This window comes from Peromyscus leucopus, chromosome 8b, assembly GCF_004664715.2.
Source record: "Peromyscus leucopus breed LL Stock chromosome 8b, UCI_PerLeu_2.1, whole genome shotgun sequence".
NCBI lineage: Eukaryota > Metazoa > Chordata > Mammalia > Rodentia > Cricetidae > Peromyscus > Peromyscus leucopus.
Window position 1 is genome coordinate 17512015 of NC_051086.1, and position 71383 is coordinate 17583397.

The 71383-nt window shown below is 45.0% G+C and overlaps 3 protein-coding genes across 5 annotated transcripts in view; 2 read left to right on the forward strand and 1 right to left on the reverse strand.

Annotated features, from left to right (window-relative positions):
* Nucleotides 1–1680, reverse strand: part of Pttg1 (PTTG1 regulator of sister chromatid separation, securin) — a 5612-nt gene extending 3932 nt beyond the window's left edge. Inside the window, exons 1-3 of one of the 3 annotated variants that reach the window (XM_028864275.2) lie at nt 1597–1680; nt 1013–1111; nt 1–10 (exon numbers count right to left, since the gene is read on the reverse strand). The exon at nt 1–10 is cut by the window's left edge and continues 169 nt beyond it. In XM_028864275.2, coding sequence (XP_028720108.1) covers nt 1–10; nt 1013–1100 — 98 coding nt within the window. In that variant the 5' untranslated portion in view covers nt 1101–1111; nt 1597–1680. The other 2 variants (XM_028864277.2, XM_037201234.1) reach the window with 2 other exon arrangements.
* A 4386-nt stretch (nt 1681–6066) lies between these two features.
* Slu7 (SLU7 homolog, splicing factor) lies at nt 6067–23157 on the forward strand. Its single transcript, XM_028864274.1, has 16 exons — nt 6067–6155; nt 11069–11254; nt 11857–12010; nt 12327–12407; nt 12679–12843; nt 14281–14349; nt 17288–17335; nt 17514–17645; nt 17892–17989; nt 18123–18190; nt 18627–18766; nt 19485–19646; nt 20490–20594; nt 20990–21061; nt 21166–21279; nt 22179–23157. Exons 2-16 carry the CDS (start codon nt 11085–11087, stop codon nt 22356–22358), a joined length of 1758 nt encoding a protein of 585 aa, XP_028720107.1. The 5' UTR covers nt 6067–6155; nt 11069–11084; the 3' UTR covers nt 22359–23157.
* A 14753-nt stretch (nt 23158–37910) lies between these two features.
* On the forward strand, nt 37911–57847 carry C1qtnf2 (C1q and TNF related 2). The gene is given in 5 exon segments (XM_028864273.2): nt 37911–38047; nt 44999–45072; nt 49993–50119; nt 50122–50244; nt 57073–57847. Coding segments are annotated over 4 exon segments (882 nt in total). The 5' UTR covers nt 37911–38047; nt 44999–45054; the 3' UTR covers nt 57687–57847.
* Nucleotides 57848–71383: the final 13536 nt, after the last annotated feature.

A 71383-nucleotide genomic window follows, 5' to 3' on the forward strand; every position in this document is an offset into this window, starting at 1 on the left:
AAGGCCTTGACTGTTGAAAAAAAAAAAAAAGTATAATCGTAAGAATATTAAGGGCTCAGGAGGTAAAGCTGCCAAACCTAACCACCTGAGTTCAACCCCCAGACCCCACCCACATAGTGTAAGGGGAACTGACTCTCACAGGTTGTCCTCTGACCTCCACAGGCACACTACAGAACATGTGTGCCCCCACACATACACAAACAAAGGTAATAAACACAGTGTCCTTAAAGATTAGACCAAATAAACACCTCCTCAACTTGACCAATTCTCGCCCACAAATCCATGCTGCTTTTTTTTTGGCAATGTTTTAGCACACTGTTAAATAACCTCATTAAGACAATAGACTGACAGCTGGGTGTGGTGGAGCACACCTTTGATCCCAGCACTCAGGAGACAAGAAGCAGGTGGATCTCAGTGAGTTCGAGGCCAGTCTGGTCTACAAATCAAGTTCCAGGACAGTTACAGAGAAACCCTATGTCAAAAAACAAAAAACATGAAGCCAGGCACTGTGGCATGTGCCTTAATTCTAGCACTTGGGGAGGCAGCAGAGGCAAGTGGATCTCTGAGTTCAGTGCCAGCCTGATCTATATAGCAAGTTCCAGACCAGTTAAGGCAGCACAGGGAGGCTCTGCCTCAAGAAATAGATTAAGCATAGAACCTGGGGACTTAGCTTAATAGATAGAATGCTTGCCTAGCATTTGAGAAGCCCGGAGTTCCATCATTGCACAATGCATTGCACAAACCAGGCACAGCGGCCCACACCTGTAATCACTGCACTGGGCAGGTGGGGACACTCAAAGGATCAGAAGTTCAAGATCATCTAGGTTACATAGGGAACTAAAAGCCCGTCTGAACTACATGACACCTTTTCTAAAATTAAAACGATAATAAGCATGCAAATGTATCAAACCTGACTCTAATCAACCACAAAGTACACTAAGGCTAGGGGTTCCAGACCACACTCATAACCCACCCGCAACACCTGTATATTTGAAGACAGACCAAGACTCACCACCAGACCCCAGCTTCAACCCATCCTTAGATGCCAAACGGCTGCCTGGTTCTTCGTTATCCTTGTCAACAAAGATCAGAGTAGCCATCCTGGATTACTCTAGGGGAGAGAACTACATATCAGATACTAGCATTGGGTAAGGCCGGAAGAGCTAAGTGACAACCGAGACCGAAATTTACCAAGGGTACGTGTGCACAAAAAATTTAGAATTAAGATGGAGAAGCCAATAGGCTTCATCCAGATCTGAAATCTTCAAGCCAGTGCCAGAAATACCAAGTTGGCACCCAACAAAACTCTGCCCAGGCTGTAATCTTGAGTGTTAGGGAAGAGGAGGAGGCAGGAGGTTCAGATGTTCAAGGTTGGTCTCGGGTACACATCAAGTTCGAGACCAGCCTGGCTGCTTGAGACCCAGAAGAGGGAGGCAGGGAAGAAGGAAAATGAAAACAGTATCGTCGCGGGACGAGCCCGCCAAGAGCACCCAGAGACGCGGGACCGAGTGAGGCTCAGATCCCGACCCTGCTTCGGCCTCCAGTTAGCCCCAGCCACCCCAAGCTCACCCGCAACACCCTAACTGCTAAACGCACCCAAGACTGCTCCACCAACGACCCCGCACACCGCGGTTTAAAACACAACTCGCGCCTCAATTGGTCCATCAGAGAGGAGGCGGGGCCTGAAGTCTGAGAACCAATGAGAGCAGCCGAAGTTTTCAGACACCGCCCCCGTCCCGCGCCTCTCTCCCAGGAATTAAAAAACTAGGATCCTACATTGTCCAAAACTCCTGACAGGCTTTTTGTTATCCACAGCGTGGAGCTTCGAGGAGGCACAGGCCCAGTAACAAAACCGTCGTTTCTTTAAAGTATTTTTTTTTTGTAACAGAGTTTCATGTGACCCAGGCTGTCCTTGAACTAGCTATGTAGACGATGATGGATGATGACCTTGAACTTCTGATCCTGCTTCCCGTCTCCTAAAAGCTGGGATTACTGGCTATGCCACCATTCCAGGCTTACTTTTATGTTTTTGGCTTTTTTGAGATACGCCGCTCAGGCTTGCCTGGAACCCACGAGCCCAGGGATCCTGGGATCAGAGTAGCCAGAGTGGATTCTCCAAGGGACCGGCATACATGTTGTATTTTAAAACGGCGGGAAGGAGTCACACCATACAATAGGGTCCATGTAGGAAGTTTATTAAGAGAAGAGGAGAGAAAAGGGGCAGAGAAGGGTGCAGGGATCCGCCCTGGGGACGAGGAAGAGGAAGAGAAAGATGAGCAAAGGCCCGTCTTTTATAAGGAAACGAATATACACAGGAGGTGCTCTTAGTGGCTGCAGCTGAGGTATTTCCTGTCAGGACCCTAAGGGCAGGCCAGTACATACGCCTAAATGCTAATACACGTTAGATATTAGCATTTAGGAAAGGCTAAAAAGGGTAAGTAACAGTAGAGACCAAACTTCATCCAGGACACATGTGCACTAGAAAAGCCAAGAGGTTTATTCAGATGTTAAATCTTCAAGTCAAAGTCAGAGGCACTAAACTACTGAGAAGATGGTTTGGGTCAGCACCCATTAAAACAGTCACCGAGTCTGGAGAGATGGCTCAGCAGTTGCTGCTCTTGCAGAGGATCCTGCTTGCCCTGGGACTCACTATGTAGACCAGAGATCCGCTTGGCTGTGCCTCCTGAGAAGTAGTGATTTCTGCTTATTTTTAAGTATTGTGGAAATTCAGCAGGTTTGAAGACAAATGGAAATCGTTTGAGGACCCAGCTCTTCTCATTGAAATAAGCCCTATTAATATCATTGGAGACTTTCCCTACACCCTTTTTTCCTATGAATGTTTGATTACGTTTAATTACTAGAAAAGTTCCTTGGTCTGCTTGATGGTCCCATTCCAATGTCAGTAGTGTTGTATATTCCTGAGAACATTCTAAAGTCCCGTGAAAGTGGGATATACGTCCTAGGATTTTCCCCGTTCTTTGCTGCTGGGTACTCAGATTCTTTTTAAAATGGTGGTGAGAGCCTGCAAAGTCCTCATCCCTACAGAGCCACAAGAGACACTTGATGTGTGAGTGGTGGGTGTAGACCAAGAAACCTCTCCATTACACTAGGAATAAAACAGCAAAATTTCAGATGGTGGTGGCACACGTGTTTAATCCCAGCATTCAGGAGGCAGAGGCAAGTGGATCTCTGTGAGTTCAAGGCCAGCCTGGTCTACAGAGCGAGTTCCAGGACAGCTAGGGCTACACAGAGAAACCCTGTCTCAAACAACAACAAAATGCAAAATTTCAAATCACTAAGCAAATCCTACATCTCACTCTCTGAGATTCTTCCCCTCTCTCGAGACACATAGGGATTGCTTTGTTTGCTCAGAACCAACAGATTCTGTCTAGCCTCAGGATCTCTATATAAATAATTCTGTCTGCCTAGATAGCTATCTGTCTGCTATAGAGGTTCTTCAAAATGAAGAGCCAGGAGCCAGGCTTAGCAACACAACACCTTTAATCCTAGCACTTGGAAGGCTGAGGCAAGTGGTTCTCTGTGAGTTAGAGACCAGCCTGGTTTACACAGCTCCTGTAGCCTGCCAAAACTACATACTGAAACCTTGTCTCTGAAAGAAAAGGAATTATTCAAAGAGAAGTGGAGAATACACCTTGCTTTTGTGAAATGTTATAGGCAAAAACTTTGGTGCTGATAAAATTTAAAGAATATACATTTATTTTGAAAAGTTTCCCCCAAAGTTTCAGAGAGAGAGGTATGTAACACTATAAAATGCAGGACTGCCTTTTACACTTACAAGTAAGAATTTACACTGGGATCTGTCTTTTTACACCTAATGAATATGTAACTCAAGCTTCCTTTAAATTCACTCAACAAGTCGGGCGGTGGTGGCACACGCCTTTAATCCCAGCACTCGGGAGGCAGAGCCTGGTGAATCTCTGTGAGCTCGAGGCCAGCCTGGGCTACCTGAGTTCCAGGAAAGGCACAAAGCTACACAGAGAAACCCCGTCTCAAAAAAAAAAACCAAAAATAAATAAATAAATAAATAAATAAATAAATAAATAAATAAAATTCACTCAACAAATATTTCCTATACACCTGATAAATGCTGGGTAATATGCTTATCATCAAAAAGAAGAGTCTAACTCTAGGAGGTGAAGAATAAAGACAACCCCCCCTACACAACGACACACACACACACACACACACACACACACACACACACACCACTTATACCTTTACTGTCCCTTCTCTGTCCTATTCCTTTTATCCCCTCAACCTCTTATTTTCTCCTTGTATCTCCTTTTAAATTTTGCTTCTTCATATTAAATCACCAGCACACAAAAAGTTTTGGTTTAAAAAATAAACCTGTATAAATTCCCACAGCTTCCACATGGGCATTCTCTAACTCCTTGGAAAATTTTCTCCATTTCTCACCAACAGGAAACATTTTCTCAGGTCCCACTGCAAGTGTAAATTATATAACCACCCTGTTGTTTTCTTAGTAATGATATCTCTAGACAAACTTTGTGGTTTCCACTTGTTACTGGGAAATAATGTGTCCTCTTGGTTGGTAAACTACCTTCATGTATAATACAGAGTCCTTAGCTAATACAAGTTTCTCCTAATCTAGCTTTACAAAAAAGCAAGAATCCAGAGATGACCCCTGCCTTCTTAGTACCTCTAGAATCTTCTTGAGAACTCAAGCCTGAGGAAAAATTCCTCTTTCTGAGAAAGCACTCTCTGGCTTTGAGCTGGCTAATTAAGTCTCCACAATCAAATTTCAGGAATTATTATTTATTTGAGGGTTTTTTGTTTGTTTGTTTGTTTGTTTGTTTGTTTGGAATTTTTTTGTGTCTTTTTGTTTTTGTTTGTTTTTCAAGACATGGTTTCTCTGAGTAGCCTTGGCTGTCTCAGAACTAGCTCTGTAGACTAGGCTGGCTCACAGAGATCCACCTGCCTCTGCCTCTCTGGTGCTGGGATTAAAGGCATGCACCACCACTGCCTGGCTCAGGAATTTTTATTATTTTAAATGATTTTTTTCTATGCATTATTGTTTTGCCTACATGTATGTCTGTGTGAGGGTGATCAATCCCCTGGAACTGGAGTTACAGACAGTGTGAGCTGCCATGTAGGTACTGGGAATTGAACCTGGATCCTCTGGAAGAGCAGCCAGTACTCTTAACCACTGAGCCATCTCTCCAGCCCCAGGAATTACTTTTAACTGGGGGTTGGGGGGAACAAATATGAATAAGTCATAGACTCAGCTGACCTCTGATCTTCTGTCATCAACTGCCATGAATAATCAAAATTCCTTTTACATTCCTAATTTCAGGCACTTCAAGTTCTTTTAAAAAGATCTATAACTTCGGGCTCTTTGACTGAGGTGGAGATGTTATCTATATTCATCTATATTTGAAAAGGAATTCCTGTGGGGGAGTGTAAATAATTGTAAGACAGCATGAAGGAAAATTTCCAGGGAATGGCTCAGTAGTCAGGACAGCTTGCTGTTCTTACAGAGGACCCCGGATTGATTGGGTACTCAGCATCTTCATGGTGGCTCACGATATATATATTTCCAGTTCCAGAGGATATGATGGTGATGATGTGCAAACTCATACACCTTAATTAAAACAATAATTTTTAAAAAAGAAAAAAGTTCCACCAAAATCACCTTTTTCCAGTAGTTTGTTTAATATTTTCTGTTTTATAAGGGACTGTTTAAGTTTGTTTGTTTGTTTGTTTGTTTAAGACAGTGTCATATTATGTCACTGGCCAGGAACTCAAAGATCTGCCTATCTCTGCTGGGATTAAAGGTGTGCGCCATTACGCCTACTTTTGGGGTTTCTTCAGTAAACATTTTTGCTAAAATTCTACTGTTCTAGAAGGAACAAAGGGTTCCCTGCACGGGGCAGAAAGCTGCATTGCCAACATTTCCCTGCAGGGTGCACTACGAACTACTTGTTTGGACTGCCGTCTTGTTTTTAATAAAAAAAAAAAAAAAAGCCTTCACCAAGCACTTGGGAGTGCGCATGTGCCGTCCTTCCGGAAGTTATTTCTGGGCTGCCGGAAAAAGGCAGGGAACCCGGAAGTAAACATTACCGGATCGCTTCGTTCGTGGCGGATGGTTTTGGCGTGGTCCGTGCCGGGACTGGGTAAGTTAGGGTTCTGAGAGTGAGCGGACGAACTGGGGGCCTCGGGGAGCGGGCATTCCCCGCAGTGACTCCTCTTGGTGACCGCGGACCCGGAGGGAGACAGACTGCCGCCCGGGACGCAGGCGCCACCCGGGAGTCCAGCCGAGGACAGGGGGCCGATTCCTGGCCACAGTGGGGCGGACATCCTGAGCGGCCTTACCCAGGCTGGCCCCTCTGGCCCCAGACGAATGCCTCTGAGCTTCAGTTTTCTCGTGAATGGGGATGATCTAATTGGGGAGAGGTGATGTGAGGGTCAGATTAGAATGTCTACCTTGCGTTCGGTGAGTGGGAGTTGTCACTGGCCCGACCTGTAGGCCCCTCCGCAGAGCAGTGTGATCCAATGACGACAATATTTCAGTCTGCCTTAATCTTGAATGTGGCAGGCCTACATTCCAATGTCCCGTGGTGTGTAACATGATTTAAAGGACCGACAGTAAAGTCAGGTTTGGGTTTGAGATCTGTCTCTCTCGCTGATGGGTTGGTGACTGGAGTTGTTAACTTCCCCAGACTTGTTTCCTCGCTGTAGAATAGGGTTGCTGTTGAAGATTAGGTGACGGTGCATATGGTAAAGAAATGGTAATTGTTAAAACGAAGACGATTAAATCTACAAGTGTCCTCTTTGGCCTCCCAGTATACTTAGGTTACCACTGATGTCTAACACTTCTATTTTTATTTTTTAAATCTATTTTAATTATGTGTATAAGTAGGAGGGTGGGTATGTGCCCTTGTAAGTACGTGTGCAGTCTTCTTGGATCCCATGGAGCTGGAGTTACACACAGTTATGATCCATCTGATGTAGGTGCTGAGAACTGAATTATGGTCCTCATAATTATGGTCCTCTACAGGAGCAGTAGGTGCTCTTAGCTCCTGAGCCCTCTCTGTTGCCCCTTACAAAAACTTCTACAGAAGACCAGGCATGGTGGTGGCACGTACCTATAAATCCAGTACTTGGGAGATAGAGGCAGGAGGATCAGAAGTTTATCCTCTGCTACATAGTGAGTTCAGGGACAGCCTAGGCTGTGAGATATCCTGTCTCAGAACAAACAAACAAATCTATGTATATTTTCAGTGGGTCAAACACAGAACACTTTGAGCAGCATGATTGACTTCTGGTCATTAAGCACTTAGTATTGATAAAGAGTAGTGTAAATATCTATTGACCACAGGCTAAGAAAGGCTAAGAAAACCAGGGAGTGGGGGGAGTTGAGGGCGAGTCAACCAGTTAGTTGTGAGGCTAGAAACCAGGTACTAGACCTTGGCTGATGTTGTCAGGGTTGGCTTTCAGAGTAGGAGTGACAGCATCCATTGGCTCGTCGCTGTCTACGGTGCTAGCTGCTAGTTGCTAGTGGCTGTTGAGAATGGAAATGTGACTGAGCCAAATAAGTTTAAAACCCATAACAGCTTTTAAAATTAGGTTGATTTTTTTTGTTTCTTTTTGTTTTGTTGTTGTTGTTTTTTAGTTTTTTGGAATTTGAAATTACGCTGAGTTGAGGAATATTTAGTTAAGAAATTTGCCAGGTGGTGGTGGCTCATACCTTTAATCAGTCCCAGCACTGGGGAGGCAGAGGCAGGTAGATTTCTGTGAGTGGCTAGCCTGGTCTACAGAGTGAGTTCTAGGACAACTGGGGCTACACAGAGAAACCCTGTTTCAATGCACAAAAAAGGAAAAAGGAGAGAAAGAAATTTCTATGAAAGTTTTTATTTCCTTTTGTACATGTTTGTGGCAGAGTCTTGCTATGTAGACCAGGCTGGCCTTGCAGATACGATCCTCCTGGGTTATAGGCATTTACCACCATTGGCCCTTTTTATTTCTGTAATATTGTTACTCAGAACCAAAGAACTGCCTATATTGTTGGCATTTAGTTTTCTCTGGGACCATACTGCTTTGGAGAGATTTTGAGCTTGAGCAATGGGGCATGTATCAGATTTGTATTTTGAAAAACTAAACTATAGTATGAAAAAAGTTAATTGGGCCGAATTAGAAGAGACTGGTAAGTCTCAAAAAAATTACAGCATGTACTAAAGTGGTAGCATTCAATATGAAAGGAATAGGTAAATAGCAGTGATATCTAGAAAGTAAAAATAATTGTTAGTAAGCTGAAATAGAAAGAAGAGCTGTCAATGAAATGAGCCTGGATTTCACAGGGGAGGCCAGGAGTTTTAGGCATGTTGAGCTTCTAGGTAGAGATGCCATAAACCATTGGTTATGTGGATTTGAAGATCAAATGAAAATTCTGTAGCAGAGAAATAATGTGGAACCCCAGCAGTGGGCTACTGTTCTCCTGAATCGTTGGAAACTGGTATGTTTAGAGTGATGAGTGAGGCTCTGGCTATATTTACCATAAGGAATCAGTCTCTAAATAAATGTGTAAAATAGATGAGCCTACAAAGGAGTCTAGAACAGGAGAAGGAGTACAGGAGTAACCAGTAACATGTTCTAGAAGCCGTGGAATTAGAATCTACGACAAAAGGAGCAGAACTGAAAATGTCCAGTGGGTGTGGTGATAAATTGTGTATCAAATAAAGCTTGCCTGAGGGTCAGAGGACAGAGCCAGCCACTAGATTAAACATAGAGGTCAGGCAGTGGTGGCACACACCTTTAATTCTAGCACTTGGGAGGCAGAGATCCATCTGGATCTCTGAATTCAAAGCCACCCTAGACTACATGAGATTGTAGGGTTTTTTTACTCTTTTTCTCTTTTGGGGAGCCCATCACCCAGCTACCAAATAAACACAAACAGAGGCTTGTTTTTACTTAAGAATGCCCGGCCTTAGCTTGGCTTAGCTTCTTGCCAGCTTTCCTTATCTTAGCCTCTGGGGTTTTCTTTTTCTCTTCTGTAAATCTTAAAATCTTACTCTTCCTCTCTTGCTGGCTGTGTAGCTGGCCCCTGATGTCCTTCTCCTCTGGCTCCTTCCACTCTCCCTTTCCAAATGTCTGTCTCTGTATATTCTCTCTGCCTGCTCAGCCCCACCTATCCTTTCTCCTGCCTCGCTATTGGTCAGTTCTTTATTAGACCATCAGGTGTTTTAGACAGGCACAGTAACACAGCTTCACAGAGTTAAACAAATGCAACATAAAAGTAACACACCTTAAAATATTCTACAAGATTGATTCAATCTAGGAAAAAAAAAAACAGGGCCAGGCAGGAAGTCACACACCTTTAATCCCAGCACTTGAGATCTCATGCCTTTGCTGCCAGTATTTGGGAAGCGCGCGCACACACACCGCACACACACACACACACACACACACACACACACACACACACACACACCTTTAATCCCAGCACTAGGAGGAAGTGAGTGACATGGCTGGGCGGAGAAAGGCATGTAAGGCATGAGAGACAGGAACTAGAGCTTTTTCAGACACTTTCAGTCAGAGGATTCGTGGAGATAGGATCTCGCTTTCCATTCAGTCTGAGGATTTGGTAGTGGTGAGAAGTTTCTCTAGTGGCTTGTTCCTTTGTCTCTCTGATGTCTCAGCATTTACCCCAATGTCTGGCTCTAGGTTTTTTATTAAGAGTCCATTTAGGAATTCATGCAGCAAGTGGGTATTTAGCACATTGATTAGTATTAATTTAGTTAATGTAGTGGTAGGTTTCGTTGGCATGGTTAGGAACAGAAGCTAAGTCAGAGGGACTGGGGGTAAGGAGTGCAGAGGCATAGAAATAGAGAAATATTGGTGGTGGTGGTGGTGGTGGTGGTGGTGGTGGTGGTGTGTGTGTGTGTGTATGTGTATGTGTATGTGTGTGTGTGTTGCTAGGCATCTCTGAATATGGACCCAGCTATATTTCTTTCTGACAAGAAAGTACTATAGGTTGTTGAACTCCCTGTAAAGCTAAGGATGACCTTGAACTTCTGATCCTGTATTAACCTCCAGATTGCTGGATCACAGGTGTGTACCACCACACCTGGTTTTTGCAGAACTGGGGAATTTAACTTCCCTGCATGCTAGGCAAACACTATCAACTGAGGCTTCATCCCCAGCCCCTAAACATTGGTAATTGTTAAGGCATTAGGCCTTCATTGGAAACAGTGATGGGCTCTGTAGTTTTTTTACTGGTAGAAAAGACACACAGGAAGGCTAATTTAGGAATATCTGTATTAAAGTCTTTGAAATTTGAAATTTTATATACATGGCTTTCTCCATTTGTAAATTGGAATTTTGAGAGAACTGGTGCTGAGAATACATAGACTTTTTTTTTTTTTTTTTTTTTTTGATACAGGGTCTCACTATGTAGCCTTGGCTAGCCATGGGTTCAGTACATAGACCAGGTTAGCCTCCAATCCCCAGAGATCCACATACCTCTGCTTTCCAAGTACTGGGATTAAAGTTGTATATTACAATGCCCAGTTTGTAGAGCCTTTTGAGGAAGAAAAAGAAACCCTTAGAACTAGTGAGATAGTGCATCTACCTGATGCACTATCTCACTAGTTCTAAGGTATCTGCTGCCAACGCTGATGACCTGAGTTTCGTCCCTGGGACCCACATGGTGATTAGAGAGAACCTATTCCTACAAATTGACCCCTGACCTCTCCCTACATGCCATGGCATACTCAATCCTACCCCACCCCTCCACACACATACACACACAATAAATAAAATGTAACTTAAGAATGTAAAGAAACCCTCCTCTACAGGCACTATGAAAGAATAAGAACTTATGAGAGTAGACACTGCTATTTAGTTTGTGCAAGGACCCAGTTTTGATCACAACACCACAAAAAGTTTGAAAAGTAAGAGAGAGGGAAAAAAGTGAAGGAGCGAGAAACCCTGATAAAACTCACAGTGTATCATTAGGACACAGTTTAGTAGTCTTAGTGAACGTATTCCTGAAGGCCTCCTTTACTGTAAAAAATCCCTTCCCTTTTAGAGGAAGCCAGTTCATCATGTCGGCAGCAGCTGTAGATACGGTTAATGCCACCCCCCTGTCGGGGTCAAAAGAGATGAGTTTGGAGGAGCCAAAGAAGATGACCAGAGAAGACTGGAGGAAAAAGAAGGAGCTAGAAGAACAGAGAAAACTGGGCAATGCCCCTGCAGAAGTTGACGAAGAGGGGAAGTGAGTTGTTCCTTGCATGATCTGTTCCAAACCATACCCACATCATCAGTCTCTCATCCTTTGCTTTGGTAGGAAACTGTCCTTTACTAGTTACAGATTTTTATTCTTCTCTCTTGTTTCCTCAAACTCATATCTATATGGTTTAGTAGTCAAATAATACTGGAGAGCTTATAATGAATAGCAATCATCCTTTTTTATCTTTTTCACTCTGGTAGTACTAGAGTAGTGACTTTTATATCTTCTTATTTTGAGCTCTTCCCATCTCTGAGTAATAATGCCTATGTGATTATTTTAATCAGTTGGCCGTGGACACTAGTGACTAGTTTAACGTCTAGCTCTGTAGGGAGCTCTCCCACCCCCCTATCTTCCCTCTGTCTCCGTCCAGGTGTATCATTAGTCTCAGCATCGTGGTCAGGGTGTTCCTCACCGTAATATACATTCTGTCTTTACTGTCAGTTCTTCTCCTATTGGAGATAGCAACCATCTTCCCTCCCCTTCCCACTGCAGGGTTTCTGTTCTTGGCTTCTGTACCCACTGCCTTCGTGATTGAAATGGCATTTCCAAACTTCCTGCTTTACAATTTTACTTACATTTTATTACAGAGATATCAACCCTCATATTCCTCAGTACATTTCTTCGGTTCCATGGTACATTGATCCATCAAAGAGACCCACTTTAAAGCATCAGAGACCACAGCCAGAGAAACAGAAGCAATTCAGTTCCTCTGGGGAATGGTACAAGAGAGGTGTAAAGGAGGTATGTGGCAACCTGTGTGTCCCTTTGTGGGTGGAGATTTTGTGTGAAGAACTTAAGAATCTTTAGTGTGATGCTGTTTAAAGTGGGAAGGAATTATGTGACCCTGGTTTGAAATTCACAGTGTGTACGTTAGTTACAGTCTCTTCTTACATGAATTGAAATCCTTAAACTTGACCATCTCAGAACATGAATCCCTACCTGGTTTTCTTTTTAACAAATAAAATCATTCAGTAGACACGATAGTGAGAGCCAAAGTTATTTCTAAATGACTGTGATAAATAAAATGTCTATTTTGTTTGTCTCTGTCCTTTAATAGAATTCTATAACTACCAAGTACCGAAAGGGGGCATGTGAAAATTGTGGGGCCATGACACACAAGAAGAAAGACTGCTTTGAGGTAAGTTCATCCCTGAGCCGCTGGGAAACTGTCAGCCAGGCTTTTGTTTTCCCCTTGTCAGAGAACCTCTTTTTCCTAAAATTATTTTAGAAAAATCAAAATTAGTTTGCATGAAATTAGTCCAGCATCATCAAAGTTTCCTGCCCAAAGACTGCCTGAAAATTAAAAATCGAGACTAAAAACCTCACAGTATGTCCACACCGACTCTGTAAAAGTTGCACAAAATCTTCCTCTGTGCTGCAAGTTCTTAGGAAGATCTGCTGTCTTTCAGAGGCCACGGCGGGTTGGAGCTAAATTCACAGGCACTAACATCGCTCCAGATGAGCACATCCAGCCTCAGCTGACGTTTGACTATGACGGGAAGAGAGACCGGTGGAATGGCTACAATCCAGAAGAGCACATGAAAATCGTTGAGGAATACGCCAAAGTTGACCTGGTGAGCCAGTCCCCTGCTTTCCTGCTCCCTAGAGAAGACCCATTCTGCTGTGTGTCTAACCTGACAGTGCTTTCCGAGTCCTGGCACTGTGAAGATACGTCGTTTTTTATAGTAGCTTGTCTAATTCAGTGGTGAAAATAGTGTGGTGCTTTGCTTAGCATCAGTTTCTCTCTCTTTTCTCTTGAGACAGGGTCTCTCTATATGGTTCTTGCTGTCCAAAAACTGGCTATGTATACCAGGTTGGTCTTGAACTCCTGCCTCTCTCTCCCGATTCTGGGATTAAAGGCCAGTGCCACCATGCTTGGCTGGCAGCCGTTTCTTGCATCTTTTATTCTTTGGTCCCAGTGTGACCAAAGGTGCTAGACATGTAAGAACAGCTGACATCCAAATCTTCTTCTATTTACTTATTTTTTTACTTGAGGCAAAGTCTTACTATGTAGTCCTGGCTTGCCTGGATCTGACTTTGCAGATCAAGCTAGCCTAAAACTTACGGAGATCTGCCTATCTCTGTTTCCTGATTAAAAATATCCTGTGCTGGGATTAAAGGTGTGCGGACTACAGCTTGTGTCTAAGACTGCATTGTGGTACTCTCACATACCGTGTAAGAATAGGTAACCTACCAGACAGTGGTAGTGCACGCCTTTAATCCCAGCACTCAGGAGGCAGAGGCAGGCAGATCTCTGTGAGTTCGAGGCCAGCCTGGGCTACAGAGTAAGTTCCAGGAAAGGCTCCAAAGCTACACAGACTAGGTAACCTATTTCAGAAAGCTGGATTTTAATCTAACATCAGTTTTTTTGTTTGTTTGTTTGTTGTTGTTTAAACAATGATTCTACCTTCTTATCCAAATTCTTCAAAACAGTAGTCTATTCTGCTTTTTTTTTTCTTAAGGAATTGCAGCTTATATTTAAAGTCATGAGTTTTGTTTGGGGGTCAGCTTCTGTCTTGTTTTGTTTTCAGTTTTAAGGGTTACATGTAACCCTGGCTGATCTTGAACTCCCTATAACTCTATAGCTATGTAGTCAAGGATGGTTCTGAGCTTCTACCTCCATTATGCAGGATTATGGATTTGTGCCACCATGCCTGGCAAGATCATGCAGTTGCACATAAAGCTCTAGATTTCGTGTTTTCTTGAGCATTGTAATATATAGTAGTAACCTGAACCTGCCTGAGAACTGTCCGTCAGTCACCGGGAGGCAGCAGCATTTACCGCTGTTGTCAGGACTCACTCTGTGCAGTTTGCCATTGCTGCCACCTGGCTCTGCTCACATCAGGACTTGTTCCTGCAAGGGTCTAACGCCCGCTCTTTCTTCTCTTTTCTTTTTTCTTGAGCAGGATCTCCTCTAGCCACTTTTGGCGCTCTAATGCCCATTTCTGAAAGCACTAAAATCACTCACTTTAAATGTTGTAAGTAAATTTTAAATGTCTCTATTCTTTTAGGCAAAACGAACATTGAAAGCTCAGAAACTGCAAGAAGAGTTAGCCTCTGGAAAATTAGTGGAACAAGCTGTAAGTAAAGATACAAGTATTCAGACTCTTTAAAGCAGTAGTTCTCAACCTCTGGGTCATGACCCCTTTGTTTGAATGGCCTTTTCATGGGGGTTGCTTAAGAACATCAAAAAACACAGAGGTTTATGTTATAATTCATAACAGTAGCCAAATTACAGTTATGAAATAGGAACAAAAATATTGTATGCTTGGGGGTCACAACAACATGAGGAACTGTATTAAAGGGCTGCAGCATTAGGAAAGTTGAGAACCACTGCTTTAAAACAACGAAATGACTCGTAGAACAAGACTACGTCTCCAATAAGGAAGGAACTGAACTTCCTGTCTCCATCTCCTGAGCACTGGAGTTGCAGGGATGCACTGCATACACTGTGCCTTCACTCTTAAAATAGCGTTTGTTAGGACAATATTAACAATACTAGCTATCATGTATTTTAGTGATATATTGTAGTCAGAAGTTTTCCTGTGTCCTACCCAGCCCCACGGTTGGGACAAATCTCTCCCACCCATGTCCCTCAGCCACTTGGTCTCAAGTAAACACACAGAGGCTTGTATTACTTACAAACTATATGGCCTATGGGCTTTGTGCTAGCTAGCTCTTATAACTTAACCTATTTCTATTAATCTATATGTTGTAACATGGCCATGGAGTTACCGGTCTGTAGGAATCTTGTTGCTCCTTGGGCAGTGGGCTGGCATCTCCCCTGACTCCACCCTTCTTTATCTTCTCTTCAGTTCGAATGTACTGCCTGACCTTATCCTGCCCTGCCATAGGCCAATGCAGCTTTATTTATCAACCAGTCTGAGTAACACATATTCACAGCATACAGAAAAACATACCACAGCAATATATAAAAAAAAAAAAAAATAGAAGACAATCATAGAAAAAGGCCCATAATACCAGGTTCCTTTTTTTCTGACTTGTTGCATATGTGCTGTGGTTGGCTTTAAACCCAGGTTACAAACATCCTGTCTTAGGGTTTTTATTGCTGTGAAGAGACACCAAGACCATGGCAACTCTTATAAAGAAAACATTAATTGGGATGGCTTGCTTACAGTTTCAAAGGTTCAGTCCATTATCATCATGACAGGGAGCGTGGTGGTGTGCAGGCAGAAGTCGTGCTGGCCCCCTTGTTTAATCACATCTTCACCAGCTTTCTGTCTTTCACTACCTAAGCTTGGCTGTCCTGAAACTGGATCTCTAGACCATGCTGGCCTCAAACTCAGAGGTCCGCCAGCCTCTGCCTTCCCAGTGCTGCGATTAAAGGTGTGCCCCACCACACCTGGCTCTTAAGTTTTTCTTTAGTTTCTTTCCACAAGTTGGAAACTTAGTAGAGTGGGATCTTGCCCAGAGGTCACCACTCCCTTTATTCCATTTCTTAATCCGTGTATCTCCTTGAACACAGGTCTTAGCGCCATTCCACTTTCTGGCTCTTTTTCTCCTCAAAATTTACTTTTTATAATTTACCCTGCTCAGCTTGCTCCTTTTCATTCTAAATCTTCATTAGCGTTACCACTAATATCCACATGACAGTCTATACTGGCTGAAAACTCTTCACTTTAGCCTCAGGCAGACTCTTCAGACAAGGGCAAAAGGCAACCACTTTCTTCACCAAAATATCACAAGAACGATCTCTAGGCAACACACTAAAATTCTTCTCCTCTAAAACCTCTTGAGTGAGCCCCCAACAGTTCAAATAACTCTTAGCACCTCTGTTTTCCATGCTCCTACTGTTATGGCCCATTAAGGAGTGCTCAAAGCATTCCACTGCTTTCATAACCCAGAGTACCAAAGTCCAAATTCTCCAAACATACACATGGTCAGGCTTATCACAGGGATACCCCAGTCCCTAGTACCAACTTCTGTCTTAGGGTTTTTATTGCTGTGAAGAAACAGCATGACCATGGCAACTCTTATAAAGGAAACATTTAATTGGGGTGGATTGCTTATGGTTTCAGAGGTTCAGTTCATTATCATCTTGGCAGCCTGCAGGCAGACATGGTACTGGAGAGGTAGCTGAGAGTCCTACCATACATCCTGACAGCATTTTCTATTTGGACTTGATTTTAAAAAACTGGTGAAGTTTGGGGCCAGTGAGATGACTCAGTGGGAAGAGGCAGTTGCTGTGCAAGCTTGGCAACTTGGATTTGAGTCCCAGAACCCATGTAAAGATGGAAGGAGAAAACTAACTTCACGGAGCTGTCCTCTGACTTCCACGTAAACACAATGGCATGTGCTGACTCAGTACTGCATAAATAAAAAGAAAACTAGTCAGGTTTAATGAAGGTGATGCACCTAATGATCAAACAAATGGAAATGAGTGCTTAGTGGGTCCTTTGATCATCATAAACTTCCTGTTACTTTGTATGACTAATCCTATAGCAAGAGGCTGGAGAGGTAGCTTAGTGGTTAAGAGCAATTGTTGCTCTTGCAGAGCACTTGCAGAGTTCAGTTCCCACCATCCCCATTTCCAACTGCCCTGTGACCCCAGCTCCAAGCAATCCAGTGTTCTCTTCTGACCTCCATGGGAACACACACACATCTGCATATGCACACACACAGACACGTACACATGAAAGACATCCTATATCAATAAAATGTTTTCTGGTTTTGTAGACACTAATACAATTAAGTGTTCACAATTGCACACTTGTGTCAGAATATATATGCTCAGTACAAGTGAGGAGTATGAGAGCTTATTGAATTGAAATGATCCAACAACCTTCCTTCCTGCCCGCCCTCCCTCCCTCCCTTCCTCCTTCCCTCCCTTCTTCCTTTACTTCAGTGCTAAGGATCAGACCCAGGGCCTGGTGCATGCTAGGCACACACTGTACCGCTCATCTATACCCATTTATATTATATGTTTTTAAAGTGCTAAGTAATCAGTAAATTAAGCAAAAAAGAATTACAAATGGTTTTCCTTCTTTCCTGATGCAGAATTCTCCAAAACATCAGTGGGGAGAAGAGGAACCCAATTCTCAGATGGTAATACATGCTTGTCTTTTCTGGCTGCTTACTCTTTTTCAATCGGTGAAATGTGGTAATTGTAGTTGTAATAACAGCTCTGAATTACACAGATAAGCTTTTGTTTAAAGGGAAAGGAAATCAAGAACTCAGTGCTGACTTTTTGCTTAGTTTTCTCACCCCTCACTCTTCCTTTTAGGAAAAGGATCATAACAGTGAGGATGAAGATGAAGATAAATATGCGGATGACATTGACATGCCCGGGCAGAATTTTGACTCTAAGAGACGCATTACTGTTCGGAATCTCAGGATTCGCGAAGATATTGCAAAAGTAAGTGTTGTCAGCCCGACCTACAGCTTTGACAGATGATGTTTCCACACCTTCCTCTGCTTGTGCAGTGTCTGTACAGTTTGATTGGCCTGATTAGAGTCACTCCAAAGGACAGCATCATGTTCTTTTTCCATACTAGAAACATGTGGATGTTGGGTTTATCAGAACCCACTCCTCTGCCCTGCTGAACCCTTTTTCTTGCTATAAATAAATGCTAATTCAGTCTTTAAATATTTTTACTTCTAGTATTTGAGAAACTTAGATCCAAATTCTGCCTATTATGATCCAAAAACTAGAGCAATGAGAGAGAATCCTTATGCCAATGCCGGAAAGAATCCAGATGAGTAAGTACCCAGTTAAATTTATGGACTTCAGAGTGGGGGTGACTGAGTTAATGCTTTCTAATTTGATTTTGTGAATGGATTTTTCCTAATGGGGAATAATTTCTGAGACAGCTTTTTAAATGTTTGCTTACAGAGTGAGTTACGCTGGAGATAACTTTGTTAGATACACAGGAGATACCATTTCAATGGCTCAAACACAGTGTAAGTATTAGTTCTACACCAAGACTTTTTATGTGAGCTTTAGGAACGAGAACCAGAGCGGTGGCTAGAGGTGCCTGCCATCAAGCATTTCTGTCCCAGTGTCTACATGGTGGATGGAAAGAACCAAGGTGTCCCCTTACCTGACATGCGTTCTGTGGCATGAGTGATCACACACATTTTTGCACGCCCAGATAAATAAATGTAAGAAACAAAATTGGGGGTCATAAAACAAGGATGATGGCATATGTCTATGACCCTATTACTTAGGAGACTGAGACAGGAGAATGATCACACGTTTGAGAGAACCCTCTAAGAAAAAGCCTGCAGACAAAAAAGAAAAGAGGGAGGGGTAATGGGGAGGCACTGTTAGCAGTTAGTTAAAGCTTGCTTTAAAACAAAATGCAGCAACTCACTGAGATGCTTTGAATTACTCTAGTGTTTGCTTGGGAAGCCTACGACAAGGGATCTGAAGTGCATCTCCAGGCTGATCCTACAAAACTAGAGCTGCTGTATAAGTCCTTCAAAGTCAAAAAAGAAGACTTCAAGGAGCAGCAGAAAGAAAGCATCCTGGAAAAGGTACCGCTAAAAAAACGACTTTACTTTCTACACAAGAAGCATTAAACTTGGTACACAGCGGGGGAGTCCCTTCTAACCCACGAGGCATAGTCCTGTCCTTCCGCCGACTGGGTTGGTAGAGACTTTTGCAGCAGTCATGCCCGGCCCCCCAAGATGTAGTACTTAAGATAAATTTCCATTGTTTCTCACACTTCTTTGTGTCACCTGGGTCCCCTGATATAGGACTGCTCAAGACCGCGTCTCATAGTCTGGCCTTCTCATATCCTAGCCCAGATTTCTAAAATACTTTCTTAGGGTTCTGGAGCATAGTTACAAAATGTGTGCCCCAGTGCACAAAGCACACCTTTGTTTGTATCACATTTGCTAGCTTCCCATTGGTGGAAGAAAGAACACAGTCACATTCAGATTCCAGGGATGGAGAAATTGGCTCCATCTCCTGATGAGAGAACCAGTAAAGTCAAGAGGCAAGGGATATCAGACATGCACCTAAAGAAAGAGGACCTTTCAGCCATCTTGAAACCAATGTCAGTTACCAGTTAACTAACAATGGGAGCATCTTATTTAAATGGGAAAAAATAGTGATGCTTTTTCACTGTTTCATCAGGAAAGCTAGTTTAAAAATGTTCATTTATTCTCTTTGAAAATAAACCCTTTCATAAAGATTTGATATAAAAGCTTTGTTATACAATGGATTTAATAATGCCCATTGTCCTTTTAGTATGGTGGCCAAGAACACTTGGATGCCCCTCCAGCTGAGCTGCTGCTGGCCCAGACAGAAGACTATGTGGAGTACTCCAGGCATGGAACAGTCATTAAAGGCCAGGAGCGGGCTGTCGCCTGCTCCAAGTATGAGGAAGATGTAAAGATCAATAACCACACGGTCAGTGCTCAGCTCTGTACTGTCTCTCACACAGTATCATGGCCGCTGACCATTGCTTTCTCTTTGTTGTTGTTGTTGTTGGCATTTTAGCTTTGCTTTATGAGTTTTTTCTAAATGAAAAATGAAAAATAATATTGTATTCACCTGCATGCTTACCTAAAATCAAAACACTTTTGTCTGGTGTCTATGTATACTTTGTCTAGGTGAATGTACACATATTGTATATACTAATTTTGGGTAGAAATATTTGGAAATCGCAGATAGGATATCTCACTTATAAACACTATCATATATCTCCTAAAAATGAGAATTTTATACTGTCCTGCTATGCTGTTGTATCTCAGAAACTGACATTAACTCTTTAATTCATTTGGCTTTACTCATGTGTGTGTGCACACGCTCATGCATATACCCCCACATGTGCAGAGGTTAAGTTAGTGAAGTTGGTTTTCTCCTACTTTTATGTGAGTTCCAGGGATCCACTCAGGCCCACCAGCCTATGTGCTGGACATGTTACCCTCTGAGTCATCTCACTGGCCCCTTCCTTACATTTTAAAAATCTATTCACAAGAAATACTTTTGAAAACTGTATTTTTGGTCAAGTCCAGTTAAGTCTGTATTGATTATTTGTGGGTGGTTTTCTCTCCCCCACCCCCAAGAGACAGGGTTTCTCTGTGAAACAGTCCTGGCTGTCCTGGATCTCACTCTGTAGACCAGGCTAGCCTCGAACTCAGATCTGCCTGTCTCTGAGTTCTGGGATTAAAGACTTGCACCACTACCACCTAGGTAAAGTCCCTAATTTCAGGCTCCTTTTCAAATACTCTCTTGTGTCTCTCTCTGCAGCACATCTGGGGATCTTACTGGAAAGAAGGCCGGTGGGGATATAAATGTTGTCACTCATTTTTCAAGTATTCCTATTGCACTGGAGAAGCTGGGAAGGAGAGTGTTGTAAGTAATTGTCCTCTAGTTTTTGTTGGTTTGTTGTTTTTCTGGAGGAGATTGGTAAGGGGGTGAGGTAGGGTTTCATGTAGGCTTAGCTAACTGTGAAATCACTCTGGCCAAGGGTGACCTTGGACTTGTGATTGTACTGCCACCACCTCTCACATGCTGAGGTTACAGGCATGTGCTCAGCCTGGCTTTGGGAGACGCTGGAGATGGACTGAGGGCTTTGCAGGCTAAGCAAGGACTCTGGCAACCAAGCTCCATCCCAGCCCTTGTCCTCTCGTTCTTAAAGGTGTAAGATAGCCAAACCCTGCAGAAAACGTATCTTCACATTCTAACCTGTTCTTCAAATGATTCGTAACTGTAGTCTGCAACTCAGAGTCTGTTTTCTTTTCCCACAGAATTCGGAGGAGTGTATTCTAAATGATGCAACTGGAGAAGAATCTGTGAAGAAACCTCAGACCCTCATGGAGGTCAGTCTGGAATCCTCCATTCTGAATTGTTAAGTCCTGGGCGGGGACGGTCAGACTTGTGCCGGAGCTCTGTGTTCACGGGGTGTTTCAATTCTCCCTGTCAGCTGCATCAGGAAAAACTAAAAGAAGAGAAGAAGAAGAAAAAGAAGAAGAAGAAACACCGGAAGAGCAGTTCCGACAGCGATGACGAGGACAGAAAGCACGAGAAACTGAAAAAGGTACTTTGTGACGTCTAGGAAGTAAAAGTGACAGAAAGCATCGTCTGTGGGGGCTTCAAGGCATTATCATCCTGCGCGCGCGCGTGTGTGTGTGTGTGTGTGTGTGTGTGTGTGTGTGTGTGAGAGAGAGAGAGAGAGAGAGAGAGAGAGAGAGAGAGAGAGAACATATACCTGTATCTATTCAGAGGTCAGACAACTGGCAGGAGCTGGTTCTCCCTTCCCTCATGTGAATTCTCGAGATTGAACTTGAGTCATCAGTCTTAGCAGCAATTGCCTTTACCCACTGAGCCATCTTGCCATCCCTCAACTGAATTTCTTTAACTGATTGAAAAATGTCATCAAACATTTTATGCTCTATGGAAATTATCAAATGAGCCAAATAGTAACTAGTAATCGTTTCACAGTGCAGGAGCTGACTCCTGTGTTCCTTCAGACAGGGTGGGGTTTGATACAACACTTCATATTCCACAGGGTCTTTCATTGTAGGCAGAGTTTTCCTGTCCTACAGCTGCTCTCTAATAATCACTCAGAGGCTATTGATTACAAATGCTTGGCCAATAGCTCAAGCTTGTTACTAGCTAACTCTTACACTTAAATTAACTCATATTTCTTATCTATGCTTTGCCACATGGCTCATGGCTTGCTACCTCATTTTCTACATGCCCTGCTTCCTTGACAGCTGGCTGGCATCGCCTCTGACTCTGCCCTTCCTCATCCCATCATTCTCAGTTTGACTTTCCCACCTAACTTTATCCTGTTCAGCTATTGGCCAGTCAGCTTGTTTATTAAACCAATCATAGTAACATATAATGATACAGTGTACAGAAGGATTATTGTTCTTTTGAGCGAAAGCCATGTGATAGAGATTTGAGGAACTTATTTTTTACCTCTTACCACAGGCACTGAATGCAGAGGAGGCCCGCCTTCTTCATGTCAAGGAGATCATGCAGATTGATGAGCGGAAGCGGCCTTACAACAGCATCTATGAAAGCCGGGAGCCCACTGAAGAGGAAATGGAGGCCTACAGAATGAAACGGCAGAGGCCAGATGACCCCATGGCCTCTTTCCTGGGACAGTAGTAACTAGTTAGGATCGAGTCCATACACAGCGTGTTCATTCCAGCTCCTGCTGACTATAGATAGGAAACCTCGTCTCTCTTTGTTGCAGCTTGGCATTAATAAAGCTTTCAGAAGTCTGAAATCATTCTCCACAGTAAAGAAACACAGCAAGCAAGAAAGAACATACAGTTGTGGGTTAAGGTTAAAATCATCCATTTTAATTAGATTTGGAAGAGACTTTGGCTGTCTTTCCCCTCAAGAGTGTCTTGCAGAGCCTGGCACCTAAGAGTGGTAGAGGCAGGGGAATCAAGAGTTCAAGGTCAGCCGAGTGTGGTGGTACACACCTGCAATCCTAGCACTCAGGAGATTGTGCAGGAGCCACCCTTAGCTACATACCTAGCGTGAGACCAGCCTGCATTACATGAGGCTTTGTCTCAAAATAAAAGTTTGTGACTGTCCTAGGCTACAAAGCAAGATGGTCTCAAATTTAAGAAAAAAGAAGTCATCTGTTCCATAGTTAGCTCTCTGTGTGCAGTCTTCTGGTCTCTTGATTATAGCAGCACCATGTTGGAGGCAGGTCCTCGCTCTTACAGCCAAGGCTCCAGTTCTTAAGTTCCCAGCAATTCCAGTAGTGACATCACTAATAACTCAATAATTGCAGTTCTTTTATAGATTCAGTTTTGCCTTCTAAGATTTTCTTGGTTTTAAAAAACAAATGTTCTATCTTCATCTGCATCACCAGAAGGAAATCTGCAAGGCATGTAAATATCTTTGTCCCCATAATCTGAATAATAAATCTATTTTTCACTTGGTTGTTAAATTTTGGGGTTTCATGCATTTCCTTGTACCTTACATCTAAAATGCTTACTTTTGAATGGTCAGCATTGATTGCTTCAGACTTACTTTGCTGAACATGAATTTAGACCTAGAACTCCCTTCTTTTATCATAGGAGATGTGGTTTTTACTACTCTGTCATTCAATTCTGGTCTTCATAACAGTTACAGAAGATCAGACATCTAGTTACCTAGTCTGCATACCCAGCAGGTTTCAGTTGATAAAATTTGAAGAGCAGAGGTTCTTCAAAGCCATCTTAAGGATAGCTTCCTGGTACATTCATAGCCGATACTGCTGTGATCCTCGGCCTTCCCTGCCTGACAACATGGCAAGGACAATGCCGACACTGTACGATTGTGAGAACATGATCTGAGTCCACTGACTCAAATGCCTTCCAAACTGACTTCAGGAGACTCTGAAGTCAGCATCTCACACATGGCAGGGGAAAAGCAACTGATTATCAAATACCCGGCTGTCCATGGTGTCAGTACTCAGACTGAGACTGAAACCACAATGCAGGCTTGGGGAATTCACTCAGTCCTAGAAGGGCTTCCTTGCAAGCCCCAGGATGTGAGTTTGAGCTCCAGGGTCCACATAAAGGAAAAAGAAAGCAGGCCAGCCAGATACAGTGGTGGTACTTGTAATCCCAGCCCTGGAGAGGCAGACAGACAGATGGCCAGCCAACCCAGCCAAATCTGCAAGTACCAGGCCAGTGAGCAGCATCCGAGGAACAGGTGGTTGTGTGACCTCTACACACATGCCATGATCCTGTATCCACAGAAGCACACAAAACTATAATGCAAGTAGATCTCTGATCATAAAGGCCAAAAATGTGTTCTATTCCTACCTCCCCATAGGTGGTTTAACACAAAGTCAGTCCTTGGTGTCTATTTTGTGTACTATCTTTGTTAATAAAGATTCCATCGAGAATATTTGTAGTGTTGTTTAACTATTTGGTAGAGAAATGGATTAGAGGAGTGTTGGAAAACCTGGGTTGACTTCTGAGTTTGTACAAGAAAATTTCAGCCTCCTTTATCCAACTAAATATTTCTCTTCCTTTCTGAGACCTAATTTATTCTGATTTTGGAAAGAATTCTAATACCCCCAACCATATTATAGTTAAATTGGGAGGAGGGTGAGTGATGCATAGAACAGTACTTAGATTTATGTGGACATGATCTTTGGTTATTTTTTTATAGCCCAGGCTCCTCACAATGTGTAGCTGAAGACAAACATCTTACCTCCACCTCCCAAGTTGCTGGGGTTACAGGTGTGCAGCCACTGTGCCCCGCTTTGTAAGCTTGCATTGTATTATCTCGGAAACAGTCACCTTGTCCAGTGTTGGAGCTGTGGGCTGTGGCTTTTGTGTTCTCTTTCATGCATCTCACTGAGTGCAAGTTATTCGTATTTTACAGTTAGCGATGTGCTTAACTCCACACAGCTCGCTTGATTCCTAGCAGTTAACGCATGGTACCCAACAGATGTGTCAGACTCAAATGTTGGTTCCTTTAGTGGTTAGACCTCGGTTTCTGGCTTAGATGGCTGCTAGTTTTTTGCAATTTCTTTGACAGGTTTTCTAGTATCTACACTGACTCTTTAATAAAATCTGTAATATGAGTTCATGGCATTCCCCTGGGCTGGACACAGTGGAAGAGCACTTGCTGGACTCCAGCATGAAGACGTGAACTCAGATCCCAGGACCATGTAAAAAGCTAGCCATGACCTATAGATACCCCACTGACATCCTCCTCTGGCCTCCGTGCACAATTAGGCATACATATACACCACTCATGAGCATGTGCACACACACACACACACACACACACACACACACACACACACTGAAAATTTCTTTTCTCCAAGATGGTTTGATTCTGGAACATTCACCCACATGTTGTAAGTTATGGGAAAGGCAGGTACAAGCAGTTGAAGAAAGCATCATTACTGATTTAAATGGATTTTTTTAGGTTTATTTCCTAAGTATGAGGATTTTTGCCTGCATGTATATCTGTACACCGACTGCTCACAGAGGTTAGAAGGATTTGGAACCCTGAAACGAGTTGATGGTGGGCCACCATGCAGGTTCTGGGAAAGGAACCCTGGTCCTCTGCAAGAGCAGTCAGTGATCCTAATTGTGGAGCCATATTTACAGCCCAGTGGAATTTATAAAGTGTGCCCCTCGTTTGCCAGAGTTCAATTTAGGATTGGGCAAGCTTTCTTTTCCTCACCGTTCCTAGTAGTCCATGGAAATCTCTTTGCACCCAAAGACTAAGCCCTACCAAAGTTGAAAGGTGAAACTATGCAGACCTCACTGCACCTTCTTTCTACTCCAGGCATTCGGCCGGCCCCACACTTCACATCTTTAAAACCCAGGCAGGCCACAGCGCAAACATCTTTCAGCCCGGAGGAACCTCTCAGCTGGTTACCACTGCACCTTCACACGGGAGCAGCCTCACCCTGTCCCTGAAACCCTGGACCCGCTGTAGAGGGAGAGCTAGCGCCAATGGAGGTGACTGTGCCTTTAGAGTCCTGCTGGGAAGCAGACCCGACAGATCCCACTGTCCTGACTGAACTCAGAGCAGAACTGGACCCTGGAACTGGCTCCCGAACATCCTTGACCTCATCTGAGGCTGGAGCCGGCGGGCTGCAAGACCCCAGTTCGCTAGCACTTGAGAGCTTAAGCAATTAAATTATTTCCTGTGTTCTCCTAATTAAGCCACCCAGCAGACGGGAAGGTAGGTACTGCCATCCACACGACGATCTAAAAAGTCCCAGGCTGCAAGTGACAAAGACAAGTTCCCAGGCAGATGCCTCAGACGCTGTCACCTGCCACGACATTTCTATTCCTGCCGTGGCTATTGATTTTAGCTACAGCATGCTTACAGATCTGCCTCTCCAACACCCAAGGGTGGTAGATAGGGTCTGTATGGACAGTTCCAGGCCAATCGAGGCTGGACAGTGAGATCTTGTCTTAAAAAACTAAAAATAAAAAAATAAGTTTAATTTGATGAATCTACTCCTGGAGGGTATGCGCGCACATACGTTTCTATAATATGAACATTCACATTCAATTGATTTTTATTTTTGCCTCAATATATGCTTCAGAAAAGTGCAAAAAACATTTCGCTTTGTGATGTTTTTATTTATCAATAAACAGACTATCCTCAAACGCACTGTGTAGCTAAGGATGACCTTGAACTACTGATCCCCCTGCCTCCGCCTTCTGAATGCTGGGCTTACAGGTATTCCCCATCATGCTCAGTTTGGAGTACTGGGAAAGGAACTTAGGGCTTTTTCTTGTCTTTCATTCATCACTTGTGGATCTCTTAAGATGGGCAGGAGGGCTTTGAAAGTGAATTGTAGCTACCTCCAGATGATGCAGTAGGGTTATTTCTTATTACAGAAAACTCCATCTGCATAAAAACCATGAGAATAACTGACGTGTGTCCATCATCTGACGTCATGAGTTACCACACAAAAGCAACCGTACTTCCCTTATCCCCACACCACTTTGTCTACTTGTGTGATGAAGTACCATATTGCAGAGGAAATCCCAAACATCATTTCATTTGTAAACAATCATCTCTAACACGCAAAAACTTGAACAGGACCACAATACCATTATCAAATCCGTTCAGATCAGTGGTCCCTATGAGTGACGCTTTTCCTGTTTAAGTGTGTTTAGAATATTGTTGTCCTAATTACTGCAAAGGAGCAGGCAGAAATCTTGAGGTGCTAAAACATATGAGAGCTTCCTGGGTGGCAAGTTCATCTTCGAGGATTTGAAAATTCTTGTCATCCAGTCTCCTTTTCTGAGAGGGACAGAGATGAACATTATAAATGAATTCCCCTGCAAACTCTTTTGTTTGAAACAAGTACATGGACTGAGAATATGCAGTTGAGCATGTTCCTAGCATGCCTAAGTCCCTGGGTTCAATCTCCTGTTTGGGGTGGAGGTCAATGAAATGGTATACGTGGCTTTTTTTTTTTTTAAAGATTTATTTATTTATTATGTACACAGTGTTCTGCCTACATGCATGCTTGCAGGCCAGAAGAGGGCACCAGAGAGGGCACCAGATCTCATTACGGATGGTTGTGAGCCACCATGTGGTTGCTGGGAATTGAACTCAGGACCTCTGGAAGAACAGCCAGTGCTCTTAACCGCTGAGCAATCTCTCCAGCCCATGTGGCTTTTTAGTAGCCATGCTGGCCTCGGTCTTGCAGTTCTCCTGTGGCAGCCTCTCTAGTGTTGGGGGTTACAGGAATGCACTGTTATTCCCAGTGGTCCATTAGTTCTATGATAAAGGGCACACAAGAGGGCTCCCCATAGTTATGATGATTATCTCTTACTGTAGATCACTGTTCTCATCTTAAGAATTAGCAAACATGCTTATTTAAAATACAGATTCTGGGCCCCCACTCCAGAGCTAGAGAATTGGAGTCCCCAGGAGGAGAGCCTGATAATGCCATTTCAGCAGGTGAGTCATTCGCGCTCAGCATCTACCTCACTGGCCTTCTACAGCCTGCCCTGGGTTAAACTGAATCTTAACAAGCGCTGCTTATTGTATTCTGTTGTTTTGGCTTCTGTTTTGACCAGTTTTCTTGAGGGTTCATTATATGGACAAGCGCTGTGAAACTCCCTATTGTAACTAAGGGTGTCCTCATAAGAAAATGATCTTGATGTATCAATAATGAGTCTTGGTTTTGTTCTCGTATGTGGACAGTATGTTACACCAGAAGCAAGGTCGCTCTGAACCAATGTCATAGCCTACCTTTGTGCCAGAATAGGCTTAATCAGACATAAAGACCTATTCAAAATTTCTTGTTTGCTTAGTTGGAATCAAAGCTGCACAGGGATCAAATAGCTTTATATGCCTGTTTAATCTTTATTAAAAATATGAGCCACTTTGTCAAAATCTGCCCTTCCTTTTCTGGGGAGAAGGGGAGTTGAGACAGGGTTTCTCTGTGTAGCTTTGGAGCCTTTCCTGGAACTCACTCTGTAGCTCAGGCTGGCCTCGAACTCACAGAGGTCCGCCTGGCTCTGCCTCCCTAGTGCTGGGATTAAAGGTATGTGCCACCATCACCCGGCTTCTGTCCTTCCTTTGAGTATTTAGTGAACAGTTCCTTTATCTATTCCATGGTTCTTCGACTGAGTGGACTTTAAGTCTTTGGAACAGACTAGATGAAAGAGATGGTCATGGAGGGCCCTTGCTAGTAGATACAAGATAGGTCAGATTTTAACAAATAGTATTTGTAGCATTATTGAAAATGCAGTAAGTCATAAGTGCAATTTTCTGGGAAAGGACTCAAGTATTAATAATCGGCCTAAGCCCTTCTCTCCACTGTATGACTTGTTGATAAATCACTTATGCCAGGGCATTAGTTCTATCACAGTGGCCGGCCTTGAGTTGGACTGCCATGCTGTCTTGATTTACTTTGAACAGATACGTCTCAGGTCATTTCTTGATGTGTATAGGATAGCATATCGTGACAGACTAGCTTGTAATGTGACTTCATTGAAATTCAGGGTTATATTTTACTCCAAAGCACAATTCTGTGGTGTCTCTGGAACATTCTCTGAGAATTTTTGTGTATTCTAGGAGGTCTCAGAGCCAGTTTTCTGAAGGTGGGCATTCAGCTTGCTAAGGTAACTGACTGAATGGCTGGCTGCAGCCAGCTGATGGCATTTATGTGGTATATATAAAAGGGGGAGAAGCCACAGGAGTTCCTGTTCTGTGGCATTTGCGGTTAACCGGGAAAGAAGCCAATGTGTCCCGTCTCTTCAGATTTCTTTCTGAAACACGGCCTGGTACTTGGCACGTGTGGCTCCATGTGTATTGACGGTGCCTCCTTTTTGCTAGGAGAAAATTCAGAATTTGTTGCCCAAGTGAAAAAGAGGTACCTCATGTCGTGGTCATTGTCTGTTGAATCCTCAGGCACTTACCACCAGGACACCGCCTGCAAAACTGAGGGATGCTCTGTGAGACCCTGGAGCCACAGCAGTAGCCAGGCCCCTCCCACCAGGGACCTCCAACTGCCAGGTTCCACGCACAGAACACTCTGACCTAACTGCTGGACCTAGTCCCCGCCCTACTGTTGTCCTTTTAAATGGCTGCTGCCTTTTAAGCCACAGCTGTCTGAATCTGCAACTGCAACTCCCCCACTTCCCGCAGTGGTTAGGCTGCAAGGGAGCTAGCCAGAGAGGGAAACCTATTCCCTCAGGCACCAACTAGGAAGGGAACTTAACTAAACCTCCCTCCCTCTAAAGAACTCAATGTTAAAGTGGAAGTCTGCTCTGCAGAGGCTGAATAGCAAGTAGCTCACCTCCTCCTCTCCTTGCTCTCCTCCTCCAAAATGCCCCTGTGCCACTCTTTGTCCCTCCTTATAGACCCTTTCTCTCCTGGCTCCTCCCTACCACTTCCTGTCAGCTAGTTGCTGACTCAGCCTCCTGACCGCAGGTGATTTTTATTCATCAGACACATCTTTGCATCAGCAAACAAACATTCCAGAATGTAAACAAAAGTAACATACCTTGAAATAAGATTCTACAACACCCTACAGAGTAAAAAGCCCAGTCTCTGGAATTGAAACCCCACCAATCTCATAATGCTTTACCCTGAAAAGTTCCACTTCCACTCCCCAAGATACTCTGGATAAGCCCTGCCTTCTGCTCAGTTCTCTGCTGTTTCTCGTCCAGCAGAGGCAACCACCCTCCTGGTTTTTTTCCCTCGCTTCTTAGACATCATTGAACTGAAGCTGCAACAGCCACTGTGAGCTGGCACATGTATTTGTGTGTGTGTGTGTGTGTGTGTGTGTGTGTGTGTGTGTGTGTGTGTTGTTTTTCTTGTTTGTTTTTTGCTGTTGTTTTTGTTTTGGGGGTTGTTGTTTGGTTGGTTTTTTTTTTTTTTTTTTTTTAAACAGGGTTTCTCTGTGCAGCCTGGAACTCATAGAGATCCACCTGCCTCTGCCTCCCAAGTGCTGGGTTTTAAAGTTGTACACCACCACCACCTGGCTTCTTTTGTTTTTACTTCTTTGAGACAGAGTAGCCCTGTCTGGCCTGGAACTCTCGGTGTAGACCAAGTATGCTTCAAACTCACAGAATCCCCTTGCCTCTGCCTCCCAACTGCTTGGATTAAAGGCATGTGCTACCATACCTGGCCATGATTCTTTTAATATATAAATTTTAATATATTCTTAATACCATTGTAATATTAAGGTGTAACTTTTTCCTTTTTTTCTTTCTTTTTATATTTATAATAAACTGAGCTTTGTGTTTAAAAGTTTTAGCTTCTTTTAGTAAAGTTATGAAAATCTGGTTTGAAAATACTGAATACAAATAGCAGAAAAGATTAAGTACCACAGCCTGGCTCAAACAAAAGACTTGTATATGTGTAATTTTTGATGAAATATATAACTACATTGTAACTTCGAGGCCAGCTTCATGAGACCCTTTCTCAAAACTAAGTACAGAAATAAATTACTTAAAAAGAGAAATAAGGGTCTGGAGAGATGACTCAGCTCTTAAGAGCACTTGCCGCTCTTGCAGAGGGCGTGGTTCCGTTCCCAGCACCCGCATTGGGGAGCTCATAACCAACTGTAACTTCAGTTCCAGATCTGGTGCCCTCTTCTGGACTTCCTGGGCACCTACACACAGACAAGTACACACACACACACACAATAAATAAATAAATAGGCCGAAGATATGGCCCAACCATTAAGAGTATGTACTGCTCTTACAGAGGACCTGAGTTCAGTTCCCAGCACCCACATGGGGCGGTTTACAACTGCCTGTAACTCTAGCTTCAGGGGATTAAATGCCTCTGGCTCCCAACCGTACTTGTACAGTTTGTCCTTAGTAGCTATGGTGGTTTCTGTGAGAAATGTCTCCTATAGTGTCTGGCATTTGAATGATTGGTCTCCAGTTGGTAACCCTGTTTGGGGAGGCTTAGGAGGCGTGGCCTCCTAGTGGAGGTTATATGTCAATGGGGCAGATTTTAAACGCTTAAAGATTTGGACCCTGTTGAATATTCTTTCAACTTCCTGCTTGCATTTTGAGTTGTGAGCTGCCCAGCTGCCATGTCTGCTTCCTGTCAGGTTCCCTACCATGATGGTACTGGATTTCTATGTCTCTGAAGCTGTAATTCCAGATAGACCCTTCTTTCTATAAGTTGGTTTGGTTCTTGTGTTTGTCACAGCAATAGAAAAGTCAATAACACAGTAATCAAAGACATTGTAGCCAGTAAAGTACCCTGTTCTTTGGCTGTTGGTTCAGTGGCACAAGGAAGCCAGCATTAATTATGACAGCGCTCACTCACTTAGCAGAACCGTGAATGACAATAATTAACAGATTTTTAGTTTATCATAGGAAAAGGAAACAGGACATTGGCAGCATTGAAATAAAAACATCCATCATAGCCAATAGCTGCCCTGCACTAAGAGGCCTGCAGAGGACAGTTGTGAACTCTGATTGCATCCCTGATCAAGGCTTGCAGTTTGCAGAATAGTGGCCTCTCAAAGGAGTCTACTTGCTGCTGCCAGAACTTGTGGATATATCACTGCATGATGGAGAGACTTCTCATTGGTCCACTGCCTTCGCAGAGACGGAGCAGGAACGTCAATCGATGTGGAAGCAAATGTAAAGATTGGGAACTTGGGGAGAGATGGAAATGTCATTCAACCACCTCTGAGGAAAATGGAAGGTGCCATAGGCCACAGCATGCAGACATGCTCCAGAAATTGCAAACAGCAGGAACACAGACTCTACTGAATTTCCAGAATGATCTTTCCTGCTGACACCTTGACCCCCCAGAGTGGTAAGGTAATAAATACATGTGGTTTTATGCTGTTGATTTTGTAACAAAGAGTCACAGCAGCAATTAGGAAACTGATTCAGGGTCATGGGGCAAGCTGTCTCCTACCAGGTACCACCAATAAGAGCACAGAGCAACCAGGAACTGCAAATGGAGCCTCCATCAGGCATTTCCTACACTCTGCTGATCACGTGAGCATTTTCTTAACTAGGTTTCCTTTATAACATATTCCAAAATGACTTCTCATGGCCACAGATGAGCTCTGGGGTACATTCACTCAGAGTACAGCTGTGTTTGCATCTCCCCAGATTCATATTCTGAGATCCTAAGCTAATTCTCTACTTACTCTGTAAGGTCTATTTCATACTTTTTTGCAAGTCCATGACCACTCATCAGACCTTTAGTACTTGCCCTTAACCACTGCAGAGTACATCGTAATTCTGGTTATTACTTAGTTCAGACACAGTAGACACAAATTTCATGCTCGGAACTCTCCTGAGGAACATTCTATTTCATCGGGAGATTGAAGCTGTAATGCTGAGGATTCTTACACAATCAGCTGGGGCCATCATGTTGGTCAGAATAAAATGTAGACCAGGCCAAAGTTTCTTCCTTCCAGTCAGCTGGTTGCAAGGAATTCTTCCCCATTTTCAGACAAAGTTATAAACTGAAAGAAGAAGGAGGAGGAGGAGAAGGAGAGGAGAAGGAGAAGAAGAGAAGAGGACGGGGAGGAGGAAAAGAAGGAGGAGGAGAGGGAGGGGAAGGGAGAGGAAGAGGGAAAGGAGAAAAGGAAAGAGGAGGAGGCGGCAGCTGCTGCCTTGTGGGTGTAGTGTGTCAGAAGAACTGAACTGCTATTATACTACCCAGGTAAATCTTGTGCCTCCCACATCTTCATCCCTGTCTCCTCTCTTCCATGTCCACTAATCCAATTTATGACCCATTGGGTCAAGTAGCATCCAGTCCAATGGTCAAGGGCTTGGTCTCCATAAGATTTAGCAGCAGACCATGAGCTATTTCTCAGAGTGTGGATTTTCTCAAAAGTCTTGGAGGCTTTAATTCTTCCATTGGCATTTGCCACAGGCTCCATGCAGAATCTCTGTTCATTTACGGGTCATTGGGCCTGCTGGGTCTGAAGCTCCAGATGGCCGAGCAGCTAGCACTAAAGCCAGGCTTGCTTCAAAACTTTTTATGCTCTGGTCTCTGGATTATGGATTACTTGGTAAATGGGTTGGCCAAATATCACTCCAAAGTGCCGAAGGCTATTAAGCATTGTGTTTCACCACCATGGGAGGTAATGAGAAATACTAGCTTGCCTTTTGCCGTGAGATGGCTATTGCAATGGGTTCTAGAGTGAGAGTGCTGGAACAGCAGACATTTCAATGAGTTTGCTTCTCTGATTCCCACACGTTTTACTAAAACATGGAGGCTACTTGCAACTACCTTAGATCCAATCTGCATAGTGTCATTAATGAAATGGACTAGCATGATGTTCAATGGAATGATGTAATGCTCAGGTTCAAAGTTAGACAGGGCTACATTGCAAGACTCTATCTTTGCAATTGGTTCTACTTTTTACCTTTTTTTTTTTTTTAAAGAACATGTTTTACTTTTACCCTGTAACTCACACATGTAGCACACTTGCAACCATCCCAGGTCCCAAGCTCAGCTTCTCTGTCCCCATGGCAGGGAAGTTATAGATCATTAAAGAGATGAGTATGCGCACATATGTAGTTTACTATGGGCAAATCCATCTGCCAGGTGTGAGTTGAGTAGACCTAATATGCAGAGCTCTCTTCTGAGTGTTACTCAAGTGCACAGAACTCCTCCAGATGCAAACAGCTGCAGCAGAGTCTCTTCCCAGCCGCTACCTCGATTCACATATACAGTTCACTCTCATCTCACTTCCTTGGGTTGCTGCTTTTTCTTCCCAGCCACAGGGCAAGGATGGAGACTTTACTTTCCCTTTCCTCTCCCATGATTACATTGGCAGAAACGTGGCAAGTCCTCTCCATACCTGCGCCTCAAAGCTGAATTCTGCAAAGCAGTTTGTGGTACTCCTTCAAACAATGTGTCTGTTTTGTTTTGTGACTCTGGTCTCACTCTGCCACCCCCTATGTAGCCCAGGCTTGCCCCAAACCCTTAGCAGTCCTCCTACCTCAGCCTCACAGGCGCTGAAATTACAGGCGTGAGCTAGTAATGCCCAGCTTTTTGGTTTCTGAGCCGTGCATTTGGAAGCCATCTCAAGGGCTTTTGCTTGCTTGCTTTTTATTTCTTCCCTCCCTCCATCCCTCCCTCCTCCCTCCCTCCCTCCCTCCCTCCTCCTCTCCTCCTCCTCCTCCTCCTCCTCCTCCTCTTCTCTCTCTCTCTCTCTCTCTCTCTCTCTCTCTCTCTCTCTCTCTCTCTCTCTCTTTCTTTCATCAGACTCTAAAAATGAAATTTCTCAAGCCACGCCCTCCGAGTTACATTTTGGTCTAATTTCGTTTCTGTCAGAGCGCCAGCCCTCTTAGGCTTCAGCTTTCCTGAAAACCATTCTGCTATAGAGACTCTGTCTGTCTCTTTCCCTTTCCCCTGGGAACTACTCTATTTGTGTGCTAGGAGAGGAACTTGTGCCCAGGATCAAGGGGTGAGGTCACCTCAGCTCCCACTCACTAATGCAACCTGGGAAGGACCCTGTCACTATGCCCCGCTTCTTTCTACTGTATGATGGAAGAACAAATCTCCATTTTCACTATTTCCCCAAATAAAGTGTGTCATTGTGGGACGTTGACTGTTAATTTCAGAAGTCTCCGCCACACCAACCAATGCAGCCCATCCACAAAAGCAAAGGAAGATTCTGCAAGAACTGCCACACCGTACTTTATTTTTACTTTATCAGAAAGCAGGATACTGAATTAGTAAAACACTCACATGGCTTTCAAACGCACGTCATTCCAAGACATACAGTGGAAAATAAATGTGCCTCTCTCCAGTTTTCCAGTTACTCTCTCTGGGGAATAAGGTTCACTTCATGAGCAATTTTTTTAAAAACAGCGTTTCAGTTGGTACCCCAGGCTGCACTCAAACTCACAATCCTCTGGTTTTAACCTCCTAAGCACTGAAGCAAAGGTATGCACCACCACACTTGGATGGAATCTTTTGTTTTCCTTTCTGGGGTTTGTGTTTGTGAACTTTTGTTTGTATACAAGTGTGCAAGGATTTATTTAACTTGCTCCCTAATTGTTTAAAGTTTTTTTATTAGTTCAAACGGGTCAAAACACATACAGCATACTTCCTGAACAAATTCCTGGAAACAGAACCGCTATGTCCAAAACAACACTGGAATAAAATTTGTATGTCGTATAAAACTGCATACTTTCTTTTGGGCTGGCTGACTGTCTTGTTTCATCCTGAGTGGCATAAGTAGCTAGTGTCTGCTTCAACTTCATGGCCTTTTTTAACTTGATCTTTTCCATCAAATGACATTATAACCATGAGCACTATTTCCCAGGCCGACCAACTCAGAAGTCCACAGAATGGCAACATGCCCACCCTACAAACAGCTGTCTCCCCAACCCTACTTCATTACTGACACCCCATCTAGCATGACCTCATTCTGGGGAACTTCACCATCACTGAGCCCTGTATTGAAAGTAAACATCTGAGTCCTTGGGCCCTGGCCACTAGCTTTTGGAGTGACTCAGTGATGGTTTGTAGACACTCTGGTGCCAAGAGAGAAGTAAGGGAAGGGCTGAAAAGGGCCAAGAGAGTGATCCATATTTTAGCTATGGGTAAAAGTCAAAAGATCTTGGTTTTCATTTTGGCTCCACAATTGTCAAGCCACTAACAGTCTCTGGGCCTCCTGGCATTGTGCATGGAACGGGGACCTTGGCCTTAATTCTTTCGCAGGACCTTTCCTCCTTAGTGAGTCTAAAGACTCCGATGTAGCCTAGACCAGGGACTGCTTGTCTACCCACGGTAAGCAAGACGTACTCAAATCAGTACATGATTCTAGCCAATGGGTGGAGCAACTGAGAAAGGCTTTAGACAGTGATGTTTCAGGTGAGCAGGCTAGAAGCTGGCTCACACTGTTAGCTGATGTCTATGGTGTGTTGCTCTCCCTACAACGTGTCAAGCTTTGTTAAAGCATTGTTAGAGTTCAGAAGAGAAGCACAGAGAGGTTGTGGGGACCCAAGTTCTCATCAGTCAATAATTCATCAGTTAATAATTCAAAGGAAGCCTTTTATCCATTCCATCCTGTGTTGAAGGAACTTCCTACAAGAGGAAAGACTTGAGCTAGGCACAGGAGGGCACTGTGGAGGGTCTCCTTCTGTAGTAACCGATGGGAGCTCATTGAAGCTAATTTAAAGAGAGGAAGAATAAGAGGATGGGACTTTTATCACAACTATTACAGGTATCAGAACAAAGGCTTAAATAAAGTAGCCACAGGACTCTGTACCTTCCAGTTCTTCTTATGTGGGGATGTCACTGTCTCTTGTCACAAGCAGGTTCTTTCCAAGTGGCAGGAAGCTATGGCTCAAGACAGACTAGGGCTATGCCTCTGAAGTTAATACTTCAGAAGAAAATCGGTACCCTTTCATGGAGACCACATGGGAGGGTGAATTGGCTCATGTGGACTCTGCCTACCATCTAGGCATGTCCAGTCTGAGACCCATTGACCTCCACACACACGCAAACACACATAAATAAATAAATGTAATTTACCTTTAAAATTTGTTGAATAAACATGGAACCCACTAACATATCTTTATGTCACTACTTATTGTATATTACATAACATATATTGTTCTCATATAATATATTATGTTATTAGTGTAACATTTATTATCATTGCAAATTATAAATTTATAAATGTATCAATAATGAGTCTCTGCATAGCTTCCTCAATGCCTTGTGGGTGAGCGTCACAGCTAACGGAAGGAAGACAGGTGCAGGTAAGATCATTATTATTCTTCCCACTTCTCAGGAAGTGAAATACAACTGATGCAGTTCACTGACTCGCCTAGGGTGGTGGAACCAGAACTGGACTTTGAAGGCATGCGTGTCTGCATTAAAACTCTAACTGTGAGCTTCACATCTCATGACAGCTGTTAGCCAGATGCTCCTACTACATCTAGCAGCTGGAAGAAGTGAGCAGAGGAAGGAATGGAGAGAAGCTAATGACAGCCCCTGGGTTTTCTTCTTGTTTTATCTTCTTGTTGTCTAAACGGAGTCTCGCTACTTGTGTTGGGAGCTGAGACCATCCAGTGGGGTCCATCTCTCTCTCTCTGCATGATTTGAGGTAGATCTGCCAGTCAATGGGATGAGGGAAGAGTCATTCATTGTCTGCAGAGGAGAGAGATGAGGGCTAGGACACAGAGCCACCTGTTCCCATGTGTGTGGACACTAACATCCAGTGAACACACAGAAAAAGAGTCACTGGACCCTTACCAATGCCACCCAACACAGATACCTAGCCACTATCGGACACACCCAGTAGATAATGCACTCTCCAGTTACATACTAAGCTCAGCCTTCACCATGTACACTTCACATGTACATACTGGGGTCTGATGCGTTTTTGGGTGCATGACCTATGTGTGTGTGTGTGTGTGTCTGTGTGTGTGTGTGTGTGTGTGTGTGTGTGGTGTTGCACACACACACACAAATCGACATATATGTATAACTTGTAATCACTCTCCAGTACATGAACATTCAGTGTACATGGAATGTTCTCTACTGACAGTCTCGGATCCACGGAGGGATAGATGCCCGTGTGTACACACGGATGGTTCTGTAGATACTGGCAAACACTCCAATAACCGTGGCTCGTGTACTAAACCTTCAAATGCTCTGACAGCCTCTACACACAGACATGCATCGACACACCCAAGTTGTCCCTGCCGCTGGAAGCCTTTCTGAAATCCGAAGGGGAAAAGAGCGCCAGCTGCTGGCCAGCGCACGTGACCGGGAAGGAAGGCGCTCCCGCCCATGACGGGATGGGAAAACTATGCCTGGGGCCCGCATCTCCCGCTGCTGCAGGCAGGACCGAGTACCGCCAGAGCTGGACGTGGCGCGGGGTAGAGAGGGTGAGTGTCGTGCCCTGCAGGGCCGAGAGTGGGGGCGGACCTGGAGGAACCCTGGATGTTGCAGGCGCGAGATGAGGTAGCAGAGAGCTCGCCCCGGGTGGGGATGGGCAGCTTCTGCCTCTCCCTCTCTGTCTTGGGCATTATAGCTGGAATTCAAACATTTCTAAAGAGCGTGTCATGTGCCAGGCTCTGACTGGTGGCTCACAGGTTAAAAAGGAAAAGAACTTTGTGGTTTACTGAGCACCTATTTGGTGCCAAGCCCTTGGGCCCTGAACTTGTGCGCTTTCGTTTCCATGACAATGAGTTATCGCTATCTTCAAAGGAGAAACTGACTCAGTCACTTTAAGGACAGGCTCAGGGCTGCACAGATGGCAGAGGCACTTAACCCTTTATGTCCGAGCTGATACTTGGATTCACAGGGTTAGCATTGATTGGGCCCATTATCTCATTTACTCTGGACATTCCTTTAAATACATTAAAGTGAGGGGGAGGGATGGGCTGAACTCAGGAAGACACAGTAAATGACGGTCAGAAAATGACACCAAGTTCTTCACAGTTCTCTTCACTCCCTCTCCTTCCTCAAACTATTTGTCTCCAGGCCTTGTCCGTTTTGTTTGAGACAGGGCCTCCTGCAGCCCAGTCTAGCCTCAAATTCACTAGTAGCTGAGGATGACCTTTGACGCCTGATCCTCCTGCTTCTGCCTGCTGGGTGCTGGGGTTGCAGGCGTGTGCCACCGCGTCAGATTTATTCAGCCCCGGGGATCAAACCCAAGGTTTTGTGCACTCTGTGCAAGTGCTCCACCTGCAGAGCAGCATCCCCAACCCCCAGGCCTCATTTTTATCTGTCTTTTGTTCACATTCTCTCTTCTCGCTGCTCTCTGACCCACTGCAGGACCGTCACACTCAGCCAAACGGTTAGGTGCCTGGTAGTGGCCTCCCAGCCCAGTCTCTCCTGTAACACAAGAAAGCCTCTCTACATCTCAGTGTGGTGCTCCTCTGCTCTGTGACCATAAAAAAAAACTGTATGGTTTGCGACCTCTCAAGAGGTCCTTCCCTTAAATGACCATCTGCCAGAGACTGTCTACACTAGACCAGAGCACTAATAATGACAATGGCATTTATCATTATTTAAAAAACCCTCTCTTCGTGGTTTTATTTCTGCTCTCCCATCTGCATGGAACTTCTTTGTTGTTGTCTGGTTGTTCCATGCTTTCCACCACTCAGCTCCTCCACACATCTCTCTAGATATCACCTCTGCCCTTCTTTCTCGTTCAACTAGTATACCACATCCAAATGTGTGATGTCTTCTCAGATCCCAGCAGGGGCATCAGACTTGTTCCAGTAATGTATCAGTTGTGTGGGTGAACTGGAATTCTTTACACAAGTTCAAAGTCATCTTTGAAGCTATTCTGCCGCCATGAAGTCGTGTCAGCAAGTTACCCCCAAGAAAATCTGCGTGTGCGATTCTGTAAATGATCTTGGGTGTAAAACCATAAGCAATACAAATATGTGATGCTGTTTTGATGAAAATGTAGAGTTTTTTCTTTCAAAAATGTTCAGTTGCACCAAGGTGTCTTCAATAAAGGAAAACGTTGGTTTTTTTTTAAAGTAAAGAAAGAAAGAGACAGAGACAGAAAGAAAGAAAGAAAGAAAGAAAGAAAGAAAGAAAGAAAGAAAGAAAGAAAGAAGGGAGGAGGAAGGAGGAGGAAGGAAGGAGGGAGGAGGAGGAAGGAAGGAAAGAAAGAAAAGAAAGAAAGAAAGAAAGAAAGAAAGAAAGAAAGAAATGAAAGAAAGAAAGATGTGTGTGTGTGTGTGTGTGTGTGTGTGTGTGTGTGTGTGTGTGTACTGGTGAGTACACATGCACCTGAATAATGTGGAGGTCAGAAGACAATCTCAGGTGTTGTTCCTTAGGAGCTGTCCATCCCCACCCACCCCGAGTCAGGGTCTCACACAGGCTTGGAGTTCACCAAATAGGCTAGGCTGGCTGGCCAGGGAGTCTCAGAGATCTGCCTGTCTCTGCTTCTCCAGAGATGAAATTACAAGCACATTCCACCATGCTGGGCATCTCTTTTGTCTTGAGAATATTGTTTCAAGTGGCCCTGGAAACCACTTTTTGTCTCTGCATTCCTTCCTGTCTGGTCCTGACCCTTCTGACTGAGCATGTTTTTTATAATCTGGTACTGATGCTTCCTGCTCCCCGGTGTTCCCTAAGAGGTATCGGACTGATGCACATACTTCCCCACCTTTTCCCTGCCTGTCAGAGCCCTGAAAACCACATTTATCTCCAGGAGAGGAACCCTGCACAAATTGAATTGCTCAGTTAATCCCCTTCTATTCTAGGCCCAGTTTTGAAAGCAATTCTATGCCAAGCTTTTTCTAAAGCCAATGGTTCTCATCCAGACGTGTCCTCTTCTGTAACTGGCTTATTTCCCTGCACATGTGCTCAGTCATGCAGATATCACTAGCCTGTTAGGGTCTCTCCTGCTAGCAGAGGTGCTAAGATGGAAGACCATGACCAACCTCTGGGCCTGGCATTGGCAGACCTGATTCCTCAGATATGCCTGACGTGGGAAAATGGTTTTCCATTTTTCTGGGCTGTGTTTTGTCTTCTGCAAAGTGGAGATGCCAAAACCAGGCTCTCAGGACTATGAGGAGAAGTACAGGGCCTGTGGGATGTCAGGTCCCCCAGAAAATGGAGGGATTTCCCCTCTCTTCCTCGCTCTCTGCATGTCCACGTGCCCGAGTGTGGGAATACCCAGGCGACAACGTGCATGCAGAGGGCACAGGACAATCTCAGGGGTCGGGCCCCGCCTTCCACCTTGTTAGAGGCTCGGTCTCGTGTTTGCTTCTGGCTGTCCTGGCAATGTCCGAGGAGTCCTGTGTCTCCACCTCCCGTCTTACCATAGGAGCGCCGGGATTGCAGACTCACACTACTGTCTCTGGCTTTGTGTGATTTCTAGGGATGTGGACTCAGGCTTCCACACAGCACAGAAAGTGCTCTACCCACGGAGTCGTCACCCCAGCCCTAGAAATTTTTATTTGAACATGAATTTCTTAAAATTAGAAAGCAAATTGAAAGTACAGTGTAATGTCAACTCCAGTGGCATATACCTGTAATCCCTACGCTTGGGAGACAGAGTCGAGTTTGAGGATTTTTTCCTAAGATACATGAGACACTGTCAAAATAAATAAATAAATAAATAAATAAATAAATAAATAAATAAATAAAAATAAATAAAATGTAGAGATATGCAGGCTGGGCATGTTGGTACACACCCACAATCCCAAAACTTGGGTAGCAAATGGAGGAGGATTACTGACAAGCTCCAGGCCAGCTGACTCTATCTACATAGTCACTTCAGGCTAGCCTGGGCTTCACAAGGAGACCCTGTCTCAAAAAAAAAAAAAAAGTGTAGTACAAACTGAGGTCCACGTAAGGGCAGATGATTAGCAAACAGCAAGCTGATCACTTTTTGTATGTATCTGTGTGGTGTCTGTGTGTATGGTGTGTGTTCACATGTATGTTAACGTGTATGCATCAGAAGCCAGAAGTGAACGTCAGGTGTCTACCTCTGTGGTGTCCACCATTTTTTTTTTTGGAGACAGACTCTAACTGACCCTGGAATTGACATCTCAGCTAGGTTTCAGGGACCCACCTGTCCCCACACCTCCAGCACTGAGGGAGCAAGTGCACATCACCACACCTGGCTTTTATGTGGATGCTGGGGTCTAGCCTCGGCTCTTCATGCTTGTGCAGCAAAGCACTTTACCCCTGGAGCCATCTCCCCAGCCTCCAGTCGATGACTCTCGCCGAGATGGAATTTCCTCGGTGACCAAGTTATTCCCCACTGCTTTTCGGCCTCATCAGCTTACACGTTGTCATCTTAAAGAAACTGACCACTAGGTTTGCCGCTGACAACCTCCTTTAGAGTACAGCATGTCTGGAGAGAAAGGTCTAGAATATTGTGCTCGAATGTAGGTATGTGTACCATTTGTATGCTATGCCAATGGAGGCCAGAAGAGAGAGTCGGAGGCCCTGAAATGCTAACTACAGAGGGCTGCCATGTGGGTGTTGCCAACCTGAGTTCAGTTCCCCAAACCCTCATGGTAGAAGGAAAGAACATCCTCCTGGGAGTTGTCCACTAACCTCTGCATGGACTCTGTGATATACTTTGGTATGTGCACACACACACACACAATCAATCATTCAATATACATTAATAATTAATACTAAAATTTGAGTCACAAATGTGAAAAACCTCACAGGGTTTCAAAAATTAGTGTTAAGTATTGTAAAATATAGGACTGGAGAGATGGCTCAACAGTTATGAGGACTGGCTGCTGTCCCAGAGGATTCAGGTTCAATACCCAGCACACAGTGGTTCACACTGTCTATACTCCAGTTCTGATGTATCTGTATCCCTCTTCTGGCCCCCACGGGCACCAGACACACACATGGTGCAAACACATACATGCAAGCAAAACACCCATACACATAAAATAAAAATTAAAATACATTTAAAAAATATGTTTCAAAGATTGTAAAGTGTCTCACTAATGATTTCTTTGAAGATTACATGTTCAAATGACATGATACATTGACCTAAATAACATTGACATTAATTCCACCTGCTTCTTTTTACCTTTTTCATGTGACCATGAGATCATTTTAAATGGCATATATGACTTGTGTCCTTTTCCTATTGGACAACGCTGTCCAGTTATCCCCCCCCCCCAATACAGGTCTGCCATGCCAAGGCTGACTGACCCTTTGGAGACATGGAGACAGAAGAACAAACACCCTCAGATCTCTTCCCCTGCTCCCCACATCCCACTCAGCAACTGCATCCTTCTCCTTGGCCCTCCAGGTGGTACAACAGCCACAGGCAAGGTGGAGCTTGCTGGCCTCCATGTCAATTACCAGGAGCCTGGCCCCGCCCCCCCTGGCCCCTGTAGCCTCTTCTTCAGATGAGGTTCAGATCTAAAGCAGCCTGGGCCAGAAAGCTGCCCTGCACTGCCCACCATGTATGTTGAATGTTATGTTTGTTGATTTTGAAGGTCCTGCAGTATATATAGGTGAAAATAGAATCCTTCAATATTAATCTCAGGACTGACTTCCTGTGTGCCTTCAGAAACGCTTGCCGAGACAAGCACAGCCAGATCCTAGCTCCTGAGACCTCTCATTAGGTCATAATTTATCTTTAGACCTCTGTTCCTAGGCAGAGCCAAGAATGGGGAAGGAGAAAAAAAAAGGGGGGGGGATTAAAATATTTCTCAGCAAGAAGACCCCATGCTTTTCAACTCTCTGTCTTCACTTTGAAATCCTTTGTCTCTCTCTTCTGGGCAGTGCAGTGTTTCCAAGTGGGCCCCAAACTTGAGATCCCCGAAAAGCGGGTGTCCTGAGAGCTCCATAGGAGCTGCAGCCAGCCCCTCTCTTCAGGCCACCTCAGCACTTCGAGAAACTGGGAGAGGACTGCTTCTAATTTGCTTCCTGGAATTGGGGAAGGCAGGGTGTTTTCCATTAGAGAATTCTCACTGCCATCAAAGCAGATTTTTCAACAGTCTTCAGCCATCTGCAAGCAAGCTCTCTTTAATCCCAGTCACCAGCCTGTCCCTTCTAAAGCCACACACAGGAGAATTGCCCTGTTGGAGCCAATCCGGAGGTCCTCTTCCACTGAGAATGAGGCAAGGCATCACTCTGGGGTCTCCTGGTGGAGGTGGGGACTGTCAGCCTCAACTGAACTGCAGTTTTAGAACTCGGGTCTCTACATTCTCAGTAGCTAAGTGTGGCTCTGTCAACCACAAATGCATCAGAATTGTGTTGGTATGTCATGGATTGTAAGTAACCATTGCATCCAAAGCCACTTAATTCATATTGAACATACACTGTATCTGGCACTGTACTAGGCTCCAGTGTTACAGGGAGGGACAGGCAGGGCTCCCACTTCCCCAGATCTCCTAGTGGGAAGAGACAGAGGTGAATCATGACCACAATTGGGTGATGTGCATTGAAAGGCAGGCAGGACAAGGCAGCCCAAGAGCATTGTGGGTCAGATACCTTACTTAGACTGTGGGCAGTGCTCCCCAAGGAGATGAGACTAGACCTAAGGCTTCAAGGATGAGGTGGGCAGCTGAGAGGACTTCTGGGGATCAGGTAGGAATGGAGGGGGGCAGGTAGTCAGCTGCAGTGTTTAGAGTGTCAGCCCCTCGGCTCGATGTTTAGAAGTGTAATCTCATTCTTGACACAGACTCCGCAGGTTAAAAAATGGCATTGTGTCCATGAAATAGTTAAGAAAACACGTGACTGGTTTTCCCAGGGCTCTTTACCACCAAGGAAAGAATTGTTTAGTTTATTTAAGATCTTCAGATCATCAAGCAGAGATTGGTCAGCACCTGGGCCGCACTCAAAGGCTCAGACGAGCATTCCTGGCATTTGCAGTCTACAGACCACATTCCAGAAAAATACAGGCAAGGCCAGTGTCCCCACCTCTGCCCCTTCTCAGGTCACAGTCCTGGCAGAAGGACCTAGGACGACTGCGGCTATAATAAGCTTTGGTTTTACTCAATTACTGGGCAAGCCTCAATGAAACATTTCACTATTAGGATAAGAATTTATACTGTATCAAGCTGATAATAGAAAAATAAATTAATTAATTTAAAAAACTGGAGAAAAAAAAAAAAAGGATGAGCCAGAAGCTGTGTCCTGGGAAGTATGGAGGGAGAAGGCTCTTGCCCTACTGTGGGCTGCGGGCTGGAGCCGTGGGCTGCAGGCTGGAGCCGTGGGTTCCCAGGGCTTTCCTGGGACATGCGTATTCATGAATCACTAGCTACTTTCCTGAGAAGCCAGAAGCCCAGAACTGAAGAGATTAAAACCAGACTTCAGAACACATCCAAGTTTAACACCTCATGAATCCATTTCTGGGATTTAACTATCGTTATTTTTCCCTTTAGCAAGAAGACTCTATGAAGCCTTTCTTCTCATCCCATACGCAGGAAGAACAATTTAGATGACAGTGTTTAAAAAGGTAAGGGGGCAGTGATGGTTAATTTCTTTCTTTCTTTTTTTTTTCTGACCAATTGAACCTCTCTTCATGAGACATTTGCTGTATGTGTAGTATTCTGCAAGCTCAGCCCCAGAGACAAGGGCAGAAAGACAGACCTTTGTCTGAGCAATCTGAAGGACAGCTTCTATCTGGACCAGGTATGAGAAAAATGGGTAGAGAGAGAAAAATTGCTTGAATTAGTGGTTCCCATGTCCTCTGGCTCTTAGATCCCTTTTCTCTCCCCACAGACTCTCTGAGTCTCAAACATGTATTAAGCAGCTAATATTTTTAAGGGGTGTGTGTGTGTATGTGTGTGTGTGTGTGTGTGTGTGTGTGTGTGTACACCTCATATATGAGGGTACTCTCAGACACCAGATGAGGATGTCAGATCCCCTGCAATTACAGATGATTGTGAGCTGCCCAATATAGATGCAGGTCCTTTGGAAGATCAGAAGGCACTCTAAGGGCTGGAGAGATGGCTCAGTGGTTAAGAACACTGGCTACTATTCCAGGAGACCTTGGTTCAATTCCCAGTGCCCACATGCAGCTCACAACTGTCTGTAACTCCAGTTCCAGGAGATCTGACACCCTCACACCAATGCACATAAAAAAAATTATTTTAAAGAAAGCACTCTTAACCACTGAGCCATCTCTCCAGCCCCAAAGTAGCTAGTTCTTAAATATCTGAATATGCTTGAAAGTTTGTAAACAGGTGGCCAGCTGTGGTCCTGTGCTCATGGGATTTGGGAATGGCAGGGGTGCTAAAGCCAACACCGACAAGTGGTTGCCAAAGTGAGGCAAGAAGCGAAGAGCCAGGACTGAACGGAGAGCTGCCTCAGAGAGGGGGTCAGGGAATGCCTGCAAGAAAAACCAAAAGTTGAGCCTGAGGACAAGGTACTAAGTTAGGAGCAGAGGGGCTGGACCTTGGCCTGATAGAGGCCCTGTCGCGGGCCAACAAGCAAAGGAAGGGAGGAGTAGAGGCTGGGGTGAGGCTGAGGCCCGGTCATTTAGGGCCTTGTGGAGTCTGTTAGGGGTCCCTGTGTTTGCGGCCTACAGCCAAAAGCTACTGGACCAGCTTGAAGAATGAGGTGTCTGCTGGACGGTTTTCAACTCTGGCTGTGGCAAATGAAAAAGGCTGGAAGTCGTGGAGTATGCACAGGAATGGAGGGTGTTGAAAGTCCGCGTGAGGAATGAATAACAGGATAAGGGGGGCTTTGCAAACCCCAACCCTGATGTCTTAGCTAGGATCCTAGCTAGACCCCACACCATGAACACTCAAGAGGGGGTTTGTGGTGGGAGTCAGGGCCCTGGATGACCCTGTCTATGGAAGTAGACACTTTTCAAAGAAAAGGAGATATTTTGTTGTTTTGTTCTCTCTCTCTCTCTCTCTCTCTCTCTCTCTCTCTCTCTCTCTCTCTCTTGCTCGCTCTCTCTCACTCGCTCGCGCTCTCTCTCTCCCCCCCACCCCTGTGTGTGTGTGTGTGTGTGTGTGTGTGTGTAATTTTATTTTATTTTATTTTATTTTTATTTTTTTGGTTTTTCGAGACAGGGTTTCTCTGTGTAGCTTTGCGCCTTTCCTGGAACTCACTTTGGAGACCAGGCTGGCCTCGAACTCACAGAGATCCGCCTGCCTCTGCCTCCCGAGTGCTGGGATTAAAGGCGTTCGCCACCACCGCCCGGCATGTAATTTTATTTTATGTATATTGGTATTCTACCTGCATGATACGTTTGTGTGAGGGTATAGGATCCCCTGGAAATGGAGTTACAGACAGTTGTGAGCTGCCATGTGGGTGCTGGAAATTGAACCCCGGTCCTCTAGAAGAATAGCCAGTGCTCTTAACCACTGAGCCATCTCTCCAGCCCCCTTTTCTGTGTGCCTTTGAAACAAGTTTCCATGTAGCCAAAGCTGGCCTTGAACTTGCTATGTAGCTAAGGAGAACTTTGAACTCCTGATCCTTCTGCCTCCACCTGAGTGCTGTGATTACAGGTGTGCACCACCACACCCCAGAGGACAAGAGGTTTTCCTCAAGCATCTGATTATCATAGTATCCTGAGAAAGCAGAAATACCACTTTGATGTTTTTTCAGGGTCATGTGGCATGCATGTGTATAAAGCTGTAAAATAGAACACAACCTATCAAAGAATGCTATGTGTGGCTTTGGCATGTGCTTCAAGGTCTCTTCTATAATCTGGGATGCTAGGAAAAACATCTCAGCAATGCTGACAGCATGGGAAGCATTTTTATATCGGGGCAGCCAATGCCAAGTTCAAATACAACTTCTGCCATTAACTAGTTGTGTAAACATGAGCAAATTGCCTCTCGGGAGGAAGTTATGGAAGGGAGAAAGGCAATATGGGGTAAGCGTGGTCACTAGCGACAGCTGGCCACGGGTAAAGCCTACTCCCTGGGTGTGACAGTGGGCAAACAACTTCATCTCTTAGAGCCTTGGTTTCTTCCTTTGAAAACTAGGATGACTTTTGCCTTTGTAGTGCTTATTGTACCTTTCCGATAACGCAATGCAGGTAAAGAGCTTCATGCAGACCCTGGAACATTGTGGGTGCTTAATAACGTCCGTTTGTCTCTGCCTCAGTATCATCTGTAACTGGAGGAGTTAGATTTGACACCCTCCCCAAGTCGGTTCTATGTTTATGTAAAAGGCTGTGGGAGAGTTAATCCATCTAGATGATCGGAGGCTTGCTATCTTCTAAGCATGCTGCCCCCATCCGTTTTCTCACCAGGGCCATCATGTGGGTGGTGGTGTGAGTGTGGAGCTCAGGGGGGAGCAGAGCTATTTGGAGTCTTGTTTTTCTTGGAGGTGCCTGGGAAGCAAGGAAACTCTCCTCTCCCTTCAGCTCTGGAAGCAAATCTGGTCCCCTGCCTTCCTTTCCAAAGCTATTCCTGGCTCCAGCTGCAGGAATGCCTCTGGGGCTGTAGGAACCTTCAGGCTCCAGTTCCAGAAAAAAAATAAAACTAAAACATCTCCCTGTGTGTCCCACAGCAGCCCGCCCCTTAGGCTCTGGGGCCTGCCCGGCCAGCTGTCACTGAGAGGCCACTGACCCCTCTCTGTCAGAGAACATTAGACAGGAGAGAGCAAGTGTTGCCCCCTCCAAGGCCTTGTGGCTGTACTTTGGGGTGGAACAGAGAACACTGTGCCCACTCTGGTCTGTCTCTTTGCTGTGACTTTAGCTGTCCTTGGAGTTCCCATCTACTTGTAAAAGTCACTCCACCCCCCCCTTCTCTCTTCCTCCACCCTCCCTCCCTTTTCCCACCCTCCCTCCCTTTCTCGCTAATCTGAAATGTTTGTAGGTCACAAATTTCCAGATCATTTTTACACTGCTTGGAAAACTAATCTCCATTCTGTAAGACTTCCAGGTCTGTTTCGGCTCCTAAATAACAGGGCTGGGGAATGTGGCTCAATGGCCGAGCACTTGTCTAGAACACACAAGGCCCAGGGCTCAATCCCTAACTCAGGGGGAAAAAAAATCCAAATTACACCAGCCCATGTTTCACAACTCTCATCTCATTTAGCAGGAGGAGGAAAGAGAAAAAGGGACCTGAGGTGTGCCATTTTTCCAGAAGCGTCTGTCACTGCTATGATACTAACATGCATGATTTATTATGCTAAGCAAGCCTGGTACAAGAAGTACAATCAACCAGGCAGTGGTGGCGCACGCCTTTAATCCCAGCACTTGGGAGGCAGAGGCAGGCAGATCTCTGTGAGTTCGAGGCCCACCTGGGCTACAGAGTGAGTTCCAGGAAAAGGCACAAAGCTACACAGAGAAACCCTGTCTCGAAAAACCAAAAAACAAAACAAAAAATACCGACAACAACAACAACAAAAGAAGTACAATCAAGTATGGTCACCAATGTTTGTGTCCTTCTGTCCCTTTATAAACAAACACCAGTCAGTGAGGGGAGCTCAGGCTAGCCTGAGAAACTTAGTGAGACCTTGTCTCAAAAGAAAAAGTAAGAAGGGAGCTGGAGGTGCAGCCTAGTGGTAGAGCACTTACCCGCTATGGGTGAAGCCATGGGTTCACCCTTAGTACTGGAAAGAGATCTCCTGACCTTGTTCCAAGGGGAACATCCAAAGACAGCCCCAAAGCCTTTGCAGTTATCAGCATCAAGACCAAAGCAGGGTGGGAAGCAAAGGGGGGAGGGGAGGGGCTGGATGGGGGCAGGTAGTAGGTTCTTTCTGCGTTTCAGCTGATTGGATGAATGACAGCCTAATGGTGAACCGCTTGCTCTCAAGACCCTGCAAAGTGTATCCTGAGCACAGGATTCAGCCTTAAGATACACAGACGCTGCTGGTTGGTGGTGGTGCACACCTTTAATCCCAGCACTTGGGAGGCAGAGGCAGGTGGATCTCTGAGTTCAAGGCCAGCCTGGTTGGTCTACAAATCTAATTCCAGGACAAACAGGGCTACACAGAGAAACTCTGTCTTGGAGAAAAAAAAAAAATATATATATATATATTATATATATATATATATATATATATATATATATATATGATGATACTGTCTAGATTAGTGTTCCCTAACCTTCCCAATGCTACAACCCTTTAATACAGTTGCTCATGTTATGGTGATGCCCAACCATAAAAGTATTTCCATTGCTACTTCATAACTGCAATTTTGCTACTGTTATGAATTGTAACACAAATATCTATGTTTTTTCTAAGGTCTTAGGCAATTCCTGTGAACGGGCTGTCAACCCCCCCGGGGGTCACGACCTACAGGTTGAGAACCTCTTGTCTAGATGCATGTTTGTGATACAGGGAAGAGAGACAGACAGAATTGCAACTGCACCCAGGCCTCCTTCTCCTGAGGCCTTTGGACCGACCAGTAACATGTCAGAACCACGTCCACTCTCACCTACCAGGGCTCTTTTGTTGCCCACAGGTGGCCACCATGATCTCCTGGGTGCTCTTGGCCTGTGCCCTGCCGTGTGCTGCTGACCCGCTACTTGGTGCCTTTGCTCGGAGGGACTTCCAGAAAGGTGGCCCTCAACTTGTCTGTAGCCTGCCTGGTCCCCAAGGCCCCCTGGCCCCCCAGGAGCACCAGGATCCTCAGGAATGGTGGGAAGAATGGGTTTTCCTGGTAAAGATGGCCAGGATGGCCAGGACGGAGACCGGGGGGACACTGGAGAAGAAGGTAAGAGACCTATGCCTGCCCTCTTGTCTACCCGGAGTTGACAACGTCTGTCGTGAGGGATGATTCAGAGCTCCTAAAACTAGTACCCATCAATACCTCTTCATAACCAAATGGAAGAGAACAGACGGAGACTCTGGAACAGGCCTGTGTTCCTGCCTCTGCCGAGGATTTGAATTTGCTAGATGGGAGGGTAACAAGCCTGCGAGCTGTTATTAAAAGTGCTTGATTTGTAGGTGACAGCAGCCAAACTAACAGGCCCAAATAAGATTACTTGACTCATGACTGCGAAGACTAAAAGCTGAGCTTTAGGAATGGCTTGGCCCAGAGTTTGAACTCTTTCTATCGGGGCTCGTCTCTTTGCTATGTGTTGATTTCATGCCCCTAGAAGCTGGATGTTCCGAAATGGCACCTGATGCATTCAGGTCTCCCTTTCTATGGCTTCCTCTATACCCATTTTTCACTTTTTTTAAGGGAGATGTGGTACCATTTGCCTAGGTTGGATCCTATGCCACCCCTGGATGCTTTTGAGTCAGGAATGAAAGTACTTGGTCATTGTAGTTGACTGCTCCATGGGGACCCACCCAGAGTAGTGATTCATGGGGGATTAGAGTGACACATTTTCACAGTAGACAGTAGGGGATCGGGTAGGCAAGAGACAGATTGGATCCCCTCTTCAGGTACCTTCTACTTTGATATTCCTTCTAGCTATGACTTTTCACCTCTGCTCTTTATCAGCGTCCTCAAATCTGAAACGTAGGGAAATTATAGCAATTTCTTTCTCAGTGCTAGACGAGTAAACCCCGGACCTTGTGCAGGTTCAAGTGCATGCTCCACCCTGCCAGCCCCACGATAACTTTTACTTACATGGTGTTTGAACACTGACAAGGCATCTTGAGTAAGTCATTCATCAGATCATCGTCCTGTAAAGCAAATGCCCTCATTGTTCCATGTTTCAAATGAGAAGACTAAGAGTCAGGGTAGCAAGGTTGAGCATGTCATAGCTGCAATCGTTTAAACTCTGGGGACAACCCTGAATACTAATTTTGATGAGTATCTTAACCTCCCCTAACCTCAGTGTCCCCATATCTACAACAGTGGTGCCAACAGTACCTACCTCACCAGAGCGAGAGGCAAGAACTGTATGAAGCTCTAGTCTTGAGGTCCTTGTTACAGTGTTACTCACCCCAACCTGATTGCTGAACTTAGATTCCAAACCCAAGGTGTTTCCTATCACACAAACTCCTCCAAGTGCACCTCTTCCTAAAAGACTTCAACAATAATGGAAATGCTTGGACCCAAGGAGGTCCTGCAGGGTGCCAGGCACTAGATGGCACCATCCTGCATTCTTTGACCCCATGGCATATTGGGGTCAAGCAGGGTCTGCCAGAGCCTTCCTGGAGATGTACATGTGGGTTCTGTGGGAGATGGTTTCTGTCAACCTCTCTCCTTGATCAGGAGCAAAGAGAGAGCAGGCCGGGGACTCTTTAGGTGATCTCTCCTGCCAGAGGTCAAGCAACCGAAAAGGAAGGCAGTGTTGAGAGGTAGAGAGGGAGCAGCCAGATGTGTGTAACCCAATCAAATCCAGGTCACCTTGGGACCGCAGCAGGATAACATCTAGCCACGCCCCACTGCTGTGGATATTGCTCTGTAATAAATAAAATGCTGATTGGCCAGCAGCCAGGCAGGAAGTATAGGCAGGACAAGCAGAGAAGAGAATTCTGGAAACAGGAAGGCTGAGTCAGGAGATGCTGCCAGCCGCTGCCATGAGTACCAACATGTAAAATACTGGTAAGCCACAAGTCATGCGGCAAGGTATAGATTTATAGAAATGAGTCAATTTAAGATAGAAGAAGTAGATAACAAGAAGCCTGCCACAGCCATATAGTTAGTTAGCAATATAAGTCTCTGTGTGTTTACTTGATTGGGTCTGAACGGCTGCGGGACTGGTGAGTGAGAGAGATTTGTCCTGACCGTGAACCAGGCAGAACTGAAGAAAACTTCAGCTACACCCCACAACTGACACAAACACAAACCCATCTCTAGAAAGGTCTCAGTAAGGAAAGTCAATGTTTCCTGAAGCCTTTCAGAAGGTAATGAAGGAGGTGGATCACACAGCCCGAGTTGGAAGTTTCTGCCAGCTTCCCTAGCCGCATCCCTGGGAAAGAATGCCAAGCCAAAGTGGTCGTCTCCGTTCTTCCTGTTCCCTCAGCCCTGTCTCCTAGCTTCTGTTCATCTTAGTTTTTAAATTTTCACTATTTATATGTGCCTATGTATGTGTGAGTGCTCATGTATATGCACAAGCACGTGTGTGTGTGTGTGTGTGTGTGCGCGTGCGCACGTGCGCGTGCGCGCGCGCATGTTCCTGTGCATGTGAGTGCCCATGAAGGCCAGATGAGGACATTGAGGCACTGGAACTGGAGTTACAGGTGTCAATGGATTTTTTCTTTGGGCCGCCAGCTCACAAAAAAATGAGACTTATTTTTAATTCACAGAGACTTATTATTAATTATGAAAGCTCAACCTTAGCTTAGGCTTGTTACTAACTAGTTCTTATAACTTAAATTAACCTGTATCTTTTAATCCACATTCTTTTACGTGGCTCAGCTACCTTTACTCTGCACTGCCCATCCTGCTTCCTCTCCATTGGCTGGCGACTCCACCTTCTTCCCAGAGTTCTCTCTGCTTCAAAAGGCCTGTCTTGCTATTGGTCATTCAGGTTTTTTGTTGTTGTTGTTGTTGTTGTTTCCTTTCTTTTTTTTTTTTTTTTTTTTTTGGTTTGGTTTGGTTTTAGTTTTGGTTTTTGGTTTTTCGAGACAGGGTTTCTCTGTGCAGTTTTTGTGCCTGTCCTGGATCTCGCTGTAGACCAGGCTGGCCTTAAACTCACAGAATCCACCTGCCTCTGCCTCAAGAGTGCTGGGATTAAAGGTGTGTGCCACACCCAGCTGGCCATTCATTTTTTTTTTTTTTATTAAACCAGAGTGACACATTTTCACAGTGCACAAAAAGATTATTCCACAACAGACAGGTGGTTGCGAGCTGCCCAATGTGGTGCTGGGACCCGAACTCTGGTCCTCTGCAAGTGCTCTTGACAGCTGAACCAGCTCCCCAGCCCTTAATTTCCATTGTTATCAAAGACTTGACTAGTTTTATTTGCATTTTTCTCCATTTGTCATTTATCCCCTTTGTGTGTAAAGCGTGTGCTCTACCACTGGCCCACATGTCCTGACCTCATTTCATTTGTTAATTGTATATGTAAACGGCTTTGTATATTAGTCGTATAAGTAAATGAACCTTGTATTTTTAGATACCTAGAGAAAAGTCGGGAAGGATACACACCTGGATGATGTACAGTTGTGTCTAGAAAGTGAGAGGGAGATGAGAAGTGTTTAAGGAGGACTCCTCATGTATTCGTGCCGTTTGAATTTATCACCATGACACTGTATCTGTGTCCCACTCGTACCGTTTAAAAATGGTTCCTGGCAGGGGAGATGTTCCCATGCTTAAGAACACTAGTTGCTCTTCCCGAGAATCCGAGTTTGGTTCTCAGAACCCATGTGGCGGCTAACCTCCATCTGTAGCTCCAATTCCAGAAGATCCGATGCCTTTTTCTAGCCTTAGGCACCACATAGGCTCCAGGCACACAGGTGGTACACAGACCTACCTGCAAGCAAAACATCCATAAACATAAAATAAACATTTTGAAAAATGGCTCCTGAAAATTAGATATTCAATAAGAAAATGATATTTGGAAATCTATTTCCCAATTAATTAAAGTAATAAAAGTTTAAATATATGACAGTAAACTCAGGACTAAAAATATAGTGTGTTTTAGGGTCCTCTAGGGGAACATATATTACTTAGTCACTGTTCTATTGCTGTGAAGAGGCACCATGACCAAACGTGCTGGCTAGTTTTATGTCAACTTGACACAAGCTCAAGTCATCTGAGAGAGGAAACCTCAATTAAGAAAATTCCTCCGTAAGATAGGGTTGTAAGGAAGTCTGTGAGGCATTTTCTTAATGAGTGATTGATGGTGGAGGGCCCAGCCCATTGTGGGTGGTGCCATCCCTGGGCTGGTGGTCCTGGGTCTATAAGAAAGCAGGCTGAGCAAGCCATGTGGATGGAGCAAGCCAGTCAGCAGCATCCTTCACAGCCTCTGCATCAGCTTCTGCCTCCAGGGTCCTGCCCTGTTTGAGTTCCTCTTCCTTCAATGATGTGCTGCTGTGGAATTGTAAGCCAAATAAACCCTTTTCTCCCCCAGGTTACTTTGTCATGCTGTTCATTGCAGCAATAGAAACCTTAACTAAGACACCAAGGTAACTCTTCTTAAAGAAAAAAAAAAGCATTTAATTGGGGGCGTTCCGGTTTCAGAGAGTTAGTCCATTATCATCACAGCAGGGAGCATGGGGGCAAGCAGGAGGCATGGTGCTGGAGAAGCAGCCGCCAGCTCTACATTCTGATCTACAAACAAAGGGAGAGCCACTGGGCCTGGGGTGGGCTTTTGAAACCTCAAAGCCGTCCCTAATAACGTTGCTCCTCCCACAAGGCCACACCTTCTAACCCTTCCCTGACAGCTCATCACCTGGAGACTAAGCATGAAAATATATGAGCCTATGGGGGCCATTCTCATTCAGACCACCACATTGCCCTCTCTGCCCCCATAGGCTTAGAGCCATATCATAATGCAGAATGAATTCAGCCCAACTTGAAAAGTCCTAGAGTCTATCAGTTTTAAGATTGTTTAAAAGTCCAAAGTCTCAAGCCAGGCGGTGGTGGTGCACGCCTTTAGTCCCAGCACTCGGGAGGCAGAGGCAGGCGGATCTCTGTGAGTTCAAGGCCAGCCTGGTCTACAAAGTGAGTTCCAGGAAAGGTGCAAAACTACACAGAGAAACCCTGTCTCAAAAAACCAAAAAAAAAAAAAAAAAAAAAAAAAAAAAAAAAGAGTCCAGAGTCTCTTGTGAGACTCCAGGCCATCTCTTAACTGTAACTCCCTGTAAAATCAAAGTAAAAAAGCACACTACATATTTCCAACATGCAGTGGCACACAGAATATACATTCCCATGCCAAAGTGAAGGAAGGGGAGCATAGTGAGGAAATACTGGATCAAAGCAAGAACAGAAACCAGCATGGCAAACTCCAAATTCTGCATTCCATGTCTGATGTCTCCATGTGTTCTCCAACGCCTTCCAGCTTTGTTGACTGCAGCCATTACAAACAGGACTTTTGGATAGGCTTACATGATACAGTCATGATCATATGCATGACGGAAAGGCTGATAATTCATTAGCTGCTCAGTCCACGAGGCTGCATACCTCAGCAGTCCCAGTCTGCAATGAAGGCCTGGAGGATTCCTGGAAGGCCACAAGTCCTCAGTCCACACTGGACGGCTGGAGGGGCTGGTAATGTCAGCAAAGGGTGGGCACAGCTACAGGAACAGGGTGGATGCACTCACCAGCTGGGAGTGAAAGCAGACAGGCAGAAGCAGCAACCTCTCCCTCAGATCTCTTTCTGTCTGGGACACAGCCAGAAACGTCCTCCTCGTTCACTTTACTTCTTCCCTCACAGACCTGCCCGGTGGCATGTCTCGTAACTGATTCAGATCCAATCGAGTTGACAACCAAGATTAGCCATCATGTAGTGAAATGCCTACATACTACATAGAAGAACAAAGTACCTTGTCAGGGCGACTGCTAAAAAGTCTCCCCCACCCCCACTTCAGTATATGTGACCATCGTTGCCCTGTGTCCGGCGATGCTCAGATGTTCATTAGCGCCAGCCCCTCTCAGGACCAAGGCTTTTGATGGGCATTTGACATGCCTTCCAGAACCCGGCCACTCTGCCTGTGCACAGCTGTAAGATAGAACTCTAACCCCCTTCCATATATGTTTTGCTTAAAATGGGTTGAAGAGCCAGGCCTGATGGCTCTCCTGGAATCCCAGCATGTGTGTGGGAGGTAGGAGAAGAGTCAGCAGAATAAGGCCAGCCTTGGCTTTGCACCACGTTCGCACCAGCCACAGGCCACGTGAGACCGTCTCAACTACAATACATAAAATTTTGTGTCCAAGAGTCATTAAGTACAAACATTTCCTATGGAATTGCTAGCCCAAAATATGCTGTTTGTAAGAAAAATGTGTATTTTATGAAATATCAGTCTTAAAAACCAAGAGGTGTTCTCCGAGTAAATATTTGGGGATGTTCCGCAGGGTTTATCAGCTGATGTTTAACATTTAGACGGGGTTTGCCAGGCACTGTCCTGTGCACTGACAGAACCCAGGGACTGCTGGTACTTTGTTCTCTTGTTACCTGGAAGTTTCTGGCACCCTCTGCTGTTTCGGCTCAGTGGACTTCACAGCGGTCTTTACGTAGCATGTAAATCCACCTCCTTCTTCTTGTTTTCCTGAAACAGTCTCATGTAGCCCAGGCTGGCCTCAAACTCACTATGTAGCCAAGATGATCTCGAACTCCTGATTCCCTCCTCCCTCTCACACTCACACCCTGCCCTGGGAACACAGGAGTACACCACCACGTCTTGTTTTATGCAGCATTGAGGATTGAACCCGTGAGTCCACACATGCTAGGCAAGCACTCTGCCACCTGAGCTACAACCCCAGCCCAGTGAATTAGTCTGCTGCCCTGATTCCCAGGGCTTCTGAAAGGCGTCGCACGCAATCCTGGTTTTCCTGAAAAGACCAGGAGAAGCACCTCTGAAGTCATGCCTTCAGCGTCTGTCCCCTCCTGTGTGCCCTCAAGCCTTCTCATTCTCTCCAGCCACGGGCCCTGCCCAGGTTTTACAGGTCCCTTATAAAACCAGCTCTTCTGTCTTCCAGGTCCACCTGGCCGGACAGGTAACCGTGGAAAACAAGGACCAAAGGGCAAAGCTGGGGCCATTGGGCGGGCTGGCCCTCGAGGACCCAAGGGGGTCAGCGGTACCCCAGGGAAGCATGGCACACCAGGCAAGAAGGGACCTAAAGGCAAGAAAGGGGAACCTGGGCTGCCAGGCCCCTGCAGCTGCGGTAGTAGCCGTGCCAAGTCGGCCTTTTCGGTGGCGGTGACCAAGAGCTATCCACGGGAGCGACTGCCCATCAAGTTTGACAAGATTCTGATGAACGAGGGTGGCCACTACAATGCATCCAGTGGCAAGTTCGTCTGCAGCGTGCCGGGGATCTACTACTTCACCTATGACATAACGTTGGCCAACAAACACCTGGCCATCGGCCTGGTGCACAACGGCCAGTACCGCATTCGGACTTTCGATGCCAACACCGGCAACCACGACGTGGCCTCGGGCTCCACCATCCTGGCTCTCAAAGAGGGCGACGAAGTCTGGCTGCAGATCTTCTACTCAGAGCAGAATGGACTCTTCTACGACCCTTACTGGACCGACAGCCTCTTCACAGGCTTCCTCATCTACGCTGACCAAGGAGACCCCAATGAGGTATAGACAAGCTGGAGATGAGTTTCTGGAGATGGGTGCTGATGGAGGAAGGCCCCTGCACTGGGGCTGGGGTCTGGCAGTCTTGGGAGTTTCTCTCCCCAGGCTGGCCTCCTCTGTTGCTGCTTTAAAAAAAAAGAAATCATTAAATCTAGGCTTTTGTTTCATTATTTATCTGTTTGCTCTCTAATTATCTGTCAAGTAACAGGCACTGGGCTCTGTGAGTTACATACACCAATGGTCAAGACAGAGTTCCTATCCTCATTGGAAATACAGTTTGCAAATAAACAGAAAACAATATAATTATTCTACCACATGGAAACAGGCTTAGGGAGGTGGCTGAAATTTTTATCTTTTTTTATTATTATTATTTTATTATTATTATCATTATGGTTTTTCGAGACAGGGTTTCTCTGTGTAGCTTTGCTCCTTTCCTGAAACTCACTTGGTAGGCCAGGCTGGCCTTGAACTCACAGAGATCCGCCTGCGCCTGCCTCTGCCTCCCGAGTGCTGGGATTAAAGGCGTGTGCCACCACCGCCCGGCTTTTTTTTTTTTTTAATTTGGAGCTGAGGACCAAACCCAGGGCCTTGCGCTTGCTAGGCAAGCACTCTGCCACTGAACTAAATGCCCAGCCTCGAAATATTTATCTTTATATAGAGTTCATCATTTAGGTCTACTTATACACAAGCATACTTTTTTATTTTTTTGGTTTTTTGAGACAGGGTTTCTCTGTGTAGGTTTGCATCTTTCCTGGAACTTGCTTTGTAGACCAGGCTGGCCTCAAACTCACAGAGATCTGCCTGCCTCTGCCTCCTGAGTGCAGGCATACTTTTTATGGGGAAAGCTTACAGATTTTGACTTACATGCATACCCTGTACTGTCACATAGCTCAGGAACAAACTGGTACCACTCCCATCCCTGTGTGCTACAACTCTCTGGGATTCCTTCAGGCCAGAGCAGATTGCCTCCTCCGCTTTCTTACATTAGGATTATGTCTGAAACACAGTTAGTTTAAAATATTGTTCAGTTAAAGATACATTCAACGGGGCATGTCAGGATCTAGCCACACAGCACATGTTAGAGCAATTGTTCACCTTGATGGGTCACCCACTCCCAATGCCCTGCATGGCAACGGCCACTGTCCTACACATACTCAGTGAGGGGAAAGATCAAAACTCCAGGTAGTTTCTACTGAATGTGTATTATTTTTTGCACCAGCATAAAATCAAAAATTCATAGGTCAAAGCATTGTAAATTAGAAACGGTATGTGCACGGAAAAGCTGGGCACTGTAGCAGGACACAGGGCAATGGGAAGACTTGAAGGGATTGTTCCCAAGCAAACAACCTACCTGCAGGTACAAACATCCTCTCTGTCCAGGGAAGAGTTGGGATACTTGAGGCCAGAAGAATTGGCATGTTGGGAGGATGAAACTCACACAGACCCTCACAGGCATAGCCAAGTTACTTCCACTTGAGAAAAAGGATTTACCCTGAGTATAGTAGCTTATGCTATATTCCAGCATTCGCCAGGCTGAGGCAGGAGGATTGCATTGAGTTCAAAGCCAGTTTAGGCTGAGTGTGAGACTGTCTCAAAAAAAAAAATTATTATCGGGGTGCAGATGGAGTGTGACATTAAAATGGGGGCAAATTTCCCCCCTGAAACAGGGTTTCTCTGTGTAGCTGTGGGTGTCCTAGAATTCGCTCTGTAAGCCAGGCTGGCCTCAAACCACAGAAATCTGCCTGCCTCTGCCTCCCGAGTGCCAGGATTAAAGGCATATGCCACCACTACCAGTAGGGATAACCTTGAACCTTCTCAGATCGTGAGTACAGTCCTTCAAGAACCTGGGCATTTTAATTGTCCCACTGCTCAGTCAGTGATATGGAGCAGGATATCCCTGCATGCCTGCTGACAAGAATGAATAGCACTAAGATAAGTCTACCCTGGTCCAACTGTTTTCCCTGTGCAGGGCCTCCATGCAAGAGACTGGTGTAGGCCCAGGATCAATTGCTGGAGTATCCTGATAGAGCCTCAACTCTCAAGCAGTTGGCTCTCACTGCCCCCTGGTGGATACCCATGGGAAAGCAAGTACCCCTGGGTTGGTCCTGAGGAGTGTGGACCCAGTGTTAATAAAACAGGATTTACTTAATCGTCCTCACTGAGTCACAAATGGTATGGGAATGGGAAGGGTCTAGAAACCTGGCAGGACTCTGTGGCCCAAACAGGTCAACATGTGGTCAAGGATCCTGCCCAGGGCCCTCATAGATGGGTCAGCCTCTGAGATGGAGCAGCACCCCCATTTGTAAACAGTTTTTTTCCCTTTCCTTTCTTTAAAAAATTGTTTTACCAGACATGATGGTGAGCACCTTTAATCCCAGAGCTCAGGGTGCAGAAGCAAGTGGATCTCCATGAGTCTGAGGACAGCCTGAGCTATGTAACAAATTCTAAGCCTGCTAGGGCTACACAGTGATACCCTAATCCTTCATCCTATCCCTAGCTGCTTCTTGAGGGTCTGGTGAACCAGGGACTGTCTTTGGGTCTTCCCATTATGTAGGCACAGTGCATGTTTGTGCTGTAAAACGGTCTTTGGTCCAAAGGTCTTCTCTCATTCAATATACGCTTTGACGGGCAGCTACCCCTTCTGGAGAAGGTTGGAGAACCCGCACTCTGATCAGGACATTGCAGGGAGCTTCCAGCCTAGACAGACAGACAGATGTTGGGTTTCTCCTGATGAATGCATGTTGTACTCCATGAACTAGGGCTCTTCCTGTGCTGGATTACAATCAAGATTATGACAGGAGAGAATGAGACACCTATCTCACACACAAAGTTTAAATGACAAAAAAAAAAAAACTCAATACTCAATACCGAAAATGTTTTAATACAGAATGTTAATAAATCAAAGACAAAGAGAAAAATTCAAAGTTTCAGTAAAGATAGGATCTGACAGGGCTGGGATTCTGGTGAGGTAAAGGAGAGGGGAGGAAGAAAGGGAGAGGGGACAGAGAGAGAGAATTCTACAAGTACAGACTGCATCAAAGCTGCATTGAAGCCTTGACATCCCACCCACCCCCACCCCACCCTCCACCCCACCCCACCCTCCACCCCCCCCACCCTCCACCCCACCCCACCCTCCACCCCCACCATAATAGGAAGAAACCGCCTCCTTGCTGCATGTGATCCTTACTGGGGTCACTAGAGGGCGCACACCTACCACACAACCTCCAACTAGCAGCAGGCAACTGGAAGAACCAGCAGGCCTCTGCAGCAGGCAGTTTCTTAGATTCAGAGCCCCAGACAAAAGCCAAGGTTCTAGGGTGGTCATGATCTTGTGCTGGAAAAAGAAAAAAAGGAAAAGGAATAAAATTAGTCCCACCTATTCCTAACATTTGCACTCAGGGCAGAGTTTGGGGCACCCTGTGCGTGGCAGAGACAGCCTGAGACGGTGCAAGAATACCTACCTGCTCTTGCAAAGCAAGAACGAGATCCAGTCCTGAGTGTCTTTGAGTCCCTCATGTAGCTTGGGCCATATTATTAACATGTGTGGCCTCAGCAAAATGAAGGGTTGGCCCAGATGATCTCAGATCCAATTTGGGCAACAAATCTTAATTTCTATCCCCAAAGCAGAGTCAGAAAAGGAGCCTAAGATTCCTAAAACACAGTAACTCTGCTGGAGGAAGCTGCTGGCATGTTGAATCTTCACACCTGGGCCTCTGCTTCCACTGCAGACATGTGTGTGTGTGTGTGTGTGTGTGTGTGTGTGTGTGTGTGTGTGTGTGTGTGTTGTGTGTGTGAACTCATGCACACAGAGAGGACAGCAGAGGATGTCAGGTGTTCTGTTCTATCATTTTCCACCTTACTCCCTTGAGTCAGAGTCTCTCACTGATCTTGGATCCAGGCTGGCGGCTAGCGAGCCCCAGCAATCCTCCGGCCTCTGTCCCAGTAGCGCTGGGGTAACAGACCTGTGCTCAAACATGCCAGGCTTATGTGGGCTTTGGGGATTTTCATTTAGGTCCTTGTGTTGTTTGCTTTTTTTTTAACTTTTTATTTATTCTTTGTGGCTTTCACATCATGCATCTCTATCCCATTCATCTCCCCATCTTTTTGTATCAGGCCTCTGCCCTTGCAACCTCCCCTCAAAAAATAAAATGAAATAAAGTTTAAGAGAAAATAAAAAAGAAAGAAAAGAAAAATCTCATTGTGGAAGCTGTGTGTGACATGGTGAGTCCCACACACAGCTTACTCTTTAGCCCATATATCTTTACTTGCAAGTGTTCTTTGCAATGAGTCATCGGTCTGGTTTGAGGCCTCTGGCTTCTGCTACACTCTAGGCCCTCACCAGGACTCCTCTTGGATATCCTGTTTGTTACCCTGTGTCATGGAGATCCTGCAGCTTTGGATCTGTGGGTCAGGCCCCTTCACATGCAGATGCACATCATAGATGAGGTGGATGTTGGAGTAGGCCAACTTGTAGCCACAGATCTGGGCCTGGGTGGTAGCAGGGTTGGTCAGCCTGCCAGCTCTTCCCCATCCTCATCACTAGGGTGACCTCTCCAGCACTGTCCCAGCTAGTTGACCCCATGCAGCAAGGAGCAAGAGGCAGAGTTGGTTCTCCTGCTTTCTCACCCTCAGGGCCGGCTCACCCACACTTAGCACCACCAAGACCAGCACTACTGTGTTGCCCAGATGGAGTGCAGGGGCCACTCTCCCGAGTGTTGCAGTGAGGGGTAGGGACAGCTAGCTCTGTCTCATGACCTCGGGGCCAGCTCTCCCACCTGCCATAGGCAGTGAGGGAAGGGGCATCTCTCCCCTGCCCATACCACTCTGTGACAGATAAGGAGTGGGACCAGTTCCTTCACGCTCACATTCTCAGGGCCAGCTCACCCACGCCCCTGTCTACAGGGTCAGCTCTATTGTGCTGCCCAGCAGAGTGCAGGGTCCGATTTTCCAGGTGCTGCCTCTAGTAAGGAGGAGGGTCAGCTCTCTTGCCGGCTTCAGGTGTGCAGGGGTGAGGCAGGGGGAGGGCGTCTTTCCTTCACCCTTGCCACCACGTGGCAGGTGGGGGCGGGGCCAAGCTCTCCCACTCCCATGGCCTCAAGGCCAGTTCACCCTCGCCCTTGAGAACTGGGTCAGCTCTATTGTGCTGCCCAGGAGAGGGGTAGGGGGCTCACTCTCCCTAGTGCTACAGCCGGTGAGGGGCGAGGATCCTCTCAGCCTTCAGTGGTAACAGGAGCCAGTGTAGACCACAGCTGTGGCAGGGTCACCAGCCCACACATGGGACGGAGCTGCATCACCATGGCCCCAAGTGGCAAGCCGGCCACCCACCTCAGTCTGCTCCTCACCACCTTTACCTCTTCAGATCTGCCTCTCTCCATAGAACATGATGCATTCTGTCTCTCTCTCCCATACCCCACCATATAGCTGTTCACCATAATAGTGCCTGGCTGCCTGGAGCCACAAGACACCAGGCAGGCCCATGTGCTCTCCTCGTCACCTGTAGCAGGCCGCAGGTCCCTGTGCTTTTTTTGGCCAGTGTTCTTACACCCTGAACCATCTTACCATCCCTCACTGAAGATATCGGTTATGACAAATCACTGCTAAGGTCTACGTAACGGGTGTTTGGTTGTTGTTGTTTAATATCTCTAGTTCTCAAATAATGACATGGAGACTTCTTATTAATTATGAAAGCTTGGCCTTAGCTTAGGCTTCTTCCCAACTAGCTCTTAAAACTTAAATTAACCCATTTATATTAATCTATGTTCTACCATGTGGCTTGTTATATCTCCTCAGTACCATACATCCAAATTCCTCCACATCTGGCTGGCGAATCCCCCACCTCAGATTCTTTCCCATTTATATTGTAGCTCAGGAAACTATTGGGATAATCTTTTTGTACACGGTGTAAAGATGTGCCTCTGTTTTACATTATCTGCCTACGGCACTTTCTGATTAGCCAGTTAGCCCTTTATTAAACCAATCAGAAGCCATATTGTACCACAACCTACCCAGGCTTTCAGAGCAGAGTCGGCTGAGGGTGGATTGCCTCTTTGGGACCCTCTGATTCCATAGTCAGGGTCACAGAGCCAGCTCCCTGCCCACAGGCTCTGAGAGCAGGAAACCCAAGTTGGTGTGGCTCCCTTATTCTTCAGTAGCTACTTCTCCCTGCTGTAGCGAGATAAGCCTAAAAAGAACTTTCCAGAAAGGGCCACAGATGGCTCTAGGCAAATGCCTTTTTTTCTTCCTATTTAAGACATTCTTCATCTACTCTGTAACTTCTCTCACGTTAGCATTAATTTAAAAACAGTCATCACTGACGCCTTCCTAATCCCAGCAGGTCCCTTGTGTCTGCCTCACGTGGAATTTTCCAGCCAGGCTGACAACCCTCCAACATGGTTTCCTAATGTGAAACATTCAGGCTATGAGCATATCTATACACGGAGGTCTCAGTGGCCAAAGGCTGTCCAAGACATTCACCTGAGATGGGGGGGTCATCTTCCCAGCTGATCCACCATCCCTCCACTAAGCTGTATGTGCAAATGTGCAAATTTCACAGCGCCCTACACTATCCAGGGCTGAGTGCTGTTCAGTCTGAACCTGGCTGAGGACTCAGGAAAAACTTGCCTGTCACAAGAATGAAATAAAAACAAGAGTCCCGTGGACTCCCCCGACACCTCCTCCTGGGTGGCCTTGGGGTAGAAGGCCACCTTTGCTTTGAGGAGCTCTGGAGAATAGCCCCTAAACAGCTGCTAGCCTTTGCCAGATTTGAATGGTCAACAAATAATTAATTGCAATATGCCAAGCTTCACGTTAGGCATTGGGGACCCTGTGGTCAGAGTGGAGTCTAACACAGGTGACAGACATTGGCTAAATGTCCACACAGATAAAAGCAAAATGTCCACTGTGACATGAAGCCACAAGAATGAATGGCAAGATGAGGACTAGTCTGGCAAGGTCGACCTTTACTGGCAGACTCCCAACAGAGCTGAAGGGAGAGTGGGAGTTAGGCAGTGGGGAGGGGGGGGGCAGGTAGAAAAGGCATGTGTTGGGGGATAGGGGTGTTGACATGCAAAAGCCCCGTGGGAGGCAAAGCATGGCAGCTGGGAAGAATCAAAAACATTCTCTCTCTCTCTCTCTCTTTCTCTCTCTCTCTCTCTCTCTCTCTCTCTCTCTCTCTCTCTCTCTCTCTCTGTGTGTGTGTATGTATCCTTTTTTCTTATTCTTCCTGTAAACTGGCTTTATTGTGAAATATACAGTTGATTACTGACTAACTTAAATTATTACATCTCTTCCAGATACATGAAAATATTTCTTTGGATACACACATGAAGTATTTAATGATTTCTATATTCTCTATTAAGTATTTTAACATTAACATCATTAAAATGTTTTGACAAAACAACAATCGTTGGAAATACATCATCAACCCTTAGACTTGTACTCAGGAGACAGACACACACAAGAATCATGAATTCTAATGTATCCATGACTAATTACTGACATTCAAGCCAGGCTAGATAACAAACATTTTAAGGGAATTTGTGAAAAAAATATTAAAAATAAAACCATGAAGAAAAATCCATCACCCTTTCACAAAAACCCTTACTTGAAAAATATGATCACATACTGCCTGAGAGTTAAATAAAAATGAACCACTTAGATGACAGGCATCCCATTCTATACAATGCAGCAGATAAATACCTCTCACTAAGTGAAAGTGCCAAAGACTATGAACAAAAGCCACAAAAGGAATATAAGGACCACAAAATAAACGTCACTAATTCAATTTGCCACACACATAGCACACTTCAATATCTATCTCAAATGTTGCAAAATAGAAGCCACAATATGATCTTCACATCAGTCTTTAGTAATGTTGGTTAATAATTTACTTACTTCAAGGCTACAATGAAAAAGACTTAAAACAAGTTTTTTCCTTGAAATTGAAAATAACTGTGATGTCTAAAGTCTTAACCAAATTGTTTACATAATAGGGTTTAGGGTTTTGTTGTTGTTGTTGTTGTTTTTTTTTTTTTGTATAAGTACCTACCTATTTCCTGATATCAAGATGATATAAAAAGCTTTAAAATATTGACAGGGATAGAGATATGGCCAAGCCTTTAATACAAGTTCATTCCCTGAACCAAGGTCTGGTTTTTAATAACTTCCAGTAACTCCTGCTACAAGAAGCTCCAAGGGTCTAACCTTCTTGGGAACCAGAATGCACATACACATACCCATCGAAAGACATATAGACATTTCATAATTAAAATAAAAACAAATCTTTAAACTAACTTTCAATCATGAATGTTTTTCTAGGGGTTGGAGGGATGGCTCAGCGCTTAAGAGCACTACTTGTTCTTCCAGAGGTCCTGAGTTCAATTCCCAGCAATCACATGGTGGCTCACAACTACCTGTATGAGATCTGTTGCCCTCTTCTGGACTGCAGGTATACATGCAGATATAGCACTGTATATGTAATAAATAAATAAATAAATACATAAATTTTTTTTAAAAGAAAAAAATGAATGTTTTTCTATTGTAATTCTGGTAACATTGGTTTTGAGCATCTAAAGGGTTACAGTTTTTCTCCATCATGAATTGGTCCATGTAACAAAAAGCAAACATGTAGGCTTGAAGTCAGAGAAATCAATCATTTTTCAGTCTGTGATATCATTTAGGAAGATTTAGGAAATGTTACCCTGCTGGAAGAAGTCTGTCACAGGGGCTGGCCTCAGAGTTTACATCTGTACACCACTCCCAATTTACACTTCCTGCTTCATGCTGCAGGACAAGAATGTTAATTCTTACCTGCCTGCTTTAGCTGCCATGTCTGACACTTGTTTTCATGACACTTTTACAGGGTTCATGTATTGCTCTGGAACCAAAGGCCAAATAAAACCCTTTTCTAAGTTCACTTAGATATGATCTATTATCAAAGCAACAGAAAAGGCAATGATACACATCTATGAAATTTTACAACAGAATTCATTATCTCATGTATTTGAAGAGAAGTATGAAATCTAAAAAGGTTATCTTATCCTTTAAATTCATAGGCCTTTTGTCCATATAAGTTTGCAGGTGTAAACAAAATAAAAAGAGATATTATGGGGCTGGAGAGATGGCTCAGAGATTAAGAGCACTGACTGCTCTTCCAGAGGTCCTGAGTTCAATTCCCAGCAACCACATGGTGGCTCACAACCATCTGTAGTGAGATCTGGCGCTCTCTTCTGTATACATAATAAATAAATAAATCTTTAAAAAGAGAGAGAGAGAGAGAGAGAGAGAGAGAGAGAGAGAGAGAGAGAGAGAGAGAGAGAGAGAGAGATTATAATGCTTGAACAGATTATTGACACATGTCAGATTTTTTTCCAAAATAAATAATCTTGTGTAACTGAATGTAAGTGTGTTGGCTAAAGATCATACCAATTCATGTATATTCAGAATTCCTTTGGTATGAGTTTTTTCAGATCCTCAAAGTCTATTGTTATAGTCAAAGGTTTTAAGAGACCAATTACACACTAAAAGTTTTACAGTTACAGAGTTGCTCTGTGTTGTGACTAGGCATTACCACATTGATTACATTCATAGGTTTTCTCTCCACTGTGTGTCTTTTATGTACTTGAAGATGCCTGGGCTGAAGCACAGCCATTATTAAGCATCACCTTTGTCTTTGTTCTGGGTTTGTTTGTTTGTTTGTTTGTTCAGGACTAGGGATGAACTCAAGGCCTCTCACATGTTATCAAAAGTACTCCACCACTGAGTTACACCCCTGGGCTCTGGGCTGTCTTTTCAAAACTGCTCCCATAGAGTTTATCTACAGAAAGGACAGACTTCCTTATTACCCAGAATAATAAAAATATGGGTGGCAGGTGGCTTGGTGGGGAGGACCAGAGTTTGGATCTGCAGCAGCCACATAAAAGCCAGGCAGGCATGGCAACTGTCTGTAATCCCAGCACTCTGAGAATCAGAGACAGGGATCTCTGAGCAAGCTGACTCTATGGTACCCAGACTCAGTGAGCTCTGGGTCAGAGGCCTAGCTTTAATACAATAAAGTAGACAGTGATGAAGGAAGACACCCCATTATCAACCTCTAGCCTCCACATACACATGCGTGCACACACACACACACACACACACACACACACACACACACACACCTTATATACTTCTGTAGAACTATTAAGTAGGTAACTTATAGGACTGCAGAGTTGGTGAATCTTCCAGACTTCCAGAGGACCTGACTTCAATTCCCAGTGCTCACATCAGGAAGTTCACATCTGCCTGTAACACCAGCTCTAGAGGATCCAATGCCCTCTTCCAACTTTAGGAACACCCAAATACACATATATAAAAATAAGTCTTTAAAAAATGAAGCTTCGCCAGGTGGTAGTTGACGGGAGCCATAAGCCTAAGCAACCCTTGACACACATGCTGCCATATTTGGGCTTCTCTCCTCTTTTCTTAGATCTAGGCCTTGCTTAAGTCTCCATAGCACCAGAACTTCTTCCTACAGATACCAGAACCTCTTCTCAGGTATCAGGTGAATGAGCTGCAGTTAAGCAATTAGGCAGCTTGACAAGGGTAGATAGATAACCTTCAGAGCAACATTTCCTGCTGGCCGAACAGCCCATAATTAAGTCTCTTCCTGCTTGCAACCCCCATAATTAAGTCCCTTCCTGCTTGCAACCCCCTTTGCCTACCTATATATGCCTTGAGAGAAAAATAAAGTTTTGGAGCTTGATCAGATGTCCTGTCTTGCTCTCATTCTTTGTGTCTCTTGTCCCTCTCATTCGCCGGCCCTCCCTTTAGGTCCCTGTTGAAGACCCTGCTGGCCGAGGCAGGTAGTGGCACATGCCTTTAATCCCAGCACTCGGGAGGCAGAGGCAGGTGGATCTCTGTGAGTTCAAGGCCAGCCTGGTCTAAAGAGAGAGATCCAGGACAGGCACCAAAACTACACAGAGAAACCCTTTCTTGAAAAATACAAAAAAAAAAAAAAAAAAAAATGTAGCTTCTTAAGAAAGATGCAGGTCCTGAGCTCTGGCCTCTCCTCTGCATCCTTTCATTGTCTGTGCAGATGTCAATATTGAATGTATGCACGCCTTCCCCACACTGTACTCAGTGACATCACACCGGTGACTTAAAATCCACTTATGGCAGTTGCATTTACCCTTGCAGTTACATTTATAGAGTAGAAGTGTTCCCCTCTCCCCCCGAAAAGTGGATTACTATTTACCGTTTCATCTCTGTCTAACCATGAATCCCTCCGCTGCTTCCAGTGCCTTGGAAGAGTGTCAAAACACAAGTTCCAAATTAGACATACATAAGCAGAAAAAAAAATTTCAGCCTACCTTCACACCTCATTCAAAATGACCTCAGAGTGGATCACAGCTGTTAATATAAACCACTGAGCTAGAAACAGTAGAATAACTTGAGGACCTGGCTAAGCAAAGAGCTCTTAGCCTTGACACCAAAGCATAGCCAATTCAAGGAAAATTGGCAAATTGGACTTTGTTTTAGTTAGGGTTTCTATTGCTGTGAAGAGACACCATGATCATGAACTCTTATGAAGGAAAGCATTTAATTGGGGCGGCTTACATTTTCAGAGGTTTAGTTCTCATTATGGTGCGACATGGTGGCATGCAGGCAGACATGGTGCTGGAGAAGGAGCTGAGAGTACTACATCTTGACCCTCGGGCAACAGGAAGTAGTCTGAGACACTGGGCATGGCTTGAACATATACAAGACCTCAAAGCCCACCCACACAGTGACACACTTCCTCCAACAAGGCCACACCTCCTAATAGTGCCACTCCCTATGACCTTATGGAAGCCAATTACATTCAAACTGCCACAGACTTCACCAAAAATCATAAAAAACATTTACTTTAACATCTACTTAAAAGGAGAAGAAGCAGCATTGAGGTGTGATTCACCGGTTAAGCACCTGCCTAGCATGTGCCAGGCCCTGGGACCAGTGCCCAATACCATACATACTTACACAGAAGGGGAGGGGGAATCTCATCCTGTAAAGGACTCCTTCAAAGGGAGGGAAACTACTTTCAAACCATATCTAGGACAATGGACTAATATAGGCAATGTCTAAACCGTCAAATCCTAGTGAGAAAGCAAACATAGACCCAATGAGACTATCAACAAAAGATATGGCCGGGTGGTGGTGGCGCATGCCTTTAATCCCAGCACTCGGGAGGCAGAGCCAGGTGGATCTCTGTGAGTTCGAGGCCAGCCTGGGCTACAAAGTGAGTCCCAGGAAAGGTGCAAAGCTACACAGAGAAACCCTGTCTCAAAAAAATAAAAATAAAAAAAAAAGATATGAAGAGACATGTCACTGGATGTCTTAGTCACTGTTCTTTTTTGTGAAGAGACACCATGACCAAGGCAACTCTTATAAAAGGAAGCATTTAGGGCTGGAGAGATGGCTCAGAGGTTAAGAGCACTGCTTGTTCTTCCAAAGGTCCTGAGTTCAATTCCCAGCAACCACATGGTGGCTCACAACCATCTGTAGTGAGATCTGGTGCCCTCTTCTGGCCTGCAGGGGTGTGTGCAGACAGAACACTGTATACATAATAAATAAATAAATAAATAAATTTAAAAAAAAAAAAAGGAAGCATTTAACTGGGGGCTTACTTACAGTTTTAGAGCGTGAGTCTATGACCATCACAGTGGGAAGCAGAAAGGCATGGAACTGAAGCAGTAGCTAAGAGCTTCACATAATCCAGAGAGAGAGACAGAGACAGAGACAGAGAGAGACAGAGAGACTGAGCCTGGCATGGGCTTTTGAAACCTCAAAGCCCAACCCCAGTGACACATCTCCTCCAATAAGGACACACCTCCTAATCCTTCCAAATAGTCCATCATCTAGAAACTAAGCATGCAAATATATGAGCCTATGTGAGCTGTTCTCATTCAAACCACAACACTGAAGAACGTATGTAGAAGAAGTACCACAAATATACACATAAAAGATGTTCAGGATCCTACACAGAAGAAGAATTAGAATAAAATTAGAAGCACATTACCATATACCCATGGAAATATTTTTTCAAAGTGTTGGAGAGATGCCTCAGCAGTTGAGAGCACTTGCTCTTCTTGCAGAGGACCTGGGTTCAGTTCCCAGTGCTTCAGTTCCAGGGCTTCTGGCACCCATGTCTGAGCACCAGAAACACAGAGTTCACAAGCATATATGTAGGCAGAAAATGCATACACAGACATTTTTAAATCTCTTTTTTTTTTAATGGCAATAAGAGCTGGCTAGATAACTCAATAGGTTAAAGGTGCCTGCTGTCAAGGCTGATGACCTGAGTTTGATTCCGGGAGCCTCCCGGGGAAAGAGAGAACAGATTTGGGCTGGCAAGGGTGCAGAAAAACTGTATCATTCCTGCGCTGCTGGTGGAGGTGCAAAAATGCTACATCCTCTAAACAGTAAACAGTTTAGTTTCTGGAGAAAGAAACATAACTACCCATCAACCAACAACTGTACACCTGAGCTTCCCCCCCCCCAAGACAGGGTTCCTCTGTGTAACTGCCCTGGCTGCCCTGTAGACCAGCTGGCCTCGAACTCACAGGGATCCACCTGCCTCTGCCTCCCAAGTGCTGGGATTAAAGGTGTGTACCACCATGCCCAGCTCACACTTGAACTTTTATCTTGGAGAAAAGAGTGCGTTCACACCAGCGACTATCAGTATCAGC

Coding starts and splice junctions, on each gene's coding strand:
- Slu7 (XM_028864274.1), top strand. CDS start 11,085: ATGTCGGCAGCAGCTGTAGATACGGTTAATGCCACCCCCCTGTCGGGG. Junction 11,255..11,856: donor GAAGTTGACGAAGAGGGGAA/GTGAGTTGTTCC, acceptor ATTTTATTACAG/AGATATCAACCCTCATATTC. Junction 18,191..18,626: donor TTCAATGGCTCAAACACAGT/GTAAGTATTAGT, acceptor GAATTACTCTAG/TGTTTGCTTGGGAAGCCTAC.